Source organism: Xyrauchen texanus, chromosome 2 (assembly GCF_025860055.1).
Source record: "Xyrauchen texanus isolate HMW12.3.18 chromosome 2, RBS_HiC_50CHRs, whole genome shotgun sequence".
Classification (NCBI taxonomy): domain Eukaryota; kingdom Metazoa; phylum Chordata; class Actinopteri; order Cypriniformes; family Catostomidae; genus Xyrauchen; species Xyrauchen texanus.
In genome coordinates, this window is record NC_068277.1 from 62,232,544 (window position 1) to 62,304,632 (window position 72,089).

A 72,089-nucleotide genomic window follows, 5' to 3' on the forward strand; every position below is an offset into this window, starting at 1 on the left:
CTTATGTGGTCAGTCGCATGGTTGTAAGAAAGACATGAACATCTTGGATGACGTGGGGATGAGTAAATTATCAGGAACTTTTAATTCTGAAGTGAACTTGTCCTTTAAATCTTAAAAACATACCTAATTAGTTTGTGGTTCCCATCTATATGCCACATGGCATTAGGTGCTGGAACAGAATACTGTCGACGCCTTATTGTGTGTAGCAACAAGGCTCGTAGCTGTGTTCCCTGTGGATCCACTCTCTGCAGGGACTTGCGCACTCTTTCAACTAATATAACAAGAGAGAAATAACAAAAAAAAATCTTAATCTTACTGATTATCGAATTTGCCTGTTTCAGGAGTTACTTAATTTAATGGTGTCCAGGCTACTGTAGAAGTATGGCCAATTGTATGCAATAATCATTTTACATTAAAGATACTCCACTGTTTTTTCATATTAAACTATGTTATTCTCTTAACTAAGATGAGTTGATACATACCTCTCTCGTCTCAGTGCGTGCACTAAATCTCATACCTGAGCCTCATCATTCCCTCTGATCGTGACAAATGGTAGATGGAGAGAGTGTTCAGGAAACCTGCGATTATTTTTGCAATTCTGTTTTATGCCACAAGAACATCCAAATACACACTTCACCATTAAATTAATTTGCAATCATTATATCAATAAATGCCATTTTAGTCAAAACAGTCATTATTTAATTCTTTCCTCACACCTTTTAGCTGGATCAGGATCCTGAGGCGTGTATGCGAACCCAAGGTCAGAATACAGATATTGGTAAAAATCAGGCTCTGAACAGAGACTATGAGAATTCTGGGTATAACAAAGGTCAGCTGTATCCAATGATCCACACTGATAATCATGTCTCTATGCTGGCCACCTCCACCCTGACCAACGCTGCTCCACAGGATCCAAATTTCAATCAAAAATATTGGCTGGATCATGAGAAAGATGTAGCTAAAGATCTGAAAACATGTACTAAAGCTTATGTGGTGGCCGGTGTAGTTCCTGACCAAAACAAATGGGTAAATTCTAAAGTTAAAGTATCAAAGTATTACTGGAGAGCCACCTGCTGTCAAAACCAAAATGGGTTCATAGGGAAGGGATACTATGGACCTAACAACAATGGCAAAGTGGAGGAAGTAACAATTCCAAAACTTCAGGAAATACTTAAGAAATATGGCATAGACATTATGATTTTTCCAAACATACAACAAGATGAAAGATTACCAAAAAGAAGGAAAATTGAATATCCATGCAACTAAGCTAGAAATAAGAATACATTGTTGTAGTCTTTTGGCTAACAATTATGATCTCATATGCTTCCTCTCACTAACAAACTGTATGGGGAGAGTAATTTAAACAGTCCCTGTCCTCCCTGTCTAACTTCTAAAAAATCTAAAGCCGTCAGCTGTCATGAGTTGCTGTTAGTAGTATGCTGATTCCTCACATGTTGTTTTATTATAGCCTACCTGATGTTTTCTTTCTCAGTGTGTGCTCATCATTATAATCATTGTGATTTGTTATATTCTCCTCACAAAAAAATAAAAAAGATAGAAAAGTGAACTGTGTGTTCTTCCTAATTTGATGCTTTCATGACAAATGTGCAACTTATATACAGTCTAACGGCATGTAGAGCAAGTCGACGTGATAAACACAAGCAAAGAAAACTCACAGAACATATGAAGATGCCTCATGAACCAGTGGAGGAACTGAATGTATTATCCTGCACATGGTTTGAATGCAAGACAAATAATAAGTGAAGTTATTTTATACCAGGGGTTTATCTGTTGAATGCTTGATTCTGATTGGTTGACGTGCTAAACCTCCCACTCTTTAGCTCTCACACAAACTCTCTCTGGAGCGTGACTCACTGGGATTGTAAACCGTTGTTTAGCAATGGAAAAGCTGTACAAGAATGGCGACACACTGCTGCTGAGACTTATACTCACATTATGGCAATTTGAAGTTATGTTATACCTGACGAGAGCCACTTTAACATAGATAATTCCTTATGCGATCTCTCTCAGTTTCTCTCTTCACAAACTCACACACGCACACTAACTTGTTACTCCAGTAAGTGCTCCAGTAAAGCCTTGCTATCCTCCGTTGCTAGTTCTAAAGTTACATTTTTGAACTAGCAACAAAGGCTTGAGGTGTATCAATGCAAGATGCTGAATCCATGGAGGAAGAAAGTAGTTCCACTCACAAGAGCATTTTAGGGACGAAAACCCCTGAACAATGTTTTATGGTGTGGTAACCAATGCATAACTGTATTACCACCTCGGGTGCGTCATTTTTCAATAATTCAATAGTCTGTCATCAATTATTCCCAACTTCAAACACACAAAAAAATGATTTGATATGAATATACTGTATGTATGTAAAGGAGACATCATTTTCTATTATAAGAAGAGTCGATTAAAATGGATTACGTGTGAGAGCACAGAAAGAATTTTTCAGCACCCCTTTACTAAAATGCTCGTGAGGTGTTTAGCTGTCACTTTAAATGTTCTCACATGCGGAGGTAAATTGGACTTGGCAGATCACATTCAGACAGCTATGACACACTTCACTTAGTCACGATACAAGCGGTTTTACACTCAAAATATCTGCACACTTTAACTCTACCATGATGGATGATATTAGAAAATGATCAGAGGTGTCTTACATAGATATGTGTAATGACTTTGTGTTGTCTCTTGGAGTTTCATTTAATTTCTCTTTGGATAAAATGATGGTTCCTCTGATTTAAAAAAATCCATTTCAGAGCAAATACATAATTATTGAGATATATAAATAGAAAATATATATATATATATATATATATATATATATATATATATATATATATATATATATATATTCAAGATTTTCATTTAATAATATTTACTTATTTTTACAACACAATTTCAACCAATATCTACTTGTAATTGATGTCACAGAACTCAAAAGTAAAAAAACAAAAAAAAGGCAGAACATACACGGTGGATCTTAGACATTATGCAAGTCAAGTCCCATGACTAATCCACAATATTAAAATGGTAAAGAATAAATCCCCAATGTAGGTTTATTGGCTCAACATTATAAATGTTGGCTGTATGCACATAAAATGTTGCAGACATTGACTTGCAAATGGAGGACAACATACAGAATATATAAGGACCCGCTGCAGTTGGGGTAAGTGTTGGGCAAGCATAACTTTGCAAGCATCCGACTACTTCACAATGGAAGAAGCTGAACTACAGCAAACCTACTCTATGGAGAAACCTAAATTAGATTAGATTCAACTTTATTGTCATCGTGCAAAATACAAGTACAGAGCCAATGAAATACAGTAGCATTTAGGTGAAATTAGGTTACAGTGTTAGTAGAAAATATTAACCACAACAGCAACTACAAGCAATTTCACCATAAATAACTTGAGTAGTTCCATTTCATGCTAATTAATATTTCTGCTCCACTATATCACAGAGGAAAATATTGTACTTTTTACTCCACTATATTTGTCTGACAGCTTTAGATACTAGTTACTTTTTGGATTACAATTTCTCATAATCATATTATGATCTCATAGAATATGATGCATTTTTGTAGATTAAACTACACAACAGTATATAAAATTGTTAAAATTAGCTCAACCGTAAACATCTACAGCAGTAAAATGCAACATTTATGCAGCAGATAATCCAAAAATATATAATATATGCTACAATAGTAATACACTGCCAGGGACCATTTTACTGCAAAATGGGTACTTTTACACAACTTTTACTTTAATTGTTTTAAGTATATTTTGCGGATAATACATATGTAGCTTTTTGAATACAGGACTTTTAGTATTGTGTAGTATTGTGTTTTAGTATTATATAGTGGAATATTTTCATAGTGTGCTATTAGTACTTTTACTTAAGTAAAGAATATCAATATTTCTTCCACCATTGATGCCTGTAGCCTACATATCTAGTTCATCAAGAAAAATAGCCTACTGGAAATAATAACTGTGCAATAAATGTCTAATAGTAATTAGATGAACATGCAGGGGTGTTTAAATTTATAAAAAAACCTTTTTTTTTTTTTTTAAATATTAGATCAAATTTCATCAAAATCAACATTTAGACACCACGCACAAAAATCTCATGGATCAGGAAAATTGTGCAGTGCATAGTAAATGGCTGTTAAAGAAAGTACTCAGGTATCCTATTTAATGTTTTGGGAGAAAATTATAGCAAAGGACACTTTTACCCCATGTGGCCTTTAGGTCCCTTGTACCCTAATATGCATGCAGTCTTCATGAACACATATTAATTGAGACCATCTAGGTTACGGATGTAACCTCCGTTCCCTGATGGAGGGAACGAGACATCGTGTTGAAGAAGTGACACTAGGGGTCCAATTTAAATCACGCCATGCGCTGAGCCGTGTACGTGTACTGCTGACACAGGAGCGGGCAGGTATTTTACGTGCCAAAGCGACCGGCTGTGTCAGACTGCAAATACCCTTCCCCAACGCCCCATAAAATCGTCAAAACCTTCTGGTTCTTTAACCCCGACAGGGGGGAACAAGGTGATGTGCCAAGCATGGGAGCAGGCCGCGCCAGCTGCGCCTTTTTTCCCTCTATGTTTCTCGCATAGAGTTAAAGCGGCTGGGGCCATCTTAACGCTATCATATGCATCAGGGAAGGCGATCTTTCCCAGAACCTATTCTTTCAGGGGGAAAAGACCCTGTGGAGACCACACCTGCCCAGAGAGGGGGAGGTAAAAAGTGGTAAAATACATCACATGGGCTTTTAGGTCACATGTGGAAAGTGGCGCGGTGTTAGATCCTGCCTCATTGGGAGGGAGGAGTTGCTACAGACACGGCAACCAGGGGGCAGTGGGACTGCCCAAGGGAGACGCGGGACCGCTCGCAAGGGGACTGTACCATGGAAAATACACATGGGGGGAAGTCCATGTAGGAGTCCATCCTGTGGAGCACCTATTCCAGTACAGGGTAGATTGAGTACCCGCATTGGATTTGGTCGGTGGATTCCTACGCTGAATTCGCGGACCAGAGGGCCAGAGAGTCATCCAGGGAGCCAAGTTAGTGGGATCTCCTGGGATAAGAGCGCACGGTTTTACCTCAGTGGAGGGAAAGGGCGCTAGGTCCACCCGGTCAGTTTGTCAGCGTGTTACCGAGTTCTACCGGCTTGGACCTGAGAAAACACGGGACGAAACTGACTCAACCATGAGATTGTAAAATCTTGCGAAGGTATTGGGTGTTGCCCAACCCGCTGCTCTGCATATGTCTGCTAGGGCGATGCCCCTGGCCAGTGCCCACGAGGACGCAAAACTTCTTGTTGAGTGTGCTCGGACCCGCAAAGAGGGGGGCATGTCCTGGGTGTGATAGGCTAATGTAATAGCGTCCACTACCCAGTGGGAAAGCCTCTGTTTGGAGACAGCGTTCCCTTTCCGCTGTCCACCAAAGCAGACAAAGAGCTGCTCAGAACATCTAAAGCTCTGCGTGTGGTCCAATTAGGTACGCAAAGCACGTACCGGACACAGAAACGAAGGGGCTGGGCCTGTCTCCTCCAGGGGCAGTGCTTGCAGGTTCACTACCTGGTCCCTGAAGGGAGTGGTAGGAACCTTGGGCACGTAGCCCGGTCGTGGTCTTAGGATCACACGAGTGTCTGCCGGACCAAACTCCAGGCAGGTGTTACTGACAGAGAACGCGCGATCAGGACGGCCGTCTTCAGGGAGAGGGCCCTGAGTCTGACTGATTCTAGAGGCTTGAATAGGGGTCTCTGAAAGCCCGAGAGGACCACTGAGAAATCCCAGGAGTGGAACAGGCTTGGCCAGGAGAGATTCAACCTCCGGGCGCCTCTTAGGAACCTGGTAATTAAGGACAGCCTCCCCTCCAACCTCTCCTGCAGGAATGAGAGCACTGACCTAACTGCGCACCTTTGTGGGTCTTCAGCCCGAGAAGAACACAATTCGCGAACAAGCGCCACTTCAGGACGTAAAGTTGCCTGGCAGAGCAGGCTCTGGCTTGGTTGATCATGTCTATGACGGCAGGTGGTAGATCAGCTAGATCTTCCGCATCCCGTCCAGGGGCCAGAGGTGGAGGTTCCAGAGGTCTAGGTGCGGATGCCAGAGCGTGCCCCGTCCCTGAAAAAGAAGGTCCTTCAGGTGGGGTGCCCAATCATACCCCGAGCCTGAGACAACACGTCTTTTCTGACTGGAATCTCCCAAGGCTTCTTCTCCAGAAGAGAGACCAGAGTCGAAAACCATACTTGAGATGGCCAAAACTGTGCCACTAACAAAAGCTGAACCTGATTCTCCTGAAGTCTCTGCAGAGCTGTGTACAGCAGACTGATCAGTGGAAACACTGATGTTGGCCACTGATGCATGAACACATTGATGTCCAGCATTGCTGGGGGCGAGAGGGAAGAACCAGAGGGGACAGTGTGATGTCTTGCTCGAAGTAAACATATCCACTTCCGCTCTGCTTAACCTTCTGCCGATTTGTTCCACAACCTGAGGATGTAATGTCCACTCTGTGGGCACCAAGACCTTTCTGGACAGGAGATCTGCCCCCAAATGCCAACACATTATTCACATTGTCCCATACCCACAGAAGAATGCAACATGCCAGCCTCAGCATGGCATGAGAGCGCACTCCTCCCTACTCCACTCCTGTTGTCTGACCGGATAAGGACATGCCTGTCCTGAAAATTGTTTACGCCAGGAGCACCATGAACATCTCCAGACAGTTTATATGCCAATAACACCATGTACATCCAAACCCCATAGGCTGGTCAACCCTTGTTCATAACACCCCAAACCTGGAGGAGGCATCTGTCGTTATATCTTTGCGGCGACATACCTGTCCGGGACCGTTTCCATGGTAAGAGCACTCGGTAGCGCCCACACATCACTTTGAAGAGACGGAATGCATGCATCAGTGGTTGAAGTCCAGTTGTGGAATTCATCCAGCACTGAAAATGTCTCAAATGCAACATGCCCTGAGGAATGACAGCAGAAGACACGATCATGAGCCCCAAAAGCCTGAGAAATATACTCGCAGGGAGAACGCATCCCACTCTGAACACCACTAGACACCGGCGGAGTGAAAGAACTTGAGCTGGAGACAGACTCGCCTGCAACCTCCACAAATCTAGCTCCACCCCTAGAAACATAATCTGTTACCTTGGGAACAGCATGCTCATGTCTAGGTTTCAACACAGCACTATATTGCTCAGGTGGCTGAGAATGACATCTCGATGTTGGGCAGCCAAAGTCTCAGAGTGGGCTAGCACCAAACAATTGTCGAGATAATTCAAAACGCAGATGCCCTGAAGCCTCAAGGGCATCAAAGCCACAGACAAGCATTTTGTTAAAGCATGTGGTGCTAGTGAAAGTCAGAATGGACAGATGCAAAAAGTATATGCATTGCACCCGAATGTGAATTTGTAAAAGCACCTGTGTTTCGGTGCAATCTGAATATGGATATAAGCGTCCTTCAAATCTATTGTCACAAACCCATCCCCAGGCTGCATTTGCACTTGTGCTTTTGTGTTAGCATTCTGAATTGACATTTCATTAGATTGGAATTCAAGAGTCTCAAAACCAGAATGGGATGCAAGCCACCATGTTTTTTCAGGATCAGAAAAAATTTATGTAAAAGCTGCACTCTCTCTGATATATATATATACAGGTGAAACTCGAAAAATTAGAATATCGTGCAAAAGTTCATTAATTTCAGTAATTCAACTTAAAAGGTGAAACTAATATATTATATAGACTCATTACAAGCAAAGTACGATATTTCAAGCCTTTATTTGATATAATTTTGATGATTATGGCTTACAGCTTATGAAAACCCCAAATTCAGAATCTCAGAAAATTTGAATATTGTGAAAAGGTTCAGTATTGTAGGCTCAAAGTGTCACACTCTAATCAGCTAAACACCTGCAAAGGGTTCCTGAGCCTTTAAATGGTCTCTCAGTCTGGTTCAGTTGAATACACAATCATGGGGAAGACTGCTGACCTGACAGTTGTGCAGAAAACCATCATTGTCACTCTCCACAAGGAGGGAAAGCCTCAAAAGGTAATTGCAAAAGAAGTTGGATGTTCTCAAAGTGCTGTATCAAAGCACATTAATAGAAAGTTAAGTGGAAGGGAAAAGTGTGGAAGAAAAAGGTGCACAAGCAGCAGGGATGACCGTAGCCTGGAGAGGATTGTCAGGAAAAGGCCATTCAAATGTGTGGGGAGCTTCACAAGGAGTGGACTGAGGCTGGAGTTACTGCATCAAGAGCCACCACACACAGACGGGTCCTGGACATGGGCTTCAAATGTCAAACGCCTTACCTGGGCTAAAGAAAAAAAGAACTGGTCTGTTGCTCAGTGGTCCAAAGTCCTCTTTTCTGATGAGAGCAAATTTTGCATCTCATTTGGAAACCAAGGTCCCAGAGTCTGGAGGAAGAATGGAGAGGCACACAATCCAAGATGCTTGAAGTCCAGTGTGAAGTTTCCACAGTCTGTGTTGGTTTGGGGAGCCATGTCATCGGGCTGGTGTTGGTCCACTGTGCTTATTAAGTCCAGAGTCAACGCAGCCGCCTACCGGACATTTTAGAGCACTTCATCCTTCCTTCAGCAGACAAGCTTTATGGAGATGCTGACTTCATTTTCCAGCAGGACTTGGCACCTGCCCACACTGCCAAAAGTACCAAAACCTGGTTCAATGACCATGGTATTACTGTGCTTGATTGGCCAGCAAACTCACTCTGACCTGAACCCCATAGAGAATCTATGGGGCATTGCCAAGAGAAAGATGAGAGACATGAGACCAAACAATGCAGAAGAGCTGAAGGCCGCTATTGAAGCATCTTGTTCTTCCATAACACCTCAGCAGTGCCACAGGCTGATAGCATCCATGCCACGCCGCATTGAGGCAGTAATTAATGCAAAAGGGGCCCAAACCAAGTACTGAGTACATATGCATGATTATACTTTTCAGAGGGCCGACATTTCTGTATTTAAAATCCTTTTTTTTATTGATTTCATGTAATATTCTAATTTTCTGAGATTCTGAATTTGGGGTTTTCATAAGCTGTAAGCCATAATCATCAAAATTATATCAAATAAAGGCTTGAAATATCTTACTTTGCTTGTAATGAGTCTATATAATATATTAGTTTCACCTTTTAAGTTGAATTACTGAAATTAATGAACTTTTGCACGATATTCAAATTTTTCGAGTTTCACCTGTACCTTTCTGCTGACCAGTTTTTGCTCAAGACGCTAAATAATATTCTATTATGTACATATATCGTAAAACCAGAGGTCAGGTTCCTCTCAAAAATATTTTTTTTCACCACCTTGCTGCAGTCACTTCAGCTTGATCACATGGGACTTTCAAACAACAAGGCATGCGTTTCTATAAAGTTGCTTTTAAACTACTGTATGTGTATTGTGAAAAGTTCTATACACACATAAATGACTACAGTGCAGACAAACTGTTTTTCTAAATAATCAAACTAAATAAATGTAGTGCTGTTGTTTATGCTACTTGGAGTTCTGCTTTTTGTTGCCAATGTCAGACACTTCTGTAGCATTTATGATTTAGAAGACATTTATGATGAATCCTTGAATACGTTTGAGCGAAACACTTGTGGGGGTTTGTATCGTATTGTGAGTCTATGCATCATATCGTATTGTGACATTTGTGTATAGTTTCATGCCTAATTAACATATTAATATCATGTTTATTTCACATTTATAAGGACACCACGAGTATGTAATTTTAGCATACGTGTGGTTTCAGTTGGTTCTAAAATGTATTGTAAATATATAATACATTATAGTGTTAGCTGGAGCAAAACTTGAGTGTCGAGCGTCTTTAAAGGAAACACCCCTACGTTACATCTTAAATGCAGTTATATTTAATGCGTTATAGTTTTATTAATGTTCAAATAATATGGAAGCAGATCATGTTTTGCAGATCATATTTCGCCTTATGTCATACTTAATTTATGCATTCTGGCAACCATACTTGCCAGTGCGTGCTCGCTCTCTCTCTTCAAAAAAAATTATAAAAAACGTAACGCTTATTAGTGCAATATTCTGCTCAAAGAAAAGTGTGATGAAGTCACTCACATGTACATTTGTGATGCTGCGTGTGCTGTTTAATGCCAAGTCTGCGAGCAAACCTTTTCAATGATGAACTTTAGTAAAACACGGGGGGGACACGTGAGCAAAACCAAGTGAGAGAGGACAATGATTGTTGTGCTGAATGGGATACCAAATAAACCATTGACGAGAATCACATCATGACCCATCAGTGTGTAAACCAGAATAAAACCAATGTGTCCACTTTACAGCCAACATTAAATTAAGTCTTTAGAATCTGTCATTTCAGAATATTTAATTTGACTATTAAATCAGACTCCTGATGTAGCGTGTGAAATTGAATACTAAATTACTACTGCATTTAAGTATGTTAAAAAAATAACACATGATAGAAATGTAGGTCTATATGTAAGTCTAATCTGCAGATTTCCTTGAATCAACACAAACACACAAAAATCCTTTTGCCGTTTGTAAACACACATTTGCTGCATCAAAACTTATAATCATGTATGATTGTGCAAATCAATATGTCCTAATCTGCACGTGCAGCATTTTGTGAATAAAATGTGAAGAAAAAAAACACTAAGCAATAAATGTACATAAAAAAACTATTATTTACATTGTTTTAGTAGCATTTAAACATGATTTAATACAGTTAAAACATTTTTAATTATGATACATGTCTACTTTATACAGAGCACCCCCACTATTTTCAGAAGCACCCTCAGTGATTTTGATCTGGAACAGGGCCTGCTACAAACTCTGAAACTGGCATTTCTCTATGTGGTCAGCACATCTTCTATGTGTTGTGAGATTGAAACTGCACCGGCTGATGCACACTCTGACACGGGATGCTCATCCTGTGAGCGTGCACGCTTAATGCAGCTAGATTATAACGTGATGACTCGAGACTTATTGAAACATAATATATGTCACTGTGTGTTTATTATCATGAAGATCACTGTCAATATGCAGCTTTATTAATAGAGAGAGTTTGTTTTTTTGTGAGTTAAAGATGGATTGAAGTGAACAGAAAGATGAGAGAGTCTTCGCCCCTTTATACACAAAATATACATATCTAAAACTAATTTAAAACAATGTTCATTTACTTTAGGATCTATACTGCAGAAGAAAATTGTTTTATCTGAGAATGTTGAATAAAAAAAGATGCATTCACTTGAGAAGCAGCAGATATGATATATATATATATATATATATATACTTGCTTATAGAGAATAAATCTTGAATATAAGTATATTTTGTCTTTTTGCACTCACAGAAGTATAATCAAGTGAAAAAATACACTTATATACAAAATACACTTAATATATTTAATATACATTCTCATAATGCAAGTCTAAATATCTTATGTGTTGTACTTGTATCTTGTTTTAAGGATTTTTAGACAATTTTAAATGGAAAACAAAACAAAAACACTTGCTAGAAATAGTTTTTTTGCAGTGAATTTCTTTACTGAATTAAACTTAATAAAAAGTATTTTTTCCTTTATTTCAGTGAATGTCATTGTGGCAGGGCGGAGGGCGGGGCCGGGTCGTGATACTACACACCGGTCCCGTATTAGGCTAATTATGCCTCCGTGAGGTTTAAAGGCTGACTGCAGAGGGCCGTGCGGGAGAGAGAGATCGTCAGCGGACATGTCCGTCATGTGTGTTTATGTTGTCTTTTGAGTTTCTCATTAAAATATGATTTATATCGTCAAGCCGGTTCTCGCCTCCTCCTTGCCCATCCTTTAACTGCTTTACACTGGTACCGAAACCCGGGATGGAGGAGGGATACGCCGTAGTAGAGTTCTCGCCACTACCGTCCACCCCAACGGAGCAGCCGCGGCCATCTGCCGGGGGACGTATTAATTCAGTGTGATTAATTATATAAAAAAATTCTGCAATTAATCATGTCCCCGGACCGTCATAAGAAATATTCCTGAAAATCCCAAGCTTGTAGTACCAACTGTTTTCTCCAGGGGGCAGTAAGTGGAACTTCAGCTATGTATCAGCAATGCACAGCTTATACAGAGAACAAACCAACCCTTCAGCAGACAGCACAAGAGGATGCATTCTTGCGTTCAAAACACAACTATCCGCAAAGCGCAAATTCGAACTTGGAGATCTCAAAACGTGTTTTTCTAAGAATGAAACTACATTTAACTTGATACAGCAACCTAAAAATAGTATGTTTATGACACAAAGCAAACAAAGTGAGACGCTCCAAATGCATCCGTCTGACGCCCTTATAATAAATCTCAGACTGATTAACGAATTCAATTGCGAAATGGATTGATGTGAACCGTAGCAGTGTTCAATAATATACAGATAAACAATACAATGCATTCCAAAGGCACTTTTTGTATTTTCTTATCAATGCGTATCTCCCCTGCCACAATAATGTAATGCATTTGAATTATCTGAATATACATTTCTTTTATAATATACACTGATCAGCCACAACATTAAAACCACTGACAGGTGAAGTGAATAACATTGATTATCTCGTTACAATGGCACCTGTCAAGGGGTGGGATATATTAGACAGGAAGTGGACAGTCAGTTCTTGAATTTAATGTGGTGGAAGCAGGAAAAATGGGCAATTGTGAGGATCTGAGCAATTTTGACAAGGGCAAAATTGTGATGGGTCAGAGCATCTCCAAAACGGCAGGTCTTGTGGGGTGTTCCCGGTATGCCATGGTTAGTACCTACCAAAAGTGGTCCTAAGAAGGACAACCAATTAACCGGTAACAGGGTCATGGGTGCCCAAGTCTCACTGATGCTGATCCCAAACTCACAGAAAAGACGACACATTGAAAACTTGTTTCTCTGTCTCTTCTCGTTGTATTTCTTTCTATTTCTTTCATTTTGACATTCCAGATGTTGGAAGGCTAAGACTTTCCCATGAGCATCATTTACTCTGCTCATAAAAGTATCTAATAATAAAAAAATAACAAAACATGTTGTTGTTCACTTAAGATTTCCAAGTATAAGAGCAGAAAAACAGATAATGCTTTTTCATAAACATACAGTGATCCCCGATATGAGGATTTGTTCCTGATGAATAAGTTGTCATACTCGTGGAAAGATGGACAAGTTCTAAGCTAAACTGATGATGATGAATGTCGTTGACGTGTTCATATAACAATGAAGTGATGTCTGAGGTGGAGTCAAGAATTTACTCATCGTCATCATCATCATCATTGTTGTCATCATCATCAGGGCTGATTTTTCCTGCCATCACTTCTTTGATCCAGGTGTCAAGCTCTTCAACAGTGGGCATGTCCTCTTCGTCATCCATCTCCATCCACACACTGTCAGCCTGAGATACACACACGACATGAATGAGAGACACTTTTATAGACACACTTCTCTCTAATTCCAATGATCCAAAATGTCGAGGAACTGGTGAAAGAATGACCTGTTTTAAAGAGTCATTTAAAAACAGCCCACTTTCTGTTCTGTACAACTGAATCAAACCATATTATTTAACTTTGTTTTCCCTTTTGTTAAATTAATCCTTATTTGCATGTAATGTGAATTCTCTGCTTGTGTCCATTAGATTGAACATTCATTTGTCTAGGTACGCATTCCTTTGGTGTGCAATGTGAGACAGGTGAAGCACTTGCATGATTACCGTACATGTTTACTGGCATTCGAGACATGAAATACAATAAAAGATTATGCTCACGTCCTCCACATCCACTACGCCGATCTGAGGAGACGAGAGGTCAATGCCGAAGGTCTTCTCCCAGTATGGCACCAGCTGTGGGGGTCACACAGGGGTCAAAGGTCAGCTTGGTTCAGGTATGACAAGTGATTCCTATGACATACTTCACTGTGAAATGTTGTATTTGCAAACAGATATAGCACTGGTGTTGCACTGATTAGGAGATACTGTAAAGTTGTTTTACCATTACAGCAGATAACATAAATGCTACTTGATATTAACATTTCAAATTGGAATTGGTTCAAATAGATTTAAATACATTCAAAATAGTGAAATAGTTTGGCAATAGATCTCCACCACTACAGCCATATGTATGTATGTAAATACACACTGTAAATGATGGCCTTTTTTAACCTCATGAAACTTGTCAGTGGCCACAAGTCTCCTGTAGACTGCAGCAGAGAGCTGAGCAGAGATAACCCTGGTGTTGAAGCACCTCCACGAGAGCGTTTTACTACTGACTTTTGGCATTTAGTGTGGGATAGATATTCCATTAGTAAGAATCTTTAACAGAAACCTTTAACATGCTCTTATCAAAGCACTTTAGAAGAACATACAATGTGTTGTTTACACTTTATCAGGTTCAATTCCACTGTAAAGATCAACTGACCTGCATACTTTCTTTTCAACACAAAGTACTTACTGTGTGCTGTGCCAATAATGTCATAAAAATCTAATAATTATCCAATTAAAAAAAAGTTATGATATGATATGGCGTTACAGTGATCTGTTGAGTGTCATACCAGTGGGAAGTCGTCAGGATCAATCCAGATGATGCTCAGGTTTGGGTTCTCTGTGTTTTCTTGAGCCACTTCTTTCAGAATCTCCAGAAGCTCATAACCATCTGCCAAAAACCAAAGGTCAGTCAGACTTGCAGTAAAACTATATCAAATCAGTCAAAGATCTCAAAGTTGGGAGCTGTTTGTCAGCCTTAGCCTGTATGTTTACCGGGGTCGGACTCCTCCGCAAAGGCAACAATGTGCTGTCCGTTAATATCATCTTCCTAAAAGGGACAGGAATCACTTAGAAAATACATCAGAAATGCACAGAAGAAATGGCATAAGATATAGAAGTCACACATTATATACTGTATGGCACGTTACTTTAATTACTACGTAAATAAAAAAATGTAAAAAAGGAAACATGCCTCATGGACTTTACTAGAATATGTAATTGCGCCACACCTCATTATTCACAGTCACTATTTTATTGTTATACTTTTTGTCAAGACAAAATATCTGTAAAAACGAACTACTGTGATATCCCCCATAACACTGATAAAAACTGTGAGATAAATGTTACTTCTGGCTATTTGTACAGAATTAGGTTCCATGTGTGCATAAAACAAACTCTCTTAAAAAGGTCATAATGTTTGAATGGATTGAGTTTGTAAAGGAAGTCTTACCCAGATCTCATACATACTGTGGGGCTCCAGTTTCCTTAGAGTCGGTCTGAAACAAGTACAGAAAATCAGCAACAGTTAATTCATGTGGACCTTTCAAATGTTGGTTTTATCCAAACATCCTACTGAGAGGCCTTGCGTCACGATAATGCCAAAATACTGCTACTGTACATACTTGGTTTTTCAAAATCCCCTTCAGGCTGTTCTGATTAGGATGTCTAACGAATCAGAACAACTGTTATCCCATAGCTGTCAATCAAAAAAATGAAAAACTCCCTATTTCAAACTTTCATCCCCTATTGGCTTCCATTGAATATACCTCCAAGACCTTTTAAGCTATCCCCACCAAACTCAAAACCTGGTAGACTTCATTCATTTTTTTATTGTCCCCCGAATTGATCAGACTTACCATTTTCCTGTTGCAGATCAACAATCAGAAATCCTATAGATGAAGTTACTGTTTACAAACAAACGTTTGGCTGCAGCACTTTTGGCATTGCAGAAAATAACTTCTTTCAGTGGATGTGTTCAAATGTTCAAATGAGCTGAAAATGCCCCAAGAGTGCTTTTTGTGAGGTTGAAACACCCTGTTTCCAAAAAAATAATTATTAGAGATTTGGGCTTAAAATTTCTATCATGATTGGTGGATCAGGACAAAGACAGGATTATATATAAATTACATTATTTTATGGATCATCATTGTTATCGTGTCTGCTCTAATAAGACCCATTTGCCCCACAGCTGCTGTTGGTAGATTTGGACATTTTACAAAGGAATCACATAAACACCAATCCGTGTTCAAGCTCCGTCTGGAGAGAGAGAAAGCAGTAAGGGCGCTTGCACCTGAGCTAAATTATGTCTAACACCTGTCTCTAATTCCAATGAGCATGGGGAGAGTGGCATATAAATGGACACACCAACACCAGACGGGAGAGAGAGAATGACACGCGTGACCAGTGACTGGCATGTCTTACTGAGTGTTGGATTTTGTAGTGAAGCTGAACACTCAGAGAGGTTTATGTTGACAATGTATTTGTTGCACTGATCTGATTGAACTGAGAAAAGCACAGAGAAGAGTGTACGCAGAGTGTTTAAAGCAGAGAAATAAAGAGCCTTAATTGACTGCATCATTGCTCTCCGTCTCCTCGCTTGAACTCGTTACACTGGTGCCTGAAAGCCAGGATCTGGAAGTACGCCCCAAGGAGTCCTCCCAGTTGGCCAGATCCTCCAGTTCCTCGCCGGCCTACATCAGAACCACAAAGAATCCCTGCTTGAGGTGTGCCAAGACCAGGATCGCCGGTTCTTTGAGATCCTGCGAGCTCAAGCAGAGGACCGGCATGCGATCCGAAGCCTTCTCGGCCAGGAGAGAGCCCCGGCTGTGACCCGGACAACCACAGCCCCCTGCCCCCACCCACAGTTTTGAAAATGGGGGCGGAAGATGACCCCGAGGCCTTCCTCGATCTGTTTGAATGGAACACCGAGAACTGGGGCTGGCCACGTGACCAGTGGGCGGCCAGGCTCCTTCCGTTGTTGTCCGGGGAAGCCCAGCTTGTTGCTCAAATATTGCCGGTGGCTAACCTCCTGGTCTTTGACGACCTGAAGAAGGCCATCCTGCAGTGGGTGGGTTGTAGTTCGGAGCAGTGCTGCCAGCTCTTCCGGTCCTTGAAGCTGGGGAAGACCAATAAGACCAACCGGCGGTTGCCTTCTCCCAACGGCTCAGAGACGCGTGCCGGAAATGGCTGCTGGGGAGAATTGCAATGTCGTGGGAGTGCTCAACCAGGTGGTACTGGAGCAGCTAATCCTTGGTCTGCCAAAAGGAATGGCGGAATGGGTCCAGTACCACCGCCCGGTGTCGCTGGAGGAAGCTGTCCAACTCGCGGAGGACCATATGGTGGCGTACTAGAGGGCGGAAGAGCCCTCCTCTCTCTCTCTCTCTCTCTCTACCCTTCTCCGTGTGTTCCCCCTTCCCTCTCACTCTGCTCTCTCCTCAGAGCCCATTCCTGCCCCGCAGAGGAGAAATAAAGAGCCTTAATTGACTGCATCACTGCTCTCCGTCTCCTACCTTCCATCTCCGAGCTTGAACTCGTTACAGTGTTTTAAACTATTGAGTACAGAATTGAGGCTATGGGGATTCTCCATATTGCCTTGCTCTTTAATTATTTAAGTATGTTTCCTTGGTCAAAGAGAACAGATGAGGGAATTGAAATAGTTGTTATTAAGAATTTATAGAGGTTTTAGCTCTTTTGTAGTAATATTTATGTTGTTTTGTTGCAAATAGTTGTTTGGTGTTATGTCACCATTCGGGTTATTTGTGTCCCCTTTGTTCTAGAACACTATCTCAGTTCTCCTTGTTCACAAGCAACTGAAGTACAGGTGTCTGTGCATTTCTGTTGAGAAATAAGTTTACATTGGCAAGAAAAAGTATGTGAACCCTTTGGAATGATCTGGTTTTCTGCATTAATGGGTCATAAAATGTGATCTCATCTTCATCAAAGTCACAAGTATAGACAAACACAATGTGCTTAAGCTAACAACACACAATCAATTATAATATTGCATGTCTTTATTGACAACTTCCCATTAAACATTCACAGTGTTGTGGAAAAAGTAAGTGAACCCTTGGATTTAATAACTGGTCGATCCTCCTTTGGCAGCAATAACCTCAACCAAGTGTTTCCGATAGCTGCGGATTAGACCTGACCAACGTTCAGAAGAAATTTTGGACATTTCTTCCTTACAGAACTGCTTCAGCTCAGCCATATTCTTAGGATGTCTGCTGTGAACGGCTCCCTTGAGGTCAGTCCACAGCATCTCTATTGGGTTAAAGTCTGGGCACTGACTAGGATTCTCCAATAGGTGATTAGGATTTTACCATTCTGTAGTGGATTTACTTCAATTTTTAGGGTTATTGTCTTGCTGCATCACCCAACTTCTACTGTGCTTCAGCTAGCACACAGCCACCCTGATATTATCCTGTAGAATATCTTGATAAACTTGGGAATACATTTTTCCCTGGATAATGGCAAGCGGTCCAGGACCCGGAGCAGCAAAGCAACCCCAAATCATGATGCTCCCTCCACATTACTTCATCGTTGGGATGATGTTTTCATTTTGGAATGCGGTGCCCTTTTTATGCCATTTGTAGTGCTTTGTGTTCTTTCCAAACAATTCAACCTTAGTTTCATCAGTCCACAAAACATTTTCCCAGTAGCATTGTGGAGTGTCAAGGTGGTCTTTGGCAAACTTCAGGCACTTGTTTTTGTTGGAAAGAAGTGACTTCCTTTGTGGTTTCCTTCCATGGACACCATGCCTGTTTCATGTTTTCTGTGTAGTAGACTCGTGAACGGAGATGTTAACCAGTTCCAATGATTCATTCAAGTCTATCTGTAACTACACTCTAAAAAATGCTGGGTTATTTTTTCTACCCATTTGCTGGGTTAAGTATTTTAACCTATTTTCCTGGGTTATATTCTCAGTATTGGCTCATATTGACCCAGCGTTTGGGTTTCTTGGTTGACACAAAGTACACTTAGAATATTTCACCCAGTGTTTGGGTTATCTCGTCTCCTCGCGCTGTTCAAGGACAAAACGTAACAGTCGAGAGGAGGACGACGTTGGACAGTATATGAGTAAAGGTGAGTGATGATATATGTTTTGCTATAAATCTATAAAACTAACTTTATTTAAACTAGTAAGAAGTATGATATTTTTGGAATTTACATAAGTAAGTAAGGAAAAAGTGAACATTAAAAACACATTAAAAAAATTAACACACTGAGGTTGTAATCGCATTGTGGCCGTTACTCATCGGGTGCCCGTTAATGACAATAATTCCGTTTAAACAATGGTTACTGCCTTTCAAGATGTAGTTTTTTAATTGTTCTTATTATTATTTATTTAGACATTCATTTTTTCGTCTTAAATGCTCTAGTGGTTGTATAAAACAGGTTATTTCCATATTGCATTTTTCAGCCTTATCAAACGACGAAATGATATGATGATAAGATGAAAAATATCAGGCCACAATGAAGCCGTTAAGTAAACCAAGGAAAGAGGATTCAGAAAGGTAAGGTTTAGGCAGACAACTCACTACAACCAAAGTGCAGAACCCACCCCCGTAACCTAGCAACCCCGGCACCTGGGGCCGGCTGCACCAGCTGTGCATAAATTCAAACTTAGCATAGTTGTTGCGAAAATGGGCACTAAGTCACAATTTACGCACTACTAAATATTTTAGCGTTGCCCCATTAAACTTACATAGGACGTAACCCTACGAATAAACTAAATATTTACTGCAGCCTTAGCCCGTGAAAACACATGGATGGAATGAGATGGCAGCCAGATTAGAGTACATCGATGAGATTATAGTTGATAATGAACCGCAGATTTGTCGAGTTTTACGAGACAGACTTCATCCATTGGATATTTTGCCTTTTTTTCGGTTTGTGACAGTGCAGTTGAGTTTGCTTTCAGGGACTGTTTTGTTCACTTTATATCCCTCAATTAAATTTAGAATTTCGTCATGACTGAAAATGTTCTTCCTGTTCCTTTTGTCCGCCATGTGTAGGCTATGAAAGATATTTTAAATTAAATGTGTAATGTGTTAATATAACTTTTTAGATTGTACGTCTTTGTTTTGACAGTTCACGCAAGGCAGCAGCTTGTAATGACGCGCGCGGTTCCTGTTTATAAATTGGAAGGCTGCTGATTGGATTACAAAAAACATACGTCATTCTGTGCGACTACGCATCACTTTACGGAGAGGTTACGACCTACTAGTTAAGTTCTGCCTTAAGAACAGGTGGTGCAACCTGTAACTAGTAGTTACTAGCCCTTAGTGTGAGCTTTATGTCCTAACTTTATTTACAAATTTACGCACAGCTGGTGCAACCATACCCTGCTGTTTAACAACCATTGACTAGCATACACGTCGTATCATCACAAAAGGGGTGCAATATGTTTTATTAAACACAAAATATTAAAATTAAAAACCCTTACAATGTTGAATTGTTAGGGATATTACAACCTCTTGTCTTTGAGGATAGCTGAATAGACACAAATAAAACTAGCTAACAAGACACAACACTGGTAGCTAGGTTTCGTTAGCTAGCTAACCTAGTCAAGATATTGCTAATCAGATGTTTCCTTGTGTTTTTGTACAGCAATGGACATTTTTGTGAAACAAAATGCCTGCTTTTACTGTTTGTTTGTTTTTGTTTGTTATCATCCAGATGAGCATATAGATGATGACAGTTTCTTGTTATTGGATGATAACATAATTGCAGCGCTCATTCCAAAAAGGTTAGTAATTATGTAAAATCAAATGCAGAAGAAACAGTTGCATTAAAAGTACTTGCCCCTTCTTGATCTTCTCTTTTCTCACTTTTTAAAAACACTAAAATGCTGTTTAGCTTATTTAAAGATGCGCTTCATGTGAGTTGATCACAAGTGGCCAGACGAGACATCAGGGAATGGTCTCTGATTTCATCACCTTTATGTCATCTCAAACTCAAATAACTTTCATTCCTCTGCAAAACTCAAATAAATCATTGTTGATGTGTGCAACCTACAAAATTGTCACACCAGTTGAACTATTTTGTTGCAATCTGGAACCCTGGAAAAAAGAAGTTACATTTTAGTTTCTTACCCAAAAGCAATTGAATCAGATGACAAGGATTAAACCACTGGACTCTGGAAGGTATGGATTACCTTCATGTTGCCTTTAGGTCAATTTTGGAACTTAAATGTTTCAGACCCCATTGACTTGTATTAAAAGTACAAACAGACATCTCCTTCAAAATATCTTTGTTTGTGTTCTGCAGAAGTAACAAAGTCATATAAGTTTGAGATGGCATAAGTATGAGGAAATTATGAAAGAATTAGATATTTTTGGTGAACTATTCTTTTAAAGCCACACAGAACCAGCAATGTTTAAAACTCTTGTTAGTGCAGCAGTTGTTTAGGAGCTGAGATGTGTACTTTAGCTACTGTCCACACTAAAATGTGATGTGGTCACTTGTGTTTTTGAATACCTCCATACAGTATATTCTTTTTGTGATCCAGTTACAAAACATTTTGGGCCCCATTTACACCTGTATTTTGTGCTGATCGCTTGTGATCGGATCACTGAAATTAACTGTTATCTCCTTTTAGATACCAAAGACACCATGGCACTGAAAATGTTAACCCAGATCCTTGCACCATCAGTGTACAAGATTGGCAACAAAACCTTCCGGCCAACTACTGAGGAAGCCAGAACCTCTTTCATTGATGTACAACCAGTAAGTAGAACGTGTGAAAACAACACCAGAGCATGCTTATTTATTTACTTTAAATTACAGCTGTTCTTCAATTGCACTACACCTGTAACAATTTTTTGGCACTTTAAAGTTTGATGTTATTTTCTTATTTAGTCTGGAACTAACATGGTGCAGTGCCTACTAACAGAGGGAGGAGAAGCCCTTCCCATTTGTCTTAGAACTTGAAGTTGGTGGACAGTTTTTCGTGGTGGAGAATGGGGAAGCCCTAGAAGAGCAGACTCTCCTCAAGGCAGAAGATGTTTGTTTCAAGTCCTTTGTAAAGGGAGTCAATGGAAAGGAGGCGAGAACCGGCTTGACAATATAAATAATAGTTTTAATGATAAACTTAAAAAACAAACACACACATGTCCGTTAACGATCTCTCTCTCCCGCACCATCCTCCGCAGTCGACCTTTAACACTCTCGGAGGCTTGATTACCCTGATAAGGGACCGGGTGTGTATGATCACGACCCGTCGCCGCCCTCTGCCCTGCTACAGTATTTTTTTGCTTTAACACCCACTTTCCATAACAATTTGCCCCTGCCTGGGAGCAGCAGGTAGTTTATGAGTTGCCTGGTTCCGAAAGTTCAACAATTAGCTTTTTGCGTGCCTCCATTTATGCAGCTGAGGACTAAATTGTTTATTAAACTAACTAATGGAGGTAATTTGTATCCATGTATGTATCTATTTTTATTTATTTATTTGGTGTTTTGTGAATTGATTTGCTACAATTTAGTAATTCTTGTACATTCTTAATAATTAAAGCACTGCCTTGTTCCAAAAATGTAATTAAACATTGTTTGAATAATGTTATGCTGGACTAAAGAAATTAAATGTTCAATAAAATACTAATAGTATTTATTTAATTTGATATTCTGCAAAACAAATATTTGCTATTACTTTGACATCCAAATTTTTTTTTAATAGTGTTTTAATTTTCTGCCTGATTCAGAATACAATTATAGTTTTTGCTGGCCATTTAATAATGAAATAAAATGCTTTCATGTTGTACATGTGTACTGTTGTGAAATGTTTTTTTTTTTTTAAATAAGTATAACATGCTTATTACTATTTTTAGTAGTAGATTATCTGAAATAAAGAACTGTTAAAAAGTAGTCGCTTTAACCCAGCATTGTGTCAAGAAACAACCCAGCACACTGGTTAAAATAAATAACCCAGCAAGCTGAGTCAAAAATAACCCAGCGTGTGTTCTGTCCAATATTTACCCAGCAACGGTTATTTTTAACCCAGCATTTTTTAGAGTGTAGGGTTCTTTTTACCTCATTGAGCATTCTGTGGTGTGCCTTTTGAGTCATCTTGGCTGGACGGCCACTTCTAGCGGGAGTAGTCACAGTACTAAATCGTCTCCATTTTTAGACAGTTTGTCTAACTGTGAACAGATGAATATCTAAGCTCTTCGAGATAACTTTGTAACTCTTTCCAGCTTCATGAAAGCTACAATTCTTGATCGTAGGTCTTCTGAGATCTCTTTTTTGTGAGGCTTTGTCCACGTCAGCAGATGCTTCTTGTGAATAGCAAGCTCAAAATGTTTGAGTGCTTTTTACAAGTCAGAATAGCTCTAGCCTACACCTCCAATCTCATTTCATTAACTGGATGCCAGGTTTGCCAACCCCTGACTGAAATGAACTTTTGTTGACGTCTTTAGCATAGGGGTTCACATACTTTTCACAGCACTGTGCATGTTTAATTAGATGTGTTCAATAAAGACATGAAAGATTATAATTTCCTGTGTGTTGTTAGCTTAAGCACATTGTGCTTTGTCTAAAATTGTGACGACTGAGAAGTTGAGATCACATTTTATGATCAATTAATGCAAAAAAAACCTCACTGTAAATAGTTAAGTTTTTATGAACACCAAGCTAATTGACCTTATTTATACAAGTTTTCTGTCTGCCATTACTCAATTCAATTTGTCAACTTATTAGGGCTGTAAGTGTGTATGTGGACCAATAATTTAAGTAGTAAATATGCATATTGCATGATGGCAGTTTTTATTTTTAAATGCTACTTTTTTCAGGCTTTTGAAGTGTGTTAAACGTGTGATGATGTGTATTGATCAATCTGTTATACAGTATGTCTGACATAATCATACAGGCCTGCTGTATCAAGATAAAACTGGTTTTGTTGATAGTTCAGAAAGAACCAACATATATTAAATTCTATAATGCTTAAAGGATTATTAAAACTGCAGTGCTGCTCAAAAGAACCCAAAAGCACTATTGTATGCATTGTGACATCACAGTTTCATTAATATTAACTGTCAGATTATGGCTCGGAATGTTTGTAAATTCAAACACCAACTTCAAACCAGCTTTAAACTGCTATGTGTCTGTCTGTCTGTCTGTCTGTCACCTGTTGTGCTCCTCAATGTAGTTTATGAGGTCGTGTTCAGTGTAGGGTTTGCCGGGGATGGTGACAGGTTCATTCATGAACGGCTCGTAGAAATCCACCTCATTCAGCTTCATGTTTAAATTCTTAGCAATCTAAACACAATGAGAAATAATACCACAAATAATAAATGAATGAATGGAAGAGCCATTAAAGGCCTCTAGACTGCTTGCAAAGGTCTAAAATACTATAATGTTCTATTATATTCAAATAGTACTTTGTATGTGTGTATTAAGTAAAGAAAAATTGACAACAAACTATTGATTATTTGTAAATGAATGTAAAGTACACATGTGGCGGTAACATTATTATGTTTTTGGCAGAACAGTTGGCCCATTCATTTCTGGCCCAGCTGCTGAAATTGCCATGTTTATTTATTTATTTATTTTACAAAGAAAAGAAAAAAACAAAAAGGAAATAAATTGAGATTGTTTGTTGTTTTTATCTAATTAACTTGACCTTTGTTTTTCTAACTATATGGTAGCCTAAATCTCCGAGCTTCCATTAATAGAATAAATAATATGAAACTTTTAATGTGGTCAACAACATCTTGAAATGTTTGTCAATGAATCACAAGCCTACTGTATTTACTTGACAGTTAATAAATGAAGTGTGCAGATACGCAGGCATCAGAGTCAAATTTTAATTTTCCTATATGAGTGAATGATGGAATGAATAACTGTTTGAAGGCAAGTACCTTTGGCTCAAATGTGGCAAAGAACTTGATGAAGGGGTGAAACTCCTCAGCTGCATCATCATACTCGATAAAGTCTTAAGTAACAACAAAAATATAAAAGATAAAGTTGCCTGTTAAAACTGAAGTTTGGAAATTTCGTAATGACTGTGTATGGTGCAGGTATAGTGACATACTAACATGGAGATTTCTCGCTCTTGAAGAAGCCCATCATTTTAATATCCTCCTCGATGTTATGAAAGCCTTTGAGCTCTCTCTCATTATTGATGATCTCCACGGGTTCCTCAATCACCTGAGAGAAGAACTCAATCAATAATCAATGAACTGTTAGAGTGCGATCCATAATTGTGATTTCTGATCACCCACGTCGTAGAGAAATTCCACCAGTGTGTCGGCCGCCAGTTCTCCGTCATACTCAATGATCTCGTCATCAGCAAAGATGTAGATGCTGTCCACCTCATTCAGACCTGCCCAAAAAGAAGGGTCTACCTCAGGAAAATTCTGCCTCAATGTCTTAACATGATTGATGGATAGTCTCATTCAACAGATCTTAGATTGGATACTATATAACCTCTTGCACAATGTCATTTACCAAAGTAGAACATTTCCTAGATTTTGAATAATATTTCTATTTACTAGACATGGCCCAAAGCCAATCTTGCATAGCCAGATCTTTGAATAAAAGATATGGTCCACATTATACCTTATTCTGCTCAAGAACCTACACTGATAGCATGTACATTGACATTTACATTTATGCATTTGGCAGACGCTTTTATCCAAAGCGACTTACAGTGCACTTATTACAGGGACAATCCCCCCGGAGCAACCTGGAGTTAAGTGTCTTGCTCAAGGACACAATGGGGGTGGCTATGGGGATCGAACCAATGACCTTCTGATTACCAGTTTACCAGTTATGTGCATTAGACCACTACACCACCATCTTTACTCCTGTAAAGAGTGTTATGTGCCATTTAGTGGTGGGTTCATCTAAAATAAAATGATACCACGTGGGAGTCACTCTAATTGTACAGATATCACACCGGAAAAAGTGTCAAGACTCTAAGCTCATAAAGAGCAGAAAATAAGGACAGACTTTTTCACAGAGATAACTCAGAAAATAAAATCTGAGGATATCCACTAATGGCAATTATCAGGGTCAGGGCGACTTGGAAAATTTGAAAAAATATCAAAATTTGGCAGAACAGATTTCATTACTAAGTACTCGAGTTGCTTTGAAGGCATTCCATCCACCATTTTTCAAAACTGGGACTGTTGGTCCGATTCATCTGTATCATCTAGAGACCCTTTAGACAAAAAGTTAACAGAAGAATTAGATTTTTCAAATCATTTAGAAGATCAAAGCCAATTACTTTTTTGACCATGGCCAAATTCACTTATCAACCTATATCTTCTGAATGATTTGACAAATGAAAATGTATTATTTATTTATTTTTGTCATGAGGGTCTCTAGAAAACACATGCAAACATTTTGGGTGAATTGGACTTATAGTTTACAAGGAAATTGAAAAAGTATGTTTTTTTTTCAAATTTTTAGGGATTGCTTCCGTCATTTTACATTTATGAATTTGACAGACGCTTTAATCCAAAGCAATTTACAGTGTCCTTATTACAGGGACAATCCCCCGGAGAAACCTTGAGTTAATTCCACAATAGTGGTGGCAGTGGAGATTGAACCAGAAACCTTCTACTCACTAGTTCTGTGCTTTAGCCCACTAATTTCACTTTTTCTACCTCCTCCTAGACCATTTGTCTTATATACACAACATGTAGCATGTATCATCTAGAGACCCTCATGCATCGTCAAATTGTTTAAGAGATATAAGCCAATAAATGTTTCACTTACCAACCAAGATTTTTTGGAACGATTTGACGAATCAAAATGATTTAACTTTTTTTGTCACAAGGGTCTGTAGTTGAAACAAGCTAAATTTTGAAGGAGTTAGAAAAATATTTATTTATTTTATTGGGGGGTGATTATAGATGCAAATTAATTTTGTTTCTCTTGATTGAGGGAATCGACTCAAGTGGGAAAAAAGTCTCGGTTGCAAATTTATTTAAAAATTTTAAAGTTCCCATTATAGTGCCACCTAGGGTCGGATGGTGGTGTGCATGTAAGTAGTTTATCTTTACCTAAAGGAACAATTTCTGTGATATGAAACATTTATTTTGATTTGTTGTGTTGAATGGTGCCCCGTGGAAGCTGAATGAGAGAATTGTATTACAGTAATAAGTTTGAATAGAAGCTTATGTATTTTATATCTTTTTATAGGACAGGATAAAAGATTACCCAGCTTCTTAGCAACAGCAATGTCTTTCTTTGAATCCACCAGGCCGAATCCGATGTCCTCATCCTCAAAATCATCCAGCACCTGAGCTGCGAGCTGCAGAAACAGGGAAAACTTTATTTGACTTCGTAAGTGAGATCCTAAAAGTAAAAAAAAATACTCAAAGCATCTCAATGCAGAATGTTCAGTCGCCAATGTTACTCACCCTCCTGTCGTTCCATACCCATAACTTACACTACTTTTTACTTTCTTTAAGTAATTATATTACAGTAACTAATTACTTTGTAACCATCAGAATGGAATGGATGACTTCTATGCTACTTTTTAGTTGCTTTTTGGTCATTTTAGAACTTGACAGTCCCAATCCTCATTCACTTTCATTATTTGAAAAAGAGCGATATTTGTATTATTTTACTATGGAATAAAGAAACATGTTATTTTCAAAATGTTGTAATCAGATTACAGTCTATTAATGAAAGTAATTACTTTTAAAGGAATAGTTCACCCCAAAATAACAATTCTATCATTTACTCACCCTCATGTCATGACTTTTTCTTCTGCAGAACACAAACACAGATATTTAGAAGAACATTTCAGCTCTTTTGGTTCGTACAATACAAGTGAACGGGTTCCAATATTATGACGCTTCAAAAAACACAAAGGCAGAATAAAAGTAATCCGTCAGTAGTTAAATCCATATCTTCATTTATATGACAGGTGTGGGTGAGAAACAGATCAATATTTAAGTCCTTTTCTGCTCTCTGACCAGTAGGTGGCGATATGCATGAAGAATGTGAATCACAAAAAACACAAGACGAAAGTGAAAGTTAAAGTGGAGATTGACTGAACAGGGAGGAGAATTAATTGTAAAAAAGGAATTAAATATTGATCTGTTTCTCACCACATCTATCATATCGCTTCTGAAGACATGGATTAAACCACTGGAGGCACATGGATTAGACTTCTTTTATGGGTTTTTTGGAGATTCAAAATTTTGGCACCCATTCAATTGCATTGAATGGACCAAAAGAGCTGAGAAATTCTTCTAAAAATCTTAATTTGTGTTCTGCGGAAGAAACAAGTCATACGCATCTGGGATGGCATGTGGGTGAGTAAATGATGAGTGAATTTTCATTTTTGGGTGATCCATCCCTTTAATATTTCTCCTATTGTGTTCATTCAGCACTGCAGCCATAAAACACAGCAGCCCACTGAAGTGTATTTGTGCTCACAGCCCGAACAAGAAAACTGTAAAAGCAAAAAGCCAGCAGCACTGCTCTGCACTTTCTAAATCTGCATGAATAAGGAGGGATCTGAAGACAGACAACAGATCTGACCAATGGGAGGGCATGATCAGGGCGTGTCAAAGGCTGATGACAGTGCAATGGGTGCAAATGTATAGCATACATAAACATACACACACTGACACGCCAAACGCACGCTACGACACGCTTATCAACAAAAACGATGCACATTCCACTCTGTCATCTATAGAACCGCACGTGTTGAGTTTCACATACAGTACAAACACATGCCTGAAATGACAGTGAACGATGACAGTCTCGATAGGACTGAAACGTCCTCCTTTTAGACCCCAAACACTCACTTTAGTTCCCAATTTATTACAGCGCTAAATCACGTGACTCTTTATAGTTTTTGACCACATAAAACCATCACATACTCATTTTTTCTTTTTTTTAAGGAATAGTTTACCCAAACATGAAACATTCTGTCATCATTTACTTCCCCTCATGTTGTATCCAATTTTTTTTCTGGAAAAGGCCCACAAATAAAGTAAAACAATGTACAGTATTCAAAAGAATTATAAATAGACCTGTAAAATAATAAATATAATAATAATTGTTATTTAATGTTGGTTTGTTGTACAATCAGCTGTATGTTGCCTGTGCACCTGGAGATGTGTCACTGCCCTCTGCTGACTAAGACTCGCAAAGACTCGAAACTTCTAGCATGAATTGCTCTATTGGTTGGAAAATTCTTTATTTACAGAATTTACATAAGGTCACAGGGCATGATTAATTGTGTACATATTTGAACATATTATAAATAATAATAATATAAAAATATATTGATTTTTATTTTTGGATGAACTATTCCTTTAACAACTCAGATTGTATAGAGTCATAGAGAAATGATGACTTGTATATTTGAAAAATAAATAAAGAATTGCAAAAGGCAAAGCTGAATTTAATTGCAAAAAACAATGTATGTAGTAAATGAAACCCACTGTTTTGACATGGGGCGGAGTTTGGGGGTGTGGCTTATTCACGAGTGTGCAGTTCACTTGCACAACGGGGCCGCTAACTTCAAAGCAAGCAGACGCGGGCAACGGAAAAATGTCACTGCGATTTAAAGAATCTTATTTCCTCTCATTTCTAACCAAGAATAATATCACCTAATGTTAAAACCTGAAGAAAGCTCATTTTTGAGTTACAGTCCAGGTTATGTGCTTTTGTGCTTCATGTAGCTTTTAACTATAACTAATCACTGGGATGTGTCGTTTGATGTTACAGTCTGCTATTTGCAACTTTTGAAAAACTCCTATTTACATAATGGGAAGTACGTGCTTGTGCCATCAAAGCCTTGATTACAGTTCTTAATAATACCTGTCACAGTTGCTCACTGGAGTTGTAAATACAATTATTAATTAATTATTGTTAGAAATGAGAGGAAATAAGACAAACCTTAAATCGCAGTGACATTTTTCCACTCACCGCTTGCTAAGTTAGTGGTCATTATGCATGTAAACTGCACATGCTCCTTGACCTCCTGAATAAGCCACGCCCCACATGATGTCATCATACTCGAAGCTCCGCCCCATGTCAAAACAGTGTCATATAGTGTAGCGCATAAAGAAATGAAGTGCAAAGGGAAAGAGGTACCGCAAACATTAAAAGAAGCATCGCAAAAACAAAATACTTTCCACAAAGTGAAACTCAAAGAAAAAGAAGTGTTGCAAAAGAATTGATGGCAAAACTCTGTAGCAGTTTAAAAAAAGGATCTAATATCTCGGGTTTCATTTACAACATGCATTGTTATTTGCGATTAAATACAGCTTTGCGTTTTGCAATATTTTATTTTTTTGCAAGTATATAAGTCATCATTTTGACTTCATATGAGTGCAATAAACCAGACGACAAATGCATAAAACAGGCAGTTTTTTTGAAGCCACGTCAATCACAATGAGTCACCTCAGCTTCATTCCAACAATTCAGCCATCTCTCCATCAGAGTTTGTCACTATCTTCCTGAACAAAAGCAAAACAGATGTGTTTAACGCAAGCTGCTCGTGTTGAAGATGGTAGGACAAGCTCTGTAACACATTCATGAACAGACGGGTAAGCGGACGGATTATGTTAATTGCAGTAGCTGGTCACTTGTCTGTCTGTGGCACAGGAAGTGCTATCCCATACAACTCACTGCGACAGCTCTCACCGGCCAAATCCAACACGTCTGAAGGAGCATCATTCATTCTCTCCATGGATCTTACAAAGCATTCATATGTCATAAAGGGCTTAACTGTGGTTAGTGAGCAGCCCTAGAGAGAAGGGAAGGATGTCGTTCAGATATTTTGGATGAAGCTTTAGTGAAAAGCCAGACTTGACAAAAACAGCGAAAGATAAAAACAAGTAAACAAAACCAAACCTAATTTGAGGGCCTGAACATACCTGGTAGGTCAGGGCAGCGGGGCTTGTTAGCAACTGTAGAGAGAGGTCAGGTGACTCTTTAGATTTCAGCACAGAACTAATCAAAAGTACTCTTAGTCACAATTAAATAACATAAAGAGAGCTGAGACATCCAACAGATGCTCCATTTCATCTGAAATACCTTTAAAGAAATATGTTTCTCTGCTACCAGGCTGGGTTCTCAAATTGTCAAATAAAGTTCTGCACAACAGAACTTTATCTCAGATGTGAGATATTGCTTAAATATTGTACAATTGCTACTAATTTATTACTAATATTAGTAGTGCAATAGTATTACTTTTTTCAATTTAAATTGAGATTTTATTTTGACGGAAGCTTTTATTTTTTATGCCTTTCTGTTTCTGTGTGTGTTTTTAAGGTAGCTTCTCACTTCCGGAAAAGCAGGTCACAAGATCATTATCAAACCACAAAAGGCTGCTACAAACAAGGCTCTTTGAACGCTATACTCGAGATGATGTTTTCCGTGTACGAGTCAAGGATCTTAAAAAGGCACGAGCACTTTGTGTCTTTATGTCAGCATAACACCATCTCCAGACATTCACAAGCACTCAAGTCAAGTCAAGTGTTTTTTATTGTCGTTTCAACCATATACAGTTATTACAGTACACAGCAAAACGAGACAACGTTCCTCCAGGACCATGGGGATACATAAAACAACATAGGACGAACACAGAACCACATGAGACCACACAGAATAAATAACATACCAAACGTGCAAACGTGTGCCAAAAATGATGGGACAGTACAATAAATGACTAACCATGAACAGGACAATAGGCACAGTGAGAGACAGTGAGAGATACAGTGCTAACCAGTACACAATTGTGCAAAAAGATGACAGTTTCTAAAAATGTAAACATAACATACTATGAGATAGTGTTCTATGCACATAGCAGTTATTGAGGTAGCAGACAGTTATAAAGTGACAAAATTAAAGTGCAACTCAGGACATGTGTGTGTGTGTCAGTCCAGTCTCTGAGTATTGAGGAGTCTGATGGCTTGGTGGAAGAAGCTGTTACACAGTCTGGCCGTGAGGGCCCGAATGCTTCGGTACCTCTTGCCCGACGGCAGGAGGGTGAAGAGTTTGTGTGAGGGGTGTGTGGGGTCATGTAGCGTTTTGTGTAAATGTCTTTGATGGAGGGAAGAGAGACCCCGATGATCTTCTCAACTGTCCTCACTATCCTCTGCAGGGCTTTGTGGTCCGAAACGGTTCAAGTCCCAAACCAGGCAGTGATGCAGCTGCTCAGGATGCTCTCAATAGTCCCTCTATAGAATGTAGTGAGGATGGGGAGTGGGAGATTTGCTTTCCTCAGCCTTCGAAGAAAGTAGAGACGCTGCTGGGCTTTCTTGGTAATTGAGCTGGTGTTGACGGACCAGGTGAGGTTCTCCACCAGGTGAACACCAAGGAATTTGGTACTCTTGACGATCTCCACAGAGGAGCCGTCGATGTTCAGTGGAGAGTGGTCACTCTGTGCTCTCCTAAAGTCAACAACCATCTCTTCTGTTTTGTCCACATTCAGAGACAGGTTGTTGGCTCTACACCAGTCCGTTAGCCGCTGCACCTCCTCTCTGTATGCTGACTCGTTGTTCTTGCTGATGAGACCCACCACGGTCGTGTCATCGGCGAACTTAATGATGTGATTCGAGCTGTGCATTGCTGCACAGTCGTGAGTCAGCAGAGTGAAAAGCAGTGGACTGAGCACACAGCCCTGGGGCCCCCAGTGCTCAGTGTCGTGGTGGTGGAGATGCTGTTCCCGATCCGGACTGACTGAGGTCTCCCAGTTTGCTCAGAGAGATGTTGAAGATGTCAGTAAGAACATCTGCTAGCTGGTCTGGACAGCCTCTGAACACTCTGCCAGGAATGTTGTCTGGTCCAGTAGCCTTCCGTGGGTTGACTCTACGTAGAGTATATGAAGTGTGCGGCACATGCAAACCAATGGTGTAGGTTTGGTTTGAAAGTTGGTAGGGACATATAGCAAGTATAATATTAAAAAAAGTTGGTATTAAGAAAATGTGAGAAAGTCAGTGTGGTAATATTGGCAATATAACAGTATTACCTCTTATACCATGATCTGTTCGAATATTCGATTATTATTGGCTGGAATGCGTGCAGTTCAACGCGTTGAATGCATCGGTAGTTTTAACGACCGTTCTATATTAATGCACTGTTTGTAACCCTAGCAACATAACATTACAGTGCTATAGGAACTGAATACATGTCCTAACCACTTTCATGGGCATTGCTAATATAATGGAATTCAGCTTGTCCACGGCTAGGTGTGTGTTAAACGATTTTAAATGCACTTTGTATACGGTGGTTCTTCACCTTCACTTCATGCATTTAAAACCGTTTAACAAGGGTTGCACTTTTGGGAGGAAAAATGTGATATGCCATAAACTTGTATAATGTAACAGCGATATGCAATGTGATAAACTTCAGATTGAGTCAAAATCAAATGTTGTGTTTTTCAAGAAGCAGGGGCAGATCTAACATGGGCGGATCTAACGGGGTGGCAAATGCCTCCCTATGAAAAAGCATTGTCATCCCATCTGCCACCCCAGCATAAGTACCCAAATGTATGAAATATAAATGTAAGTATATTATCATTGATTTTGACATTGTGTAGGGGTGTATTCATGTCAAACTGCCTAAACTCTCACCGATCACACAAAGTACTCAGAGCGTGATGGATTACAGCAGCAACCAATCCTGTGATTGTTGCGGCACCAGTTGCCTACCTACTATTGCAGCGAGTGTAAAGTGTTTGGGCTCTCGCAGGCTGATGAGCTTATTTCCTCAACAACAGTGACCATATGGACAAATGAGCTTGTGATTTGCTGCAAATTTTTGCCAGAAGTTTGAAGCTCTTCATCGCTACAATTTGCCGCAAAGCTCATTTGCATGTGAAAATGATCTGTGACACATTTGCGGCAAGTTTGCGACAAGTTTGCCGCTACTCTCGTCTCCACTCTCACATTTTATTTTTAAACACCCATCCACTGACGTACAGATGCAATCTTCTTTTATTAAAAATAAAAAGTTATATTTGGGCAAATTAGAACCCAAAACCTCTAAAAACTAGAGGCAAAAAATTACCACTAGATCAATCAGTCATGTTCATGATTAAATTGTTGATCTATGTGTTCATCTACTAAGTAACAAAATCCCAAGATTTATAGTTGCAATTTTTTTTTGTATATATTTATATTTATGCATTTGGCAGATGCTTTTATCCAAAGCGACTTACAGTGCACTTATTACAGGGACAATCCCCCCGGAGCAACCTGGAGTTAAGTGCCTTGCTCAAGGACACAATGGTGGTGGCTGTGGGGATCGAACCAGCGACCTTCTGATTAACATTTATGTGCTTTAGTCCACTACACCACCACCACTCCAGCATATGTAGAGATGAATGTATTTTACTGTGCATTACATAATTCATATTCAGCACTGCCCCCCACCGTACAATTCACTGAACAGTTTATTTTTATTTAGACCTATCTTTCTGTTAATCTTCACATTCAAATGGATTATTCCAGCTGTTACAAAGGTGATAGGCCTTCAAGACTTAATTAGCAGAATAACATGGGATATGCATGCATTTTCCATCTACTGTATGTAAATGCAACATAGTTCTAGCGGGAAGACTAGCAGCTGTACATCATCGCAATCTGCACAAAAATCCTGCACCTTTGACATGATTGTTTAAATTTGAAGGTGTCTTCCTCAAGAGGACGCTTATCCATCATTGGGCTGGATGCACAACTAAGAACATTTTTGACTTAGGCAGGAAACATTTGCACATGAAAAGAATGCTTGTTAAATCTATTAATGTCAAGGATAGCATGTAACCACCCATGTAATCTCCAGAATTTTTGTTTTTGTTTTTTTAAATCTTACAAACGACAGCGCTGAGAAAAGTAACAGGTGCCATGTGACAACACCATATATGCGGTGCTTCAGAGGATGTAGGACAATAATTTACACATGAATAATTATACTAGACCTTTAATAATTCTCAAAATGAAAATAAAAACATAGTATGAAGTTCAAGTAATTTCTGTGTGGTCAAATTGCCCAAATGTGTTAATACTAGAGGCTGTTCAGACCAACACAGTGCAACGAACCCAGACAGAACACGTACGTCTCAGAGATGTCTGTTTGACATCTTTTAAACTGGAAAGAATCTAACATCTGCTAAACATCTTAAAAAGATCAGATTTGGGGTCTGGGAATCTCAGCGAGTATTGACGATGACTATCACACCTGGAGTCATGACGTTGAATCCAGGGTGTGCTGAGTGACTCCAGTCAGGCTTCCTAAGCAACCAAATTGGCCCGGTTGAAAGGGAGGGTAGAATCACATGGGGTAACCTCCTCGTGGTCGCTATAATGTGGTTCTCGCTCTCGGTTGGGCGTGCGTTGAGTTGAGCGTGGATGCTGCAGAGAATAGCGTGAAGCCTCCACACACAATATGTCTCCGCGGTAACGCGCTCAGATTGACGGTCTCAGAAGCGGAGGCAACTGAGATTCGTCCTCCGCCACCCGGATTGAGGCGAGTCACTACGCCACCACGAGGACTTTGGGAATTCCAAATTGGGGAGAAAAAAAAAGATTAGATTTCCAATCATTCTAAATCATAAATGTCTCATTGTCTTATTGACTTCCGAAACATACATATAGACACACGTCTTATAGCAAACAATGTAAAATAGAGGTCTTCCAGATGTAAACACAAACATCAAATAGACGTCTGGGTGTTGTACATGTGCTATCACAGATAGAGTATAACACAGGTGTCTCGAGACACGTTTGTAACAGATGATGTTCTTTTTTACTAGCACGTTTACATAGAAAAGGAACTGAAAAACGGCATGGATGGACGCAACAACACGTTTTGTTGTGAACAGCCCCTTCTTAACAAGACACAGCAGCAATGGAAGTTTCTAAAATTTACCTCTCAAAAAAGCAGTCTTTATCCAATGATTGGTTTGTTTTCTTAAATATCCTGATGCTGTTATAATGAGTGAGAATCTGCTGCAAATTATTCAGTGAGATAGCTGTCTGAACTGACCTTTTTGCTAAGCCATTTTGCATATTCGCTGAGAAGAACCGACCCAATAGAATTATTTATTCGTGAATCAGGCATCACTAGTTCTGATTCTACGCCCAAAGACTGAAAGTGGGACAAACATCGGTATAGAGAATTGTGAAATTTGACTGGTATTGGTACCGACTACTGGAATTTTGGTATCATGACAACCCTACTCTTTTGAAAGACAATGAGCCTCCCCCATGAAACAAGGTATTCAAAGTTTGGGTGGTTAGCATGGTCCGGTTAGCCCCTGCCATATGATCCATATCTACATCAGCTGGTGCCAAAAAAACCTCTTTCTCCATTGACGGCCATTTAAAGAATATTTATTTCTATTTTATTAAACGTTGTAGATGTTGAGAGCTCAGTTTTAGTTTTTAGTTTTGTTTTTGTTCTTTTAAAAGTGAAAAAGAACTGTTCTGATTACCTCTCACTAGTAAAGTGGTTGGGACTGCATGCATAAACCAACCTTCTTTATAAAATGAATGTTGTTTTACAGACTGTTGAACTGTGTTTAGCTGTGAAAAGATGACAGCTGAAATGACTCAGCTATGATTAATAACTGACAGCATGTGTTCAGAGAGACAGACGCTAACAAACTGCCTGAAAAACATTTTGGTGAACTCATCAAACAGCAAAAATACTGGGAACATTCTGATTCGATCATAAAAGTTTAGTTTGAAAAGAGTGCAGAGATTAGCAAGAGGTAACATTCAAGCAGTTGTATTTTATATGGTGATGTTACATGTCTACGTTTTGTTTCGAAGTCTAATTTTCCCATCAAGAACATTTATTTCTCTTGTTTGTAAAATTGAACATGACTGCAGAGGTCTGACCTTCACTTCAAAACTGAACGGGTTCAGGAAATCACAAAACAACAAGGAATAATAGCTAACTTCCATTCCTAAACTTCTACCGGAGAATGTCAAATATTTCAGTGACCTTTTGGTTCAGAGCTCAGATGATTTTATAATAGTTACACTAACAAAAAGCACCAACACGTACCATGGGACTACCAAGCTTAAACCTATAGTGATATATAGTACAGCGACTAGCAGCATCAAAACAATTAAACCCCTGCTGGTGTGAACGGGGCTTAAAGTGAGCAGCAAAGGCACATTTGCAGCCCAACGTCCTCCTTGAGTGTCTGACCCTGCTCACATCGAGATGTTTTGAGTACTGTTGGTTCATCGACAGCACCATAACTCACCTGTGACTCATCACTGCTGCGCTCAAAGGCGCCCTCATCGCTCTAATCGGCAGTGCCCGATCACATAAATTGATCCAGGCAGAGAACAGTGTTTTCCACCATTTCAAATGCTGCACAAACCACAATGGGATATAATGACTGGAGTTTGCTATTTAATATAAATTAAATAAAAATCGAATCAAATAAAAGTTGAGTTATGACGTTGATAAAAGCAAAAGGGCTATCCAAAAAGAAGGATGCTTTTCATTTGATGGACCCAACATTTTGTATCAGTATTTCGGTAACCTAATGCACAATCCTGCCATTTGAAGACAGTTCTGAGCAACTAAATGCTCTAGGGAAACATGAAACATTATTACACAGCATAAATTACTCATTAAAATCACAAAAATAACCCTGAAAGCAATGCAGCATTGCTGGTAGCCAGCATATGTTGTGTGGGAGACTGGATGCTGATACATAAGGTATATTTTGCCTGTGAGCAACATGCCAATGCAGGTCTACCAGCAAGACCAGTACCAAACCACCACCACCAGCACCCAGCCTATCCAGTAAATTGAATATTTGTCCATTTTAGGTAAAAAAATTTACATGACAACGATGGTGGAGTTTTGGCTGTTCAACATGCCAGTTCCAGAACAAATGGCGCTCATAAGTTTAACTTGACTTGTTATGTTGGCTTGATGAAGTTCGTTTGGCCCCATTTCACTGCCAGCCCATGGGGAAAATTCCCGGTTCTCCCTATAGCCAGTCTGCCCCTGGGTACAGGTGGCAAGTTGTGAATCTTGTCAACATACACACATAAGGCTTTTTAACTTCTTCAAGAATGAACAAAGAGACGTTAATGCGTTTGCAGGTTAGTGCATGAAACTGGTGTAACTGCGCAAACTGAAATAAATGGTAAAGTTTATTATGCAACTTCTCTGTATGAATAGTTTTCATTCAAGCTGTCAAACCACACTGGATCCAATTTAATGGAAACGATATATGTAGCGCTCTGTGGCAGGGTACAAATTTGAGTAGCATCCGGAGTAGTAGCTGGGTACTGCCGACAGACAACGAGCTGTGGCGGCAGTGTACGTACAATCATATAAAACAATATTTTCTAATTTTAGGACGTACCATGTTGTCCGCTAGATGCATCCGGTTGCGACCCCCTTTATTCCACAAACTTGGTTTAGGGTTTTTGCAAATTTCAAACACTAAAACCTCCTAGAGCGTTCAAGGTACATCCACCAAACTTGTCACAAACAGATGTTCTGGAATAGTGTGTTTTGTCCTTTCTAACAGATCAGATACATTTTTCAAATGTAAACAAACCCACAACAGACTGCTTTCAATCTGCTTTAAGTTGCTCTCTCTCCCTCTGTTTTTCTCTCTCTCTCTCTCTCTCTCACTCTCTCTCAGTGTACACTCACCTAAAGGATTATTAGGAACACCATACTAATACTGTGTTTGACCCCCTTTCGCCTTCAGAACTGCCTTAATTTCACGTGGCATTGATTCAACAAGGTGCTGAAAGCATTCTTTAGAAATGTTGGCCCATATTGATAGGATAGCATCTTGCAGTTGATGGAGATTTGTGGGATGCACATCCAGGGCATGAAGCTCCCGTTCCACCACATCCCAAAGATGCTCTATTGGGTTGAGATCTGGTGACTGTGGGGGCCATTTTAGTACAGTGAACTCATTGTCATGTTCAAGAAACCAATTTGAAATGATTCGAGCTTTGTGACATGGTGCATTATCCTGCTGGAAGTAGCCATCAGAGGATGGGTACCTGGTGGCCATAAAGGGATGGACATGGTCAGAAACAATGCTCAGGTAGGCCGTGGCATTTAAACGATGCCCAATTGGCACTAAGGGGCCTAAAGTGTGCCAAGAAAACATCCCCACACCATTACACCGCCACCACCAGCCTGCACAGTGGTAACAAGGCATGATGGATCCATGTTCTCATTCTGTTTACGCCAAATTCTGACTCTACCATCTGAATATCTCAACAGAAATCGAAACTCATCAGAACAGGCAACATTTTTCCAGTCTTCAACTGTCCAATTTTGGTGAGCTCTTGCAAATTGTAGCCTCTTTTTCCTATTTGTAGTGGAGATGAGTGGTACCCGGTGGGGTCTTCTGCTGTTGTAGCCCATCCGCCTCAAGGTTGTGCATGTTGTGGCTTCACAAATGCTTTGCTGCATACCTCGGTTGTAACGAGTGGTTATTTCAGTCAAAGTTGCTCTTCTATCAGCTTGAATTAGTCGGCCCATTCTCCTCTGACCTCTAGCATCAACAAGGCATTGTCGCCCACAGGACTGCCGCATACTGGATGTTTTTCCCTTTTCACACCATTCTTTGTAAACCCTAGAAATGGTTGTGTGTGAAAATCCCAGTAACTGAGCAGATTGTGAAATACTCAGACCGGCCCGTCTGGCACCAACAACCATGCCACGCTCAAAATTGCTTAAATCACCTTTCTTTCCCATTCTGACATTCAGTTTGGAGTTCAGGAGATTGTCTTGACCAGGACCACACCCCTAAATGCATTGAAGCAACTGCCATGTGATTGGTTGATTAGATAATTGCATTCATGAGAAATTGAACAGGTGTTCCTAATAATCCTTTAGGTGAGAGTATTTATTGGACAGTTTATCCGACTATCTACAGTATGTGGCCGAGTTCGGAATGACATTCTACCATACTACTCATACTATTATACCATAGACATAAATGGCAGAATTAGTTAGAGTATTAGTGTAGAATGCCATTCTGAACTCGGTCACAGTCACATATTGTAGATACTCAGATAAACTGTATTAAGAATTATTTTTAGCTTGCTAGGTAGCTGGATGTTTGTCTTAATGTAATGTATAAACTTGAAAAAATGTAAGCAGTATATATGTGAGAGAGAACCCAAATGGTTGAAATCTGTTAAATTATTGGACAGTAAAATTTATTTACGACTGAATTTACCACCAACTAGGAAACAGGTTGCAGCGGTCCTGTACAGAGCAAAATCCTGCTGGCTGATGGGTTTGCTGTCTAACTGACCTGAAATCTCTGAAGTGCAGATACAGAGCACAGCCAATTACACCAGCCTTACCTATTGAAAATTACAAAATCATGGCAATATTTGTACAAACTTACATGCTTAATAACATGTTTTTCAGAGGGTGAGAGGAGACAAAGGGACCCAAACACAGAAGGAAACAGTTCAATGAGTTTATTAACAACATTCTTGTAAATGAGGACAGGCGCACCAGGCACCGGATGCAGTAAGCAGAGTCAAAAGCAATAGCCACTCAGCGGGCTAAGGAATTAGTGTGTTAGTATGATGAGTGCATGTGTTGTGGAAGTCAGGAGCAATCCGAAGAGAGTTTGTTGAAGCTGGTGTGGAGAGAAGCCAAGCCCAGGTGAGACACAGAGACCAAGGAATCGTCCTATAAGAGAACTGGGCAACTATACAGACAAAGGTGACGGCGAACAGGAAGGTAACCACACCTCTAGAGACAGGCAACCAACAGACACACAAGCAATCTCCAACTAGACAAGAGAGTACGGTTAACACTTGACAGCAAACAATAAACTGGCAAAGAAAGTGGGAAAACAAAAGGAATTAATAGGGAGTGCAATCAGTGAGAAGCAGGTGGAACGGCCGAGTAAAACTTTGCAATGATCATCGCCTCCCCAGGGAAACGCTGATCACGTGTGCCGGCTCATACTTTGTGACACAAGGGAGAGAGAAAAACAAACAACAGTATGAGCCGGCACAAATACCGGAACCGTGACAATGTTTTGCTGCAGTTTCCCAGTGAAATGTCCAGCAGGGGGTACCTAAAGCAAGTAAAATGGTGTCGTAATCAGACAAGGTTTTAAAGGTGAATATTAGATAGCGGTTTAATGAGTAAAACGTACCTTGCTAACCTAAAACTTTAACCAAAACCTAACCGTTAGTGTTCTCAAAGATAAATGAGAGGTATAGTCTATTACTAATAATACCTAGGATTTAGATGTAGGCTATTTATATTGTATAAGATTAAAACTCTTCTTCTGTTAGTTATTTAACACTGTAAGCATCACTTCTCTGGCTCTTTTAAATACCTTATAATTTCCCCCGCCCCTTGAATGAATAAATGCTTCGTTATGCCATCATTATTGCTGTTGCATAAAGTCCATTTTATTTTGTTTCCATTCCACATCTGTAAACTCATTAAAGGACAACTCTCACCCATCTGTCTTAACTCCGTACTCGCATCCACAGATGTCTTCAGTTAGACTGGAGGAGGAACAGGCATGAGGCAAATACATGGTTAAGTCAGATAGGGTATTAGACGCTGATTCTAATTCTTCGTTTGCATAGTAAAGTGAGTAATATAAGACGAAAGCTTTTCTGGCATATTTTTAGATGTCTTAACAAAGCAATAATGTCAGTTACGGACTTTGGTGCTATTCTCACTTTCTCAGCCGTTCTCCGCTTCTTCAGAAGGCAATGAATGACGGTCTTCACATCCTCAGAAGTTTTGTACAGAATTCATGTAATACATATGCAAACCAATATTTGTATCATATTAAGTTTATGGGACATATGAACAGCACATTCGGAAGCTGCAGTTAGATTGAATTTATACGGATTGACGAAAATTAGTGCATGTCAAAATATTTGTTACTGAGCAGTTGCTCACGTTACATTTAGTTCTCTTTCAGTCTAAGTGGGTGGTTCATGTTCAGAATTAGCAGCTATGTGGACCAGACTTTATGGTGATATAGTACTAACTGAGGACTGGCAGTGAATTTGAGTCTTTCAGTGAGACCTTTTAGGCTTTCCCGGCTTTAGAACCGATCAGAATGGGTATGGGGGGGGTGGAGTGGATTTGAGTGAGTGGGTTGTGGGTGAGTGGGTTGTGTTCGCTGTCCTTTTCAGCATATCGCCGCACCGTTTTGTGGTCCGTTATGCATAATGTGACGGCTCAGTTCAGCTTATCGTAGCCCATTTCGTGGCCGACCGACAGGAACGCTCGGTTCTCCCAATGGCCAGTCCACCCCTGATCGGCACCAAAGTGCATCGGCCAACCGGGAAAATGCACGGTTTGCCAGATTACCAGTACAGCCCTGCCTGTGTCAGACGGACTCCTTTGGAGTGTCTCACTTTGGTTGTGTCGCTTCAAACATACCGTTTTAAGGTCATTGTGTCAAGATAAACGTAGTTTATACTTTATAAATAACACATCTAGAGATCCCAAAATTCAGATTTAAGCTCCATCAAGCTGTGTTTTAAGAACACGTCCATCCTCATCTTATGCTCTCTGATGTCACTGCCAGGGTTGCCAGATGCCAGCAAGGTTTTCCAGCCCAAAACCTCGTCAAAAACCGCGAGAATGCAAAAAAAACCCGCCCAAATTTGTTTTGGCTTGTTTCTCGCTATGGTTTCTCGTTTAAACACATGATAATCATTAACGAGTTTTAAAATTACCCATTGGTCCGTGTACTTTGCGTCCATTCGTTTTTCCTTTTTTAACCTGTAATCAAAAACTAACGGTTGTTGTATTTTTAAAACGCATAGTTGAACACCAAAATTTGAATTTGAACTGCAAATGCTGCAGTTAATATATATATATATATATAGTATAATAAATAAAATAAATATATAATAAATATTTATTTTTATAAAATAAATAAAATATAAATCTTGACGCATTGTTTATGACTTTTTGCCCCTTTATTAAACATTTAAAATATTCACAAATTAATATGGAAAAAATGTCCATATTAATTAATTCTAAGGCCAAACCCGGAAATTATATTTTTCCCGCAGTGCTGAATAAGAAGAGCCATGTCTCTGGAACAATACAGAGAGGTGATTTAGATTTTTGTTCTGTGCATCTGGAATGCACCTGTCTCGTCTTTCAGTATATCAGATAGTTCATCAACAGCATTAATGGCAGTGTGGCACGCAATGTACATTGCTATCCGCAGTTCTCGTCGTTTCTGGTCATTGTTGTCAGGGTTACTGGACTCACCCACTCTGCTAACTGTAAATGGTCTGACCGTTGGCTGGCACCTTGCCTTATGCTTCTTGGTGGCTGCATGATCTTTAAGATCTTTTAAATGAGCACGGATATCAGCGTTGCAGTATTTACAGTGTGCCTTTCCTTCTTCTGCACCCGGTGCAATCCATGACTTTAAGTCTGGATCTCTTTCCCACTCTTTCCTGTAACTTTTTCTATATTTTGCCCACTTTGGCATATTGTCAGTGTCAGTCAGCTAGCTAAGTTTGAAAACCCCGCGCAATCTAGTGTGTTTGAGGGGAGGGCGGTGCCGGCGTGCGTGACGTGAGCTGAAGGGAGGGAGTGTCTGTTGTGAGTTTAGGGGGCATGTCAGCCAGACTTGTAGTGTGTGTGTGTGTGTGTGTGTGTGTGTGTGTGTGTGTGTGTGAGTGAGTGAGAGTAGGCTACTGAACAGAGAGTCGCCGAAAGAAGGATCTGAAGTACCGATGTTTCGGCTACAAAAACCCGCTGAACTGATCTGAAACCAGCCCAATTTTTATCCACCCGCCCAAACCCATTTTTGCCCGCAAAAAAGATTGCTAAACTGCCCAATTGGGCGGGAAACCACCCAATCTGGCAACCCAGGTCACTGCCAGTAAGTGTGGTTTGTTCTCTTCATTTTGTGTTGCCAATACAGCTGGAGTTTCACTTACTGCCCCCTGGAGAAAACAGGTGGTACTAAAAGCTTGAATTGCTCTGATGGTAGGAATATTCCTTATTACGGTCCAAGGACATGATTAAATGTGTTAAATATCAGGTGCTCCAAATGAGTTCTGTCACAATGGGTCACAAAATTTATTTTTTTCCAATTTTCCGTTGATTTTGAAAAACAAAGTGTCAGTTTTCAAATTATGTCAATGTTGTTTACTTAAACTGTTATTCATGTCTTCATAATGTTTTTGTTGTAGATGTTATCCCCTGTTCTCCTCAATTTAGCATGCCAGCCCATCTGGCATCAACAGTCATCCATGCGATTATCTAATCAGCCAATCGTGGGCATTAAATCATGCAGATACAGGTCAGGAGCTTCAGTTAATGTTCACATCAACCATCAGAATGGGGAAAATGCGATCTCAGTGATTTGGAGTGGCATGATTGTTGGTGTCAGACGGGCTGGTTTGAGTATTTCTGGGATTTTCACACACAACAGTCTCTAGAATTGACTCTGAATGAAGCTAAAAACAAAAAATATCCAGTGAACGTCAGTTCTGTGAATGGAAACGTCTTGTTGATGAGAGAGGTCAACAGAGAATGGCCAGACTGGTTTGAACTGCTTTCAAAGTATACGGTAACTCAGATAACCGCTCTGTACAATTGTGGTGAGAAGAATATAATCTCAGAATGCTATTCTGAGATGCACGAAGGGGACCTACACAAAATTAGTAGAAATAAAAAGGAGACAATAATTAAATACTGTCAGAGTATAGAGCAACAAATTTAATGATGTGTATAGTAGCTTGGATAATTTGGTCTTCTGTCTACATGAGCTGTAAATGAATGGCAGTGCGGCCCTAAACGCATTTTACAGGTGCATGTAAACAGTCATTGTCTCAGCTTGCTGTGTTGTTGTTTAGCAGTTCACATATAGAGACCCACTGTCTGAATTGTACATGTCTACTCAGAGCAGTGTTACATAATCCTTGTGTGCACCGTGGCACACATCACTTATTAATGCTGGACCTACAGTCTCACCTCAGGCTGAGTCTAATACAACTATATCAAAGAGCAGGCCATCATGACTCTTTCATCTCTCATTGGTTGCCGTGTTGACACGAGGTTTCTCGGGTAACAAGTCAAACTCAGATGTTACCCTTTCTGCAGATATTTAGAGAGAATTGGGGGGAAATATACTGTTTGTCTATTTGAGTTTTACAGTAGCAGTGCAATTTACAATGATTTAAGACATTTTAGGCAAATTAGGTGGATGCTGTAATCAGTACTGTTGCATAATTCCCCCAATAATTATGTCATAGATTACAAACATATGTTTTAGATACCTAGGTAGAGCGGCATTCAGATAAACACCGATCAGCCTGCTTTCATACAACAGTAGAACAATCAAGCAAATAATATTGATTAACTTACATTTCAGACAAAATGTCCAGTTTTTCTGTCTCCGCCAGTGAAAATAATTCCAAAAGAAGCCAAAGCAGCAAGCCCAACTCTCTCTCTCTCTCTGCACTGCTCTCATTAACTAGCGATGTGTCGTTCATAAACAAATCAACACTTTTGAAAGAATCTTTCTCATTTACAGCCATCGTTTCAGTCCTGAACTAATATCATGTTTTTTGATGAATCAGTTAAGTCAATGACTCAATGATACTCTCATAACATAAAAGATGCTCATTTGTTGCCACCTACTGGCATAAATATGTAATCTCCAGAAATGGTCACTGAATGATTCTGTGATTGATATAAAAATGAATAATGAATCAAAATCCCCACCACTACTTGGGAATCATGAACACAGAGAAGCGGAGTGATTCAAGTAGTGTCCCAGTGACGTTGAACTGTATATCAGCACTCTTGAAACGCTTCTCATCCAATCAGATTCAAGGGCCGGAACTAAAAGTAGCATAATTTCAGGATATTCAATTTGTACAAATGTAGAGTGGAACTTGATTTTATCCATTGGGAATTTATTGTATTGGTCTTGCACTGTATATCTCTGGTTAAGTTTACAGTTAAGATACTAGTGTTCTATATTTTAAAGCCTAATCAAGATAATATGGTCTACATTTTAAACATTTGTATTAAGTCTAATTACATTTAAACACACGTTAGTAAAATGCTTTTATTTTACACTGTATAAAATAATGAGAGCCGTTCAATTATATATATATTAATGAAAAAAAATGACTGTATTATTTAGACCTTTTCATTCAATATACAAAATGTAATGGGTTAACAGTAAAGATCGACTGGTAGTGAATTTGGCAATACGGATAACCGATTAATCAGACAATAGTTTTTAAAATCGATTTGAAGACTTTCCTTACTATGATGGGCACAGACATAGAGGCTACAAGAGTCCAAATGAATAAAATCCCAGAATGAGTTTATTGGCAGACCAAAATCCCAATAATAACCAAAAATAAATTAAGATTTTGTGAATAACACAGGACTTTTAAGTAAAAAGAAGCCAAAACACAGGGGACTCTTATTTTGAAATGAAAATTTATGTAAAAACTATCAACAACTATCGGCATACATTTTTGCTGATAACTGATCATTCCAAAAAGCAACTATCGGCACCGATTATTCCATAAAACCGATATATCGGTCTACCTCTAGTAAATAGGCTTACTTGTCTTTCTAAACAAGATCTGAGGAGCTGCAACGGGTAATTTAACTGTGAAAACTGTTTCCCTTTAACATTATTTGCAGTAGTTTTACGCAACTGCCCTGCCCCTTTACTCAAATTTGTCCAATGAGATTGAAGCACTGCACACGCACCGTGTGCAAAGTTACAAAAATTAAGTCTCGCGACGGCTTGGTGACAACCAAGGACATCACTTTGTGCGTATGAATTCTCGCAAACATGTGGCTGAGCCAAGTATAAACCTGGTTTTATGCTGTTAAAAAATCTGAGTTTAAATGTATTTAGTTGTTAATGTGTGTTTGACTGCACTTCTACAGGAAAAAACTCTTTAAAAGCACCTTGCATTCAAACTGCCGAAGGCTTGTAAGGAAATAGAACAAGATGCAAATCCACATTCTTTTTTTTGTAGATTAAATACGCAGCATCTCAGTGGGTTACCGCTAATCTTTAATACTCATGCTGAGTTATGGCACAAACTGGCGATGACTGTACAGTTATGAGATTCATTAAGATCTCTAAAATGGTGAGTTTGTCCAGCACATGTAATCAGTGAAATTATTTCGATTTAGACATTTGTTATCTTGCTGTGTTAATTTACTGATCCAAACCACCCAACTCTGAATATTTACATGGCACTTTGCTTTGCTAAATTTAAAATGTAATTGTCTTACATGAATAAGAGGTATGAATACATCCCACTATTATGCAGAAAGCAGGTTAGTCATTAATACAAATGCACTGGAGAACATGCAGTTCTATTGAACACAACGGTTCTCAAAACCACACTAAAATCCAGTATCTATTTAACACATACAGTATCGCTAACGTTCATAATAATGAGAAAAGCATTTTTAGAATGTTAATCCATTTTTTTATTTTTTTGTGTGTGCTTTAAAATGTATGACTGCATCCCAAATGGTTGTCATGTTCTTCTAAATATTTCAAATGCTCTGAACGCTCCATGACATGAAATGTTTGTTGATTATGTAACCAGAGTAACATGATTTGTTATTGGCAGACACAAATAAACTCTGTCAAGTCTCATAAATAATGCATTTGTGTTTGTGCTTGACAGTCATAAGTTATGCATAAAGAGAAACAGCCATCTAAAATCTTGAATCCTATAATGCATTTGAGAAAAAAGGTCTTTAAACCTTTGTATTTTTCATCACCTAAGTGTCTATCAGATCCACTAGTGGGTGCACTTTTAACATTAACACAAACACAGTTGTGCTAGAATGATTAGCATGAAGAAAGACTGCGAAAAGAAAGAAAAATCTCAGGATCAAGATCGAGAGAAAAAATTAACAAACCACAGAAGTGAAGACAGTGAGGCTGAATGTCAGAAGGAAGTGAGAACATTAGTCATACTGGCTAAAATTAGCCGCTAACAGTCAGTCCCAAAGATAGCAGCAGCTATTCTGGCAGTGAATTTAGTGGGCTGAAGAATTGCTGATGCACAGCAGTCCCTGACCCTTACAAAAATCTAGAATTCATGGCAAATCTGACATAAATTCAACACTAATAATTTTCACATGCAAATGAGTTTTGCTGCAAACTAGCGGCAAATTATCTGTTGTTGCCAAAGCTTTGCCAGAGGTTCACCGCTACCAGTGAAGAGCTACACGAAACACAAGCTCATTAGCATGTGAAAATAATGAGCGGAAAATGTGCTGCAAATTTGCGGCTAGTTTAGATTTTTTTGTAGAGGGCTGCAACTTTCATGGTCAAGACAGATCTTGATGTCTGAGGTGATAAAGAAACTTCACTGCATTTAAGATTATTATAATTTAAATGCTTCATCATGCACAAATATTGCCAGTGTTTACATAGTCACTACGGATGAATTAATAAATGTGTTATTTTCAGGAATGGCTCATGCAAAATTTTAAAAATCTGTCATTTTAAAACCACGGGACTTTCCTTTTTCAGCACAAAAAAAAAAAGAAAATATCTTCAAGAATGTCACAATCACTGTTTTCTGTACAATACAATTTGATTGACTGACTTTAAAGCTTTGAAAAGCACCCAGAAGTGTCCATAAAAATATTCGACTGCAACTTATGCGTCATATTCCAAGTCATCTGAAGGCATACAGTCACTTTGTATGATTAGCAGACTGAACCTAGGTCATTATTCATTTTCAAATAAAATCTAATTATTTATCCCCATCCATAACATCAAGCCTCATTTGTTCTTGGGTGCATGTAACAGGGTTCAATGGAATGGAGGAGGCGGGATCCAGACGAAGCATCAAATATTTGTCCATCATCCATCTTCAACCGCTTATCCAAAGTCGGGTCGCGGGGGCAGCCGCTCCAGCAGGGGGCCCCAAACTTCTCTATCCCGAGCCACATTAACCAGCTCTGACTGGGGGACCCCGAGGTGTTCCCAAGCCATTGTGGAAATGTAATCTCTCCACCTAATCCTGGGTCTTCCCCGAGGCGTCCTCCCAGCTGGACGTGCCTGAAACACCTCCCTAGGGAGGCGGCCAGGGGGCATCCTTACCAGATGCCCAAACCACCTCAACTGACTCCTTTCGCCGCAAAGGAGCAGCGGCTCTACTCCGAGCTCCTCACGGATGACTGAGCTCCTCACCCTATCTCTAAGGGAGAAGCCCGCCACCCTTCTGAGGAACCCCATTTTGGCCGCTTGTACTCGCAACCTAGTTCATTCGGTCATGACCCAGCCTTCATGACCATAGGTGAGGGTAGGAACAAAAATTGACCGGTAGATCGAGAGCTTTGCCTTCCGGCTCAGCTTTCTTTTCATGAAAACGGTGCGAAAGAGCGAGCGCAATTCCACCCCGCTGCCCCAATTCTCCGGCCAACCTCCCGCTCCATTGTACCCTCACTCGTGAACAAGACCCGAGGTACTTGAACTCCTTCACTTGGGGCAATACCTCCTTCCCTACCTGGAGTACTCAAATATTTGTAATAAAGTTAAACATAAAGACACACAAAACCTAAACGCATAAAGAGCAGCAGCCTGTAGCTCTCTCTCTCTCCTGAACTGCCACATCTCATTGCACTTGTCCCTCTCCTCAGCTGATTAGCCCAATTGGAGGCTGGTCATGCATAGTCACGGCTTGTCCCCGCCCTCCTCCTTGTCACAGTGTGTTGTGACCAAACGTAATGATGTCATGACATAAAAACTAGAAAATCAACACCTAATTTTTTTAACCATAAACGAACTTTCCCACAATGTTATAGGACCTATTTGTAACTAACTAATTGTTAGTTGGGTCAATATCAACTGCTTTCGCAAAATTCTTTAAAATATATCCTTCTGTGTACCGCAGACAACATCAAGTCGTATGGGTTTGGACAGACATGAGTAAATTAAGACAGAGTTTTCATTTTGGGGTGAACTATCCCTTTGATATAGGAAGGAAAGAAAAGAAGGAGTTATGAACTGGATGATTATAAAGGCTTGACTGAAACAATAAAACTAATAGCTTGTAGTTTGGCAAATATACAGTATATCATACGAAAGCGAAGAATGAATGGGTACGATGTCATTTAGAACAAAATATGGCCAAAAAGACAGTCTTTTTGCATTTGTTACAGTGGTTCGTAATGTGGCATAAAGTCATTTATATCGGGAAGACATGCAGGCTTGAGTGAAGTTTGAGATGCCCTTTATTTGATAGATGTAAAACGGAGATAGGAGGCAGGGGCGAGGAGCCTACCCCCCTGCGGGACAGGGCTCAACTGGTGGTGGTGGGGAGATGGAGGTTGCAGTGTTAGCACACCGAAACAGCAATGTGATAGATTGTGAGCAGACTTATAAAGCATTGGCTTACGTGCTATTGCCTAGGAGTTACCCAGCTAATGATGTGATGATGTACACCTGCTGGTCTTCCCGCTAGAACTACGCTCCACTTCCATTGATAACAAATTTTAAAGCCACATTAGTAAAGGTTATTCCAAGCATCATCATATTTAACTGTACTTCTAAACGCCTCCCACAGCGGTGTGACCGGTGTCTAAATGTCTGGAAACAGTATACTGTTGCTTGGCTGTTTACAACTTCTTTTAAGCCTTGAATGAAGAAGAACTTCTCTGGAAGAATATTGGGGCCTTAACAATGGACAAACTCCACAGGTTCCTAGAGCCACAACACTGGAAAGGGCTTTATTTACCATGACATCTGTGATGTAAGACAGTTGCTTGGGGTTGTCACATCCTGAGAATCGATTTGAGACTCTCTAGGAACCTTAGTTCTGGAGTTGATTTAGAACAGGATGGAAAGTCTTCTCACTTTTATTCAAAACCCTATGGAACTGTCTGACTGGTTGGAAGTTGTCTGCACAGTCAGACATACAGTGAGCACTTGCCCATTTCCAGTGCTATGTGTATTCCCTTGCTGTATTATAATGTATCTGCATATAAGAAAAATCCAGAAATAATGACACTATTGCCATTTCAGTGGTGGTGCATTAGTAGGCAGGTTCTGTGGGGGTCTCTGATGACATTCTGGTAGCTATGACAGAGCTCTGCTAGATTAGGGGTTTAACTGTGCAGTATTTTCAGATTTCACATGCTGATAAAGAGGCAAATCAGGCAGAGTAGACAATGACGCTTTATGTCTTTCTGTTGAAATCAGCAGTGCAGAAGGCTGGTTTAACTGGCTGAAAAGGAACATGGGGGCTGGTAAATGAGTGCTCTTACCCTTTTCTGAAAGCTTTAACTGTTGACAGAACGTGGTATAGCAAACGCTCGAAGGAAAAAGTCATACAAAATATAATAAAAGGTGCTTAATTCTAAATAAGACATATCCCTACTGAAAAAGATATCTGCTTAAACCAATCCAAGATGGTTAGCTGCTGGTTTTGGGCACTTGCCAACTTGGACATCATTAGCATTACTAACATTAGCCAAACTAACTATAAATTTGTGTAGCTTTGCTGTTAGGATGTATAATCTTGGTGGGTCCATGACAAATATGTCAACCGATAGGCCTTAATCATAGTAGATGCCGTATTGCTAATGAAAACGATACAGTCATTGATGGAAGAACAGTCTGTTAAATATGTCATATGTTTTGTTGTGTACCTTGGTGTCATTCATTCAGCAAATTAAACATTTGTCTTTCCACAAAATTCGAAGGGACAAAATCTCGAAAATCGATAATTGGTGAATGAATGAGAAACTTTGTCAGAGAAAGACCTTCAAGTAATTTAATTTATATTCATGAATAAATAACATCCCAATAAGACTAATTAAAGTATAACTTCCACTCTTTGTATGGACAAATTGAATTATCTTCAAACCCCAACAATTATGAAATATAAGTGAAACACTGTTGACGTCACTGTGTAATATTAACATTTCACTGATTTTCTGATGTGTCTTTGTGCTTTTACAATAGTTTAGAAACTTCCAATTTTCTGAATCCCAAAGGATTTGTGAACATTTTCAGGTAAGGTAAGCACGTTTAACTACGATCATCTTTATGAGAAAATCAAACAACCATCAATTACAAATATTAATGTACCATTGGAAAGCAAATCTCTAAGTAAGAGCTCTATATTAGCTTCCGGAGGTGTTCATGCAGGAGCTCTGGTTGTATTGCTAGAATATGGGTGTAACACTTAGGGAGGTAAGGAGGAAGCTGGGACCGGCTTGACAAACACATAGACATTTAATGCACTTTTCAGTGTGTAAAGAAACAAAAACACACTTTTCAGCCAGCTACGTCAAATCATAAAACCACACATAAGAACGCAGGTGGAAGTCATTCGCCACTTATCGTCCTAGCCTCGCTCTGACCAGACGCCACTCAGCTCCACCCTGCTCACCACAATGGGATTGCTGTCAAATATACTGTTCACCTCCAGAATGTTCCTAGTAACAACATGCTACTATGAATGTGGATAACAATAAGAATATTTTTGAATTGATAGATTTATAAAAAATAATAATGTATAACATTATTAACATTATGTATAACATTAACATTAAGGTGACAGTAAGAGAATCAATGTCAAAATGATTCAGAGTTGAACTATAGGCCTACCTCTCGCTACCCATTTCACCCCTGAATGAGTCAGTGGCTAGCACTGGTCCTGGGTTTGAGTCCCGGCTCAACGAGGGCCTTTATGTGTGGAGTTTGCATGTTCTACCCATGTTTAAGTGGGTTTCCTCCAAGTACTCCGGTTTTACCCACAAGTCCAAAACATGTAGGTTAAGTAAACTGGAGACTCTAAATTGTATGTTTGTGAGTGAGAGTCCACTGGGAGTCCACATCCTGGGGGTTGCGTCAGTAAGGGCATCCGGTGTGAAATTTGTGCCAAATCAAATATATGCGGACTATCACGAAGCAGACCCTGCACCTACGCGGGACACATGCTAGGAAAGAGAAAGGTCTATTTTGACTTGAATGATTTCTCCAAAATTAAATCAACAACATTAGCAGTATCTACCAGTTTGCCCCAAAAAGCCAACTCACAAAAAAAAAACACATTAACATATAAAAACATACAACTTACTGATCAAAAACAAAATACCAAAAATACAGAACCTTTTTATTTACATCATATACAGGACACGTGATGCAAATCTAGTCATCAGCAGTGTGCTCAAGCACTGAACATACGCAGCCTGAATAATTCTAAGTGCGAGTTTTTGAACGTGCAGACTGCATATGCATATGAGTTATTTGCACTCATTCGAGGGTCCACAAGGTGGCAAAACTCACATTTGAGCCGCTGCTGTCACAAAGAAGCGCTAGAAGAAGATGTAATCGCTGCTAAACATCTGGAGATGAAGGTAAAAACAACAACAGTGGATGTGCAATTGAAGAGTGCATGTTTGAGGAGGTCTGGAAATATGTGCATTTTAATAACCTGAGTCTGTAGGAATGTAAAGTTCTTATGAATATGATGAGATCTTAAAAATCTTTATGGTTCTAAACTCCTGAAGAGAAATAGTTTGGTGTTTCTTAGCATTTGCAGCATGCACACACAAACCGCCTGTGCATGCGCGGACAGTTACAGTATATGGCGTATATTTTGACAGGCTCGAGTTCGACTGTACACAGACACTGAGTGTTCGCGTCACAATGGACTTATACCTAGGAATTTAGACTCCCTGCATGAAGCATTTCTTCAATGGGGCTCTATGGGCGGTTTATCCGTGAACTTCGACAGACATAATCATGTAGATAACATCAACAGAACAAGCTGGGACAATAATTATCGAAATTATTGAGATATTAAATGCAATTTGTCAAACATTTCATTGCACAATTTTAATGGAATTTTAAGCGAATCAGTGCTTCCTGTGTAGTCTTAAAGCAATCGCCACTGTGCTGAGCGTACTACAGCCCCATGAAATATGAACAGCGACACAGCTGTTCTGTAAGAAGACACTGCAATACTCTGAGACATCAACACTTGCAACGGCTGGAAAGAGGAGGCTCGTTAGCTGACCTCCCATTAGCATTTACATTTCTATTACAAATTGCAGTAAAAATACTTGTTAAGTTCAACATAATAAGCTAATCACACATAATGTCTGTATGCCTAAACCACTGTTCTTCTTAAGAGAACCGCCACTGGCTTACCCTAATCGGTAGTGTAGTCAAAGGCATTCACAGGCATATGCCATATGCCCACCTCTGTTTTCTTAGGATATTGCGTATGGCCACCTAAAATAAGTGATGATACGTATGGTTGCCAGAACAATGAGTAGGATTTTGACCTGGAACATTTTCAATCTACTAACGTGACGCTGCAGCACCATTGAGTGAATTGTGTGTGTTTTTAATAAGTGTACAGAGATTCTCTCTATTTGTGCACGGAGCAGCGGGAGGCAAGAGCACAACTGATGGCATGGGCAAGACAGACAGTCCTACTAATCTGATTCATTTCAGACATGATTAGATCTTTGCTAGCCAATCATATTTTCCATTTCAGTAAGGGGCAGGACATTTCCAGCGTTTAAACATCTCTGGAGTAACCATAATTTGTGCTGTAAATGTATATATATACATTTTTAATGTATTACCAAATCTGTACCCACATAAAGCAGCACTTGAAATGCAAAGAATGGGAACTGCTGTCCAAAGGCAATTCCAAAGGTTCAATTTAGGACAAGTTGCTTTCATGCCAACTGAAAACTTAACTGGACTCCACGTCACCTTTTCAATGGACTCAGGTATGGTTCCTATGTTCAGAAAACTACTTTCACACCCAATTGTAACATCAAACGGACTCAAGTCCACAACAAAATTTCTAATGTGAATCACCTTGTAAGACTGTCTTACTGGGTAAGAGCATTTTTCAAGTGTACAATGCTCATTGTTGATCTCATTACCTCTCCAGTTAATGGGCCACCTCTTCTGGGGTTTGATACTATGACACCTGTTGTAAATTATGGAAGATAACATGCTTGTCCCCCATAGGAACTCACTTATTGTTTTTGGGCATCTGTGACCTATGACTCAACTGGCATTGTGCCTCAGTGTTCATATGGCAAGTTAGAATTCAAGAATTCTTCTTTGACAAGGGTGCATGCATAGCATAGTCCACATCAGAGGGATATCAGATATATGGGAGCGCCCAAGCCGGTGGTCTTGGACAGAGTTCAGAACCCTACCTACCTCCTTGGGATCCAACGCAATGGACACCCAGTAAGTCCACACATTCACTTGGATCTTTTCCAATTCCCATTTCATTTATTTCACACGCACCTCCAAAGCAAGTTCTTCCACCTCAAACTGCTTCCTGGACATGCAGTCCACGCCAACAGGTTTGTGGTAGTAGATCACCATGACATCGTATTTCTTCATCACAGACTTGTAGTTCTTGTTGGTCATTTGATGGACACGGTCTTGTCCATCATATTCGGGGAATTCCAGGCCCTTCTCCCCCCAACACAGAGAACCAAAAGACAGCAGAACACCCACGAGCACTAAACCCCACCTCATGTCACCTTGATGTCCCACTTGATAAAGTTCAAAGATTTCTTGATTTTACTTTGTTCCTAACTAAAACTATTAGGAACAAGGTCCAGTTTGTGTGCCCGCCACCCAGAGAAGAGCAATACTTGCTCTTCACTCTCCCTTTTAAAAAGACACATGCACAAGTTGACTTGTTTATGCCCTTGGGGGTGGGGTGGGAGGGGAGACTGGATTTATCTTTGGACATAGGTATGCTATGTGTTGGGGCTACTCATATGATACTTAAACTGTGTCCACTCCAATGAGACAGTTAGGTATAGTCAAGGCAATGGAGGCAACGTGATTGGCCACTTCTAGGGAATGATATGAATGCTTAAATTGGGTGGATTCAAATATGATCAGTTGGAGACACCTTGGAATGTTGGAAGCAACAAACTCAAATTTAGTGAAAGTTAAAAAACTAAACAGAACTAAACAAAACAAAACTAATCTAACTGAAAGTAAGTAAAACTAAACAAAATTGAACAAAACCAAGAAAACTAAACAAAACTAAATAAAACAAATTTAAACGAAAGTAAACAAAACAAACCTGAACCAAACCCGACGGAACTAAAATACATATATATAGAAAACTAATCCAAATGAAAGCAAACAAAACTATAAAAAGCTAAGCAATTTAAACAAATCAAAACCAAACCAAACCAAGCTAAATGAAACAAAATAAATAGAATGAAATAGAGTAATAAACTCAAAACAGAGAGACATGCATAGGGTGGCTGTGTGTCTTCCTTTCCGTGTAAGAGAGAGGCAGGTATTAGGAAACCAGAGAGGGAGGGCAACAGGATTCTACTGCCATATTAAGTTTTGCAGAGGACTTTGACCCTTACTAAAAATAAGGACATGTTTGGATAGTGGCAGCAAGATGGCGGCCCTGATGTGTGCGTGTCACTCCATGGAAGAGCTAAAGTGGTGTCTAGTGTCAGTCTTTTTTAGTTGGCCAATGCAAACACCAACAAAGCCTTGTACTGTACAAGGTGGGATTTCTCCATAGAAGGAAGTGGGAAGTACAGCCTAACCATACAGACAACTGATTTACTAATTATGATGAGTTTGGCTTCACATGTATTCTAAAAACATTTCTTACAAGGCACTCTGGTATACTTGATGCCATCAAACGTGCCATCTACCGGACTAATAATTCATAATAACTGCACATTTGAGGATTAAGTTATGCAATATCAGACTTTATTGTATTAAAATGATGTACATATGTATTTTTTAAAATTAAATGCAAAATAGAAGTATTTTCACTTTGTTGTGGTCTCAGTCTTGAACCCCACTTTGTGTAAGGGGTTTGTAAACTGGTAGAAAGTCTATTTTAAGTGTCTGCTAAATGTATATACACTGCCGTTCAAAGGTTTGGGGTCACTTACTCATTCTTTATTATTATTATTATTATTTTTACATTTTAGAAAAGTAGTAAAGTCATCAAAACTATGGAATAAAAAAATGGAACTATGGGAATTATGTTGTGACTAAACAAAATCCAAAATAAATTAAAACTGTGTTATATTTTAGCATCTTCAATATAGTCCCCCTTTATGTAGAATTAGCAGACATGTACTCTTGACATTTTCTCAAGCAACTTCTTGAGGAATCACCCTGAGATGCTTTTAAACAGTATTGAAGGAGTTCCCATCTTTGGGCACTTATTGGCTGCTTTTCTTTATTATTTGGTCCAAGTCATCAATTTCAAAAAGGTTTTTTATTAAATTAATTTTATGTTTTGTAATGAAATATATATATATACACTCACCTAAAGGATTATTAGGAACACCATACTAATACTGTGTTTGACCCCCTTTCGCCTTCAGAACTGCCTTAATTCTACGTGGCATTGATTCAACAAGGTGCTGAAAGCATTCTTTAGAAATGTTGGCCTATATTGATAGGATAGCATCTTGCAGTTGATGGAGATTTGTGGGATGCACATCCAGGGCACGAAGCTCCCGTTCCACCACATCCCAAAGATGCTCTATTGGGTTGAGATCTGGTGACTGTGGGGGCCATTTTAGTACAGTGAACTCATTGTCATGTTCAAGAAACCAATTTGAAATGATTCGAGCTTTGTGACATGGTGCATTATCCTGCTGGAAGTAGCCATCAGAGGATGGGTACATGGTGGCCATAAAGGGATGGACATGGTCAGAAACAATGCTCAGGTAGGCCGTGGCATTTAAATGATGCCCAATTGGCACTAAGTGGCCTAAAGTGTGCCAAGAAAACATCCCCCACACCATTACACCACCACCACCAGCCTGCACAGTGGTAACAAGGCATGATGGATCCATGTTCTCATTCTGTTTACGCCAAATTCTGACTCTACCATCTGAATGTCTCAACAGAAATCGAGACTCATCAGACCAGGCAACATTTTTCCAGTCTTCAACTGTCCAATTTTGGTGAGCTCTTGCAAATTGTAGCCTCTTTTTCCTATTTGTAGTGGAGATGAGTGGTACCCGGTGGGGTCTTCTGCTGTTGTAGCCCATCCGCCTCAAGGTTGTGCGTGTTGTGGCTTCACAAATGCTTTGCTGCATACCTCGGTTGTAACGAGTGTTTATTTCACGCAAAGTTGCTCTTCTATCAGCTTGAATCAGTCGGCCCATTCTCCTCTGACCTCTAGCATCAACAAGGCATTTTCAGCCCACAGGACTGCCGCATACTGGATGTTTTTCCCTTTTCACACCATTCTTTGTAAACCCTAGAAATGGTTGTGCGTGAAAATCCCAGTAACTGAGCAGATTGTGAAATACTCAGACCGGCCCGTCTGGCACCAACAACCATGCCACGCTCAAAATTGCTTAAATCACCTTTCTTTCCCATTCTGACATTCAGTTTGGAGTTCAGGAGATTGTCTTGACCAGGACCACACCCCTAAATGCATTGAAGAAACTGCCATGTGATTGGTTGATTAGATAATTGCATTAATGAGAAATTGAACAGGTGTTCCTAATAATCCTTTAGGTGAGTGTATATGCACACACACACAAAAATATACATACTAAGCAAACTTAATGTATGTATATTAAGACAATGTAAATTAAGCATGTATGTCTGTCAGTTAGAGTATGTCATGGATATACTGTAAATGCAGTGTATGTGTTTGTACATGTATGCATAATGTATCAGATATAGAGATTTGAAGACAGAGGAGTTTTACTAACCAGAAGCCATTTATTTTTTATAGCAGCGCAATTACTGTGCCTTCAAGCCCAGCACAGTATTGAAATTCCTCGTAGTTCTTTTCCCCTTTCTTCTCAGGAATGCAGGCTTTGTTTTTTTGGATTGTTCTGTTTTACATTCAAAGAAATGTAACATGACTGTTGAAAAACCTCCACTTGACTTACGGTGATAGAATATTCAGCATTCACGATGGAACTGCCATCGATGATGTCATAATGGCCTGATTTCAGAAGTTGTCATCTGGGGCTCTTCTTCTGCTTCTTCTCTTTTGATCTGAATCATTTCATTTGAATACTTAAACACTAATCTTTTGTTACCTAGCAAAAACTAACATTGCAAATAAAGATGACATGCACAGCATGCCTTCTACCTCCAAATCTTATTAGAGTGCTCTCTTGTGGCGGGGTCTCTAATATGCCATTTTTTATTTTATTTATTTTTTTCTTCTCAATTTATGCACATATTATCTTGTTGTTTACAGTCACTTAACTATAGACATTTGCTGACAGTTTTAAATGCATTATCAAAATGATGTCATCATCCCTTCAGGAAGTGAACTCTGCAATCTCCTTTTTTAACACTTTATCTAAAACTGACATTGTCAATTCTGATACTCGAATTTTGTATAATGAACAACTGATTATAGAAAATGTGTTATCAAGATTTTAGGTTAACATTCACAAGAATGTATATAATAGAAGTCTATATTTTAGGTGCAATACTTGACCACATTTTCTTTCATCTGTTCGGTCAAGTTTAAATGGTCAAATATATGCAGTAAAATTGCTTTTGGATTAGGCCAGTGGTTCTTGTTTGTATAATCCATGGCGATGTACGTGAACAGTGGAGAGAAGAAAATGAAGCATAAGAATTATTGAAATGAGGTACATGATATTTAGCTAACCCTTACCATCCAGATTTGCAGCAATATATTAAGATGGAAAAGCATTTGGATGACCCTCACCCAAGCAGAGACCAAAACACTTAAAGAGATTCAAACCAATAACCAAGCAACAGCTCACATACCCTCTCCAGTAAACAGTCTGTCAGGATTGTAGTTGCCAAGCAACAAGATTTGGCACAAAAGAGATTTTTGAATGAAAAATAAATGGAGGTCTAGTGTATCTCTATGTACACAGTTCCATTATGAGCCATTTTTAGCTTTAAATATCACAGAATACTACAATTTTCAATTGTTCATGGTTAAGTATATACCTTTCTACCATGTTGAGCACATTTGCAGTTTTCTCAGTATTCCTCCTAAAACTTTTGTCTATTTTCTTTTTGACAAAATTGCCACACATTATCAGAAGACCAAGCCTCACAAGCATTACTAGGTACTAGGAAAAGCATTAGGAAAATATTCTTTCCTCTATCACCGTCCATCACAATATACAGATCTGAAATGTAGGTGGTGCTCTCTAACTCAGCTCTCACAGACGTGCTCGTCTATAGACATTCAGAGGCAGATTCACTAAGAATGAATTGCGTCCGCTAAAAGCGGCGTTTTTGGGGGGTTTGTATGCGTTAACTGCGCTCGTTTAGCGCCCAATTCACTAAATGAATTATGCAGATCCGGCAACAGTGCAAACAGCCACAAAATTGCTGCTGAATGCAACTTGCACGTGCAATTCTGATCTGGTGGTCCAATTCTGAGCAGAATATAGCTGCTGGGACATCCTGCCGGGAATGAACAGCATCACTTTGATCCAGGCACCTGGATCATCACTTAAACATGCAGAACATACACTTGACGACACATGGCATCTGGATATATGCCAGGTTGTAGCGCTCTTCAACATCATTTGATGAGTATTTGATTAATACGGCTGAAACGATTGGTTGATCATTTGATTTGGCGGAAATTGCGCAATGTAAATTGCGTAGGGCAAATTGCATGAAGTTTTGTGAATGAAGCGCAATCTTATATGAGCCTAATTACAGAGGAAGGAGGCGTGTTTACACAAAAAGGTATAACAATGACTTCACTTAAATGTGCTGTAAGCAATTCTTTATTCATGGAAATGTATGCAAAAAAATTTCATACTCCCTGAAAGATATTAATGAACTAATATCTCTCTCTGTGACAGCTCCAGACTCTGTAAACAGCAAACAAAAATGTGTCCGCAGTCTGCGGACAATGACGCTTTCTACCTGTCAGTCATTTTGAGTGTTCTCATAGTATTGCAGTTGCAGTGAATTATTGAGGCATAATGCATTTTTATGCCATGTTGTTCATAACAGTTGTTCATTGAGGGCATTATTTTACTACAGTTTTTTTAACAGCCGTTTCTGCTCTGAAGCTCATTTTGGTAAATTTGGAGTTCGGAATTTTGGAAGAAGGGGGCGGGGCTAATCCAACAGCTGGTCTTGTGGAAGTGGAACAGCTGAAATCCCTCACAACACCTTTGATTGCGCCCGCTGAACGTGAATGCAGATGGTTAGTAAATAAGACAGGTATTTGTGCCGATACCACACAAAAGTGGTGCAACTGTTTAGTGAATCTGCCACAGTCTAATTTTCAGTTCATGCAACTTTTATTCATTGAATATCGTGGCCTCTGAGTGGACTATATACTCAATCTAGGTGTCATCGGCACATAAAAGAGACATTTGTATTTGATGGCTTACAGAAATAAAATTTTATTTTGGGATTCTTTTGAAAATCTTTTGAACTGTGGTATAAGGGCAACACAATGAACTTCATAGTCACTTCATAGTCACATAAGAATGAGAGCTTTCATTTGAAATATTTTTTTCCCCTTCTGTCACTTAATGTTGTGTCGATGTAGTGACACTAGGGGTCGCTCTTAAGAGCCCCAAAAACACCTCATATCTTTGAGAAAAGGCCAATGAGAATTGGCGATTGGAATTTGCATGCCACTCCTGCGGACATAAGGGTATAAAAGGAAGCTAGAAGGATTTTCCACAGCATAGAATCTGCATCACTGTGGCAAATCAGCCAAATATGCTGTGTGTTTACACAGTCTTTTTAATGCCACACAGAGGCAGCCAATATGTATACAGGATTCATGTGTTCCAGTGTTGATTATAATGTTGATTTGCGGTATGCCACTGATTAGAACATTATTGTGCATTCTAATAAAGATTGTTTCAATCTTTGAAACAATCAAACAATCAAAACAAACAGCACATGAAAACACAGAATGAACATATGGCTGCCACTCTGCCCAATTCGGTGCACCACTCATGAAATTAGGACCTAGTTATTATGTGTTTATTCCCTACATTAATGCCCACCCCAACACCCAAAATACAAAGTCTGGGGCAGAGTGAAATCTGAGTGCTCAATACCTCACAGACGTAACTCTGTGACCAAACCCTCGACCAAAACTCTTGAATCTTAGTACAGAACCAAAATGGGGCTATGTGCCCATCCTGCAACTGGCGTCGCCAGCAAGTAGGGATTTCTTTAAGGCCAAGCCTATACAATCTAGAGGGAGACCAATAAAAACATTGCAGAATCTTAAATTAAATAAGGAGCACCCTTGTGTAGCCAAACTTAGATGTTTTGCCCCATATGCCCAAACATTGCAGTCATGTCTGGTCTGTAATTAAGTTGATTATGCAGACAATAAAAACAGACCTTGTAAACATGCCATGATGTGTTTGATGTCTGGGCTTTCCTGGCTTTCTCCTCATGCTTGTTTCTTTTGGAATCGTGCAGTTTGGGTCACCCATTTCCTTTGTCGTTTAAAGTGAATCAAGGTATGTATGTGTGCAGTGGGAATGTGCTCTATATTTGTACAATCTCTGTGTCCGTGACCGTGAGCCTGTGTTCCGTAGCTGGAAGTGTGTGTTGTGTTCAATAGCACGCAGATCTTTTGTGTGTGCAGTTGAATTGGAAGACTAGGAAAGATGCATTCCCCCTTCCATGAAATTAAGAATCTCTTGACACCCTTCCCAGGGCTCAGTGGTTTATTACAATGGATTTGGCCAGTGGGTACAATCAAGTCCCTGTTACTGAAGGAGATAAGCCAAAAACTGCATTCTGCACTCCTTTTGGCCTTTTTGAGTGAAATCGCATGGCCTTTGGCTTGTGCAATCACACAAGTACATTTCAGAGGCTGATGGAGAGGCTGTTTAGGGCTCAACACTGTCAATCTTTGTTATTGTACTTGGATGATGTCATTGTGTTTTCCTCCTCAGTTGTAGAACATATAGAATGGATGATGGTGTTGGCTTGGCTGAAGCAGGAGGACCTTAAAGCCAAACTAGAGAAATGATCATTCTTCAAACAAGGGGTTTGTTACCTGGGCCATGTGATATCCAATGATGGGGTTTCTACAGATCCTAGAAAAATTTAGTCAGCCACCACCATTGTGTCCTTGAGCAAGGCACTTAACTTCAGGTTGCTCCGGGGGGATTACTCTTTTATCCAAAGTGACTTACAGTGCACTTATTACTGCCAAATGCATAAATGTAAATGTCAGTGCTGAGACAGTGGTATCCTCTTGTGGAGCAGGATGGAGTGCTCTACCATCATACATCGCATCACGATGGAGGTGAGGAGGTGCTTCAGCTGATCCTCCCCATGTCTTTGAAGGATGGTGTTAACTCAGCTGCACCAGGGGCATGGACATCTAGGGGTGGAACGAACCATGGAGTTGGGCCGCCAGCTGTGTTATTGGCCTGGCATGTCTTCGGATGTGAAACGGTGGTGCCAGGAGTGTGAGCGATGCCAAGTTTTGAAAGACGCTCAGCCTGCTTTTCATGCTTTCATGGGTCATCTCCTTGCGTCATGTCCGAATGAGATATTGGCGATTGATTTCTCGAACCTGCCAAGAATGGAATGGAGAATGTGCTCATCATGACCGATGTCTTCTCAAAATTCACCCAGGCAGTTCCTACTCGAGACCACCGTGCCTCCATTGTGGCTCAAGTTTTGATTACGGAGTGGATTTACAAGTTTGTGGTACCAGGCCTTTTCTACTTGGACCAGGGGCAGAGTTTTGAGAGTTTGTTGATCAAACAAGTTTGTAGACTATATGGTGTTGCTAAGTCAAGAACTACCCTGTACCATCCTGCTGGCAATGGGCAATGCAAACGGTTCAGTCGAAGCTTGCACAATCTTCTAAGGACTCTGCCTGTATAGGGGTCGCCATAAGAAAGACCATCTAGAGGTTCAAAGGGGGTCTCAACCAGACCCTCCAGAACTATTGCTAAGTCCCATGAAGGGGTTCTGGTCCTAACAGGAGGCCTCAGTCACATAGCTCCACCAATGAAGCGAGCGAGTAGAGAATGCCTCCCCAAAGGCACCCCGTCCATCAAGGCGTGGCAAGCTGAAATGGCGGCCACATAAACCCTGAGAGTAGCGGGGCATATGCCTGCTGACAGTTTTTTCTGCAGAAAGTCCAGAACTGAAATAATTTGGCAGTTAACTGAATCTGCACCATGTGAACTGCACAACTTTTCGAAGACACCCCATTTATTGGTGTTGTTACGTTCCCTCTCCAGTCTAGGGTATTTTAAAGAGGGAGTAACAAATAAAAAAAAAGATATAAACAAAAAGAATTGACTAGATAAATTTGAGAAGTCTCCTCTTCCTCTATCCCAGCTCTATTTGTCCTTCACATTTATGTACAAAAGATTTACACAGCACCCTTTGATTTACACCTGGTCATAAAAGGAAACTGAAAGAGTATGCTTAATTAATTGTTTTCTTTTTATTAAAGGCTTAATCAATATATTTATAAAAACAAACAAAGATCAGTAAACAGGTAAACAAATTAAAATAATAACCAGATCGTCAGGAGAGGGCCAGGCCAAAATAACAAACAAAACAGGGGCTTCCTAAAGTTTAAACCCAGTTAAATTCCCTAACAAAAAGAAATTAAAATTAAAGACAGTTATCTTACCTCTCTCCCTGACTAACGAAAAATAAACAGGAGAAAAGTTTAGGAGTGGATAATCCAAACAAATTGGCGCCCGTCTCCCTACACGGTTTTACTCTTCAAACTCACACAGTCTAAAGAGTCACTGTACTCAAGACAACAGATTTCACAAATAAGTTTTACAACTTCAGATAACACCAATGTGTCTTTGATAGATGAAGAAGGATTCTCCCTGAACCCAGTTTCTTTGCTGCTTTATACACGCTCCTAATAATTTGCATCAGCTGCGGATGGTTTGGAGTGCTGCATGGCAGAGAGAGAGAGAGAGAGAGAAACAGAAGGAGGAAAAAAAACAAACAAAAAAAAACATCACCAACACCACACACACACTAATATTTACGTCATGGGACGTAACAGTGTAGATTCTTCTGGTAGAGGGAGCCCTAGCACTAAGAATGGTCTCGATAACCTCAGGTGACAGCCCTGTGTCCCTCAGTTGGTACCCTTCAGGGGCCAAACATGAAGTTTCCACAATTCGGGCCGGGGATGAAATATCGTCCCCTGCGCCTGAGACAGAAGGTCCCTCTTGTCTGGAATCACCCAAGGTGAGGCGTCGAGGAGAGATATTAGCTCCGAGAACCATACCCTATTAGGCCAGCGCGGCGCTATCAGTAAGAGGCAAGACAGCTTAAATGGTCTCATATGGAGCAGGCCCAAAGGGATCACCGTGGACGCAGACGCCATGAGACCTAGTATTTGTTGATACTGGTGAACAGTGCAACCTTGACCTAGCCTGAGTTTGCTCAGGGTGTTCTGAATGGACGTGATACGAGCGGGAGACAACTGTGCCCGCATCGTGATCGAATTCCATGTAACCCCAGATAGGTGATTCCCTGAGTGGGAGAGAGAACGCTCTTTGACGTTGAGTCTCAGACCCGGAGAAACCAGATGAGACAATATCCTTGTGCTGAACTGCCAGTTCTTGGAGCTGCACTAAGATCAGCCAGTCGTCTATGTAATTCAGAATGTGGATGCCCCGGAGTCGCGAAGGAGCCAGTGCTGCATCCATGCATTTCGTGAATGTGCGGGGTGATAGGGCTAGGCCGAATGGAAGAACCCGTTACTGGAAGGCTTCGTCCCCGAAAGCAAACCTCAGGAACTTCCTGTGCTGTGGCATGATTCCAATATGGAAATATGTGTCCATGATATCGATCGTGATCAGCCAATCGTAATGTTGGATCTCTGACACGACTGTCTTGACAGTTAGCATCTTGAACTTGAACACCCTGACCGAGCGGTTCAAGCCACATAGATCTAAAATCGGACGCAACCCCCCCCCCCCCCTTCTTGGGGACCAGGCAGTATCTGCTGTAATGGCCTGACTCTTTCTCTGGAAGGGGAACACGTTCATGGCCCCTTTGACCAAGAGATTTTGCAGCTCTTTCCACAGTAGACATGTCTGCTCCGGTTTCACAGTAGTGGGAAGCACGCCGTTGAAACACGGAGGGCGGCGAGCAAATTTAATTCTGTAGCCTCTTTCTACTGTGTTCAGAACCCACATAGAAATGCCTGGCAGAAGTTTCCATGCTGCCAGGTTCTCTGAGATGGGTATCAATTTCGACACTTCCTGTTGAGGGGATGTCGAGTGTTCCGCGTCCTGGATAAAGGCAGGAAGCAACAGTACACCCAACTCTTTGTTGGAAGCCTCTGTCACCCGAAACACCAAAGGCAGTGGGAGTGAAGAGGTTTCGTGAGGATATTGGGCAGGCCGAAGTGGATGGTTCACGCGTCACGTCCCTAGAGGAACCACCCCCACAAGGCTGGGTACAAGACCATCAGGGTTTCTTTATTTTAGAAATCACGACCCTGAGGTCCTGCTTTGGGGGCTGCTACGGGCGACGAGCCTGTCCCTAGTCTTTACGAGGGGGAGCACGACTCGCCATGCTCTGCCTAGCAGAGTCGGGGTGGGACTGGGTGGCCGACGGCCCCGCCCCCCTGAGTGCGGCGAGGGAAAAAAACTGCCGAAGGCTTCCTCGGGGCTTTTCGCCTCCTGGAATCTGGAGATAACCGTATTCATGGCGTCTTCGAAGAGACCGGAAGGCGAAACCGGGGTATCGAGTGGGAAAACTCTGTCCTTATCCTTGATGCCCGAAAGGTTAAGCCATAAATGCCTCTCTGTGCTGACTAAAGCGGACATAGACCGACCAATGGCATGGGCTGTCTGCTTGGTCGCACGGAGTGATAAATCTGTGGCCCGACGAAGTTCAGAAAAGGCTTCTTCGCACCCGCACTCCGGTCTTTCAGAAAGTCAGCCTGGTGAGCCATGGTGGTAACACAGCCATGGTGTGCAGCGCAGCACCAGCCTGACCTGCCGCTTGATAAGCCCTCCCCACTAGCATGGAGGTAGTCCTGCATGGCTTAGTGGGAAGAGCGTGTTTCTTGAGTGATGATGCCGAACCCGGTGAGAGATAGCCCGCAAGCTTCTCTTCGACCAGCGGTATCATTGAATACCCCGTGTCTCAGCACCCACGATAGTCTAGAATAAAGACGTTGAGGGTATGTGAACACGGGAAGTATATGGGTTCCTCCATGAGTGAGAAAGCTCGTCATGGAGGTCATCAAAGAAAGGAAGGGACTAATATTGCGTTCCCTTTTTTTATTATTATTATTATTATATATCTATTTTTTATTTATTTTTTGGCCACCAGACAGAAATCTGTCTTATAGTTTGGAGCGTTTGGGGGGTCTCTTGTTTGCATGGCCTGTCTAGCTGTAGTTCTTCCCCCAAACAAACAAAACAAATCTGATGCGTATCCCTGACAGTCATAGAACGTTGACAGGGAAACACGCATTGTTTGCTTTACTTCTCCGACATTTTTCCACCTTTTTCTTTTCTATTTTATATATACACTCACCTAAAGGATTATTAGGAACACCATACTAATACTGTGTTTGACCCCCTTTCGCCTTCAGAACTGCCTTAATTCTACATGGCATTGATTCAACAAGGTGCTGAAAGCATTCTTTAGGAATGTTGGCCCATATTGATAGGATAGCATCTTGCAGTTGATGGAGATTTGTGGGATGCACATCCAGGGCACGAAGCTCCCGTTCCACCACATCCCAAAGATGCTCTATTGGGTTGAGATCTGGTGACTGTGGGGGCCATTTTAGTACAGTGAACTCATTGTCATGTTCAAGGAAACCAATTTGAAATGATTCGAGCTTTGTGACATGGTGCATTATCCTGCTGGAAGTAGCCATCAGAGGATGGGTACATGGTGGCCATAAAGGGTCAGAAACAATGCTCAGGTAGGCCGTGGCATTTAAACGATGCCCAATTGGCACTAAGGGGCCTAAAGTGTGCCAAGAAAACATCCCCCACACCATTACACCACCACCACCAGCCTGCACAGTGGTAACAAGGCATGATGGATCCATGTTCTCATTCTGTTTACTCCAAATTCTGACTCTACCATCTGAATGTCTCAACAGAAATCGAGACTCATCAGACCAGGCAACATTTTTCCAGTCTTCAACTGTCCAATTTTGGTGAGCTCTTGCAAATTGTAGCCTCTTTTTCCTATTTGTAGTGGAGATGAGTGGTACCCGGTGGGGTCTTCTGCTGTTGTAGCCCATCTGCCTCAAGGTTGTGCGTGTTGTGGCTTCACCAATGCTTTTCTGCATACCTCGGTTGTAACGAGTGCTTATTTCAGTCAAAGTTGCTCTTCTATCAGCTTGAATCAGTCGGCCCATTCTCCTCTGACCTCTAGCATCAACAAGGCATTTTCGCCCACAGGACTGCCGCATACTGGATGTTTTTCCCTTTTCACACCATTCTTTGTAAACCCTAGAAATGGTTGTGCGTGAAAATCCCAGTAACTGAGCAGATTGTGAAATACTCAGACCGGCCCGTCTGGCACCAACAACCATGCCATGCTCAAAATTGCTTAAATCACCTTTCTTTCCCATTCTGACATTCAGTTTGGAGTTCAGGAGATTGTCTTGACCAGGACCACACCCCTAAATGCATTGAAGCAACTGCCATGTGATTGGTTGATTAGATAATTGCATTAATGAGAAATTGAACAGGTGTTCCTAATAATCCTTTAGGTGAGTGTATATATATCTATATATATATATAGAAAGAGGGAAAGGAGAAAAGGTTCACTGCGCACTGCCTAACAAATTCTAAATCCTAGCAGAGGAAAGAAAGTTTCTGACAGGCTTGTGGGACACACAGTACAGTTTGCTGAAGAAAACGGATCTGACAACACGCTGGTGATGCGTCTATTTATAGCCTGGCCACAGGTGCATCTAAAGATCTCACCAGCCGAGGCTTTAAATTCCGGTCAATGTTCATTGATGTGTTACACACATATTCACAGCTGGTCACAATGCAGGATTGTTCCCAAAGGGAACACTATATCACATTAATTATTGTAAAGGGAACACTATATCACATTAATTACATTTAAGAAGAGAAATAACTTTACATCTTTTTATGGGGTGCCCCAACCCATTCACATTCCACGGGGTGAGAGACAATCCACTCATATTAACTTTTGACATTTTGACATATTAGGAAAAATAGATTGTTTGTCAAAAACAAGATTAGAAAGACCACATACCAACATTAGTGCAAAAATCAACATCTGAACCAAACAAACAGAAAAGAAAGTGTGAGCATTATCCCACGCACAACAGCACCAGCCGGCATTCATTCCTCTAAACTCAAGCAAGCACCATGAAAATCACAAAATGGCTTACTCATTCCAATGACTTTATGAAAGGCATCACTTGTGTGGGCATGTAAATATTTTGCAGCCATCCTTAGTAGCTATTCTCAGTTTGGCCGGAAACATACTTGCAAAAGCAACCTTCCTTTAATGTAAGAGATTCTTGCATTCCTTCAATCAAACACGTTTCTCTCTTGTCAACGTTGTGGTTCCTTCCAGGGTTCTTTCCTTTACTCCTTGCCTCGTGTAACACGAGATCTTTATTGGATAATCTCAGAAATTTGGCCAGAATTGATCGGGGCCTGTCTCCCTTAGCCGATCTCTGAGCTAGGACCCTGTGAGCTCGCTCGATTTCCAGTTTATGGCCTGTTATCTCAAGCAGACTCTGGGAGAGCTCATCTAGGAATTTCAAGATATCTCGGCCTTCCTTGTTCTCAGGAATTCCAACAAATCTGACTTTTTTTCACAGATTACGATCCTCAAGGTGTTCCAACTTTTCCCAGATGCACTGCAAATCTGCCTTAGCAGCTAATGTCCTCTCTGATGACTCAAGATAATCTATCTGTCTCTCGACGTCCCCGATTCTTGTAACCAACAATTTCGCCTCCATGGACGTAATCGATCAACGTATTACTTTCGTCAGCATTTGCTTTAGAATATACATTTTACAACTTAAAAACCACCATTTCTGATATAAATGGATGACATATGATTTCACAATGGCAGCTGTTTTGTGTATTGATATTTCTGTGTTCGATGAGTGGACAGAATTAAACTGCAGCTCAGCTCTGAGCCTATTTAGGTGGCTAATTATGGTTTGACATGAGCTCAAAATAAAAGTAATTTTTCACAGTCTGGTAAATGGCATTGATAAGGATATTGGGACTAATGCTGCTTTCAAGACATGTTGGAATGATTGTATTTATAAAATGGGCGCATGTGTATGTCCCCATTGTTCATTCCCCAGACAGCCAGTCCATCCTTGCTAATATAATTTTTTTTGTCTCTGCATAATAAGTTAAAGGAGGAAGTATTTTAACATTGAAAAATTGATGCACATCACACATTTAAGTATCAATTAGACAGATCACGCACAGCATTTTCACTTCCTTTTGTTGCACATGTGCTACAAAGACTCCCATTCTTTGTCGGAAAGTATGAAATTGCCTGACACATCAATTTTTTTACAACCAAAATCAGATGAAAGAATATAACTCACATGGTATGATGAATAGAAGATGGAAATATCAAACACTGACCCCAGACTCAATTCAAAGAATAAATATTTAAAAGCTGCATGTTTTAATTTCTTAACTTCTGCAATTAATCAAGATGGACTTCAAAGACTTTGGTCATTTATCTTACAGTTCAAACACAATCAATGTTTAATCACTGACCCTTAACACTTAGTTTAATAATTTTAAACCATGATTTTACCTATACATAATTAATATTTACATTACATTCAAAATGTTAGCCAGAGGGGAACTGGAACCCACAGTGAGTCTGGTTTAGGGTTAGGGTGGGGTTAGTCAGAGGGGAACTGGCCCCCACAGTGAGTCTGGTTTCTCCCAAGGTTATTTTTCTCCATTAATCAACATCTTATGGAGTTTTGTGTTCCTTGCCACAGTCGCCTACAGCTTGCTCACTGGGGTTATTAATACAATTATCATTTAATTATTTTTAAACACTATTAAAAATCGTATTTTATTGAAATTACACAATGATGATTAATCGACTTTATAGACATTACAGTTTTATCATCTGTTAATGCTGATATTCTGTAAAGCTGCTTTGAAACGATGTGTGTTGTGAAAGACACTATACAAATAAAATTGAATTGAAAATTGAATTGAATTAATTGTTACAGGAAAGTGAATAGATGGTATATTTAAAAATGTTGAATAATATATTAATTATAATTTGTGATTAATTAGTTGTTTAAACCTGAAGCCCTCACACAAGATATCATATCCTGGTCCGTTGCATATCTGACATAATTTTGCATACTCAAAGACTAGTGTGACCGCCCCTTAAATCGGTTGAATTCCAATGTAGCTTTGGTTTGTTTAAAAAAAAAAGTCCAATCTGATAAACGTTTCAGCACTTTTTTACCACAGTTTGAGCTACAGCTGTTTTATTAACTCTCTTTCACTGAGAAACGAGAGAGAGAGAGAGAGACAGGGAGAGAGGGAGAGAGAGAGAGAGAGAGAGAGAGAGAAGGGGGTGAAATGACTCTGCACTTTCTTTGTTTCACTCTGTTGACTCACACCCCCCATTCACACACACACACACACACACACACACACACACACAGCAACAACAGCCGGTCCCTTTCAGCGACATCACAGAATGAGTCCAGTAGGACAGAGCTTTCCAGAACCGTCAGATGACACAGACATGTGCCAGAATGGGTAACAGCGATTCAAGGGACAGGGTTGCACATTTAGCCCAAATTAGGCAGGTTGCTACTTTTGGACCAAATATGAATATATTTTTAATTTGTCTTGTTATAAACAATATTTATAAATAAAAAAATAGATATCCTGGGATTGTAAACTTATATAGTCAAGAAAGACTTTTGAAATGGCATTTTTTTTATTGTTACAGTATTCATAAGGGAAAAGTTAAAGAATACTAAAGATGTGTTGGCATAACTCCAAAACATGGATTAAGTAAAGGTGGTGGAATGAGTTCCTGGGTCAATAATGACTTGAAGTATACATTTAAGTGTTAAAGAGTATCCCAGTGTAATGGGAAAATATAGGGTAGCAAGGTTATGCAATAAATGTGGGATAAAACCAAAAAGAAAATTTAGTTTTAAAGTTGACATGAAACGGAAGTTGTGACCGACTTCCCTATTGTGACATATTTCCAAGAGAAACAGCTTATCGAACAAACAACTATTTTTATAAAATAGAAAATATTCCTGGATGAATCCTTCACAATAAATCCAGTAGCATGCATCAATAAAATAAATTGCCGACTTTTAAGT

At 40.0% G+C, this 72,089-nt stretch overlaps 2 protein-coding genes across 3 annotated transcripts in view; one reads left to right on the forward strand and one right to left on the reverse strand.

Moving 5' to 3' along the window:
* The window catches only part of wu:fd46g04 (endonuclease domain-containing 1 protein), a 10,873-nt gene extending 9,607 nt beyond the window's left edge, over positions 1-1,266 (forward strand). Inside the window, exon 2 of the mRNA XM_052143699.1 lies at positions 724-1,266. Coding sequence (XP_051999659.1) covers positions 724-1,266 — 543 coding nt within the window. The remainder of the gene's footprint in view (positions 1-723) is intronic.
* A 9,496-nt stretch (positions 1,267-10,762) lies between these two features.
* On the reverse strand, positions 10,763-55,409 carry LOC127619717 (calsequestrin-1-like). 2 transcript variants are annotated; one of them, XM_052092680.1, is made up of 12 exons: positions 55,049-55,409; positions 30,645-30,677; positions 26,959-27,052; positions 25,014-25,114; positions 24,828-24,939; positions 24,651-24,724; positions 23,918-24,048; positions 15,248-15,293; positions 14,791-14,845; positions 14,586-14,686; positions 13,804-13,878; positions 11,326-13,434 (listed from the first exon to the last, which is right to left on the reverse strand). In XM_052092680.1, exons 1-12 carry the CDS (start codon positions 55,283-55,285, stop codon positions 13,291-13,293), a joined length of 1,203 nt encoding a protein of 400 aa, XP_051948640.1. In that variant the 5' UTR covers positions 55,286-55,409; the 3' UTR covers positions 11,326-13,290. The 2 variants fall into 2 exon arrangements, with proteins under 2 accessions (XP_051948645.1, XP_051948640.1); XM_052092685.1 differs by lacking the exon at positions 30,645-30,677 and having other exon boundaries at positions 10,763-13,434.
* Positions 55,410-72,089: the final 16,680 nt, after the last annotated feature.

Coding starts and splice junctions, on each gene's coding strand:
- LOC127619717 (XM_052092680.1), bottom strand. CDS start 55,285: ATGAGGTGGGGTTTAGTGCTCGTGGGTGTTCTGCTGTCTTTTGGTTCT. Junction 27,053..30,644: donor CCGCTGCCCTGACCTACCAG/GTATGTTCAGGC, acceptor CTGTTTCTGCAG/CTCGCAGCTCAGGTGCTGGA. Junction 13,879..14,585: donor ATCCTGACGACTTCCCACTG/GTATGACACTCA, acceptor TGACCCCCACAG/CTGGTGCCATACTGGGAGAA.